The 72,089-nt window shown below is 40.2% G+C and overlaps 3 protein-coding genes across 4 annotated transcripts in view; all 3 read right to left on the bottom strand.

The window, feature by feature from the left end:
- Positions 1-3,642, bottom strand: part of LOC124172696 — a 17,694-nt gene extending 14,052 nt beyond the window's left edge. The window contains exons 1-2 of the mRNA XM_046552156.1: positions 3,574-3,642; positions 3,402-3,488 (exon numbers count right to left, since the gene is read on the bottom strand). The gene's annotated coding sequence lies outside the window, so the exon portion shown is untranslated. The remainder of the gene's footprint in view (positions 1-3,401; positions 3,489-3,573) is intronic.
- An 8,005-nt stretch (positions 3,643-11,647) lies between these two features.
- LOC124172710 lies at positions 11,648-24,376 on the bottom strand. Of its 2 annotated transcripts, none has more exons than XM_046552179.1 (3): positions 24,294-24,376; positions 24,104-24,201; positions 11,648-15,739 (listed from the first exon to the last, which is right to left on the bottom strand). In XM_046552179.1, exon 3 carries the CDS (start codon positions 15,520-15,522, stop codon positions 11,677-11,679), a length of 3,846 nt encoding a protein of 1,281 aa, XP_046408135.1. In that variant the 5' UTR covers positions 15,523-15,739; positions 24,104-24,201; positions 24,294-24,376; the 3' UTR covers positions 11,648-11,676. The 2 variants fall into 2 exon arrangements, with proteins under 2 accessions (XP_046408135.1, XP_046408136.1); XM_046552180.1 differs by having other exon boundaries at positions 24,104-24,206; positions 24,294-24,368.
- A 10,729-nt stretch (positions 24,377-35,105) lies between these two features.
- Positions 35,106-71,239, bottom strand: LOC124172632. The gene is made up of 3 exons (XM_046552081.1): positions 71,128-71,239; positions 70,947-71,044; positions 35,106-40,501 (listed from the first exon to the last, which is right to left on the bottom strand). Exon 3 carries the CDS (start codon positions 40,348-40,350, stop codon positions 35,317-35,319), a length of 5,034 nt encoding a protein of 1,677 aa, XP_046408037.1. The 5' UTR covers positions 40,351-40,501; positions 70,947-71,044; positions 71,128-71,239; the 3' UTR covers positions 35,106-35,316.
- Between the last annotated feature and the right edge of the window lie 850 nt (positions 71,240-72,089).

Raw genomic sequence — 72,089 nt, 5'->3', positions numbered from 1 at the left:
CGCTTACTTCGTCCCACCAGAGCACCATCAAGCGATCGCATAGACCGAAAATGCGCCCGGCGCGATGCCACGGGATCGCACACTTGTAGAGCGGTGAATTTGAAAAGGTTATAGCTGTAGCGTTCGGGGCTTCATGTTTCTTGCATATGTAGACAGGATTTTTATCCTTCTCGTTGCAAAGGAATAGTTTTCTTTTATAATTCATTCATCTTTGGGTGTGCACTTGCTAACATGCGTATACGCACGCGCCGCCACTGATTAAGTATACACCCCGAGGCTTTGAGGATTTGGTATTGGATTCCTGATGCTCTTATGACGATGGGCGAGTTGCCCGTCGAAACGATGGAAGGAGAAATGGAGGAACTGCACCGGTGCGAAACTCGAGAAAACTTCACTGAGCTCCACAGTAGCGTCATAATCCATATCTGGGCGTGAAATTTCCTAAGAGGACCCCCGACTCACCTTTGTTGAGGAGGTCCCCAACATGAACCCCAGTCGAGGGCCCAAAATCACCCAAAACAGCTCCTGACTGAAACCAACATGTAAGAAACGAGTTATGCTACGCTATTTATGGAAACTACATTTATTTACGCGATGCTCAGCCATTGCTCGTAATCGGTGTATGGCTTTCAATTGCATTGCAGCGTTATTGTTCTACGTGGCTATTTTTAGCATTTTACTTCGTTGGACGTGTTATTGTATTTTTGGAACTGTTTGCTTGTACGACGTCTCATTGCATTTTTGGATCTGGTGTACTTAAAATGTGGGTTTTCGTTATTACTACAGAACGGTTGCAGTAGAGTGTTATGTGTATTGTTTACTGATTGGTGGATTGCTTTCGCAATGTCGTTTAGACGTGTCAGTGGGATACAGAAAAAACTCAAGGGGAAAGGGGGGGGGGGGCGCAAAAGATATCTCGTGCTACCTTTACTTCTGTCGTAATTACAAACAGTGGCGGCGCGTGCATATACGCATGTTATGGCCTGTTTGCACGATACATTAATATGCACAAGTTAATGTACGTTTGCGTGAATGATTTTTGTAGACCGGAACGGAACATGTACGAATGCATGAACCAAATTAGAACATGTTCTATTTTCTGTGCATGCATACGCACAAGTTGGGTGGTTACACGGTGCATTTTGGCGTTCATTCTCGCGTTCATACATTTAGACATAAGCCCGTACGTGTTAATGTACCGTGTAAACAGGCCTTCAGTAAGTGCAAACCCAAAGATGAATGAATTGTGAAAGAAAACTATTCCTTTACCACGAGATAGATAAAAATCCTGTTTACAAATGGATGAAATATGAAGTTCCAAATGCCATAGCTATCTCCGTGGCGAATTCACCGCTCTTATCGTATAAGTGTGGGTGATCCCGTGGCATCGCGCTGGGCGCATATTCGGTCTACGCGATCGCTATTAGTGGGTGCTCGGGCGGGACGAGGTAAGCGGGGGGGCACACCATGTTCAAATGGGTGATGGGAGCAGAGTCAACACGACGCGAGTGCGCACGCGCATGTTTGGTGAGTAGCTCGCAGGTAGTGAAGCGGTGTAGCTGCCACATACTCTACCTGCGCTCAGGATCCTAGTCCGTCAATGCATTCGGAGCCATTTAGCAACATTCATTTGAACTTCATGCCCTTTGTCATCATCGAATATCTTCTCTAATGCACACCCTGGGAATATAACCACCAGGCGCCACTGATTACAAATAATTAAGTCACATGCACAGTTTAACAAAGTTTTATTTGAACTGATAATACGCATATACAAGACAATGCCATCTTATTGTATAAAAAAGTTATTATTGTGGTTCTGCAATGTTAGGTAATGCGGGCGGCCCGGCAAGGGGGGGGGCGCCTCCTACGCCCCCCATATGTATCCGCCATTGGTCAGTGCTTTGATCTTTAGGTTTTCGTGTATGTACGTGTTGCGGACAAACTATGGGGAGCCCGTGATTGTCCTTAATGGTTTGTTCCCTATGACGATGAGTTTGTGTAAATGTGCGTTGGCTATGTAACCCCAGGCAAGATAAGCATACGTTAGGAGTGGCCGGATAATGGGCATTTACAGTATTTTCTTGGTCTGAATCCCAAAGTGAGGAATTTTTAGGAGGGGAAAAATGGCTGTGGACGCACTTTTTGGGTATATGTACAGCGTAAGGCTATTAAGTATTTTTATATTGCAAATAGAAGCACAGTGAGCGTTAGTAATTTGTCGACATAAACAGACGGAGCCAGTGACGGATGCAGATGGGGGACGCATGGGGCGCGCCCCCCTTGCGGCCGTATTGCAAAACATTGCAGAACCACAATTATAACTTTTTTTATATCATAAGATGGCATTGTCTTGTATACATTTGCAATAAATTTAACTAAAATTTTCTTAAATTCAGCACGTGACTTGATTATTTTTTATTAGGATAAAAGTAAAGGTAACTTAAGATATCTTTTGCCCCCATCCCCCCTCGAGTTTTTTCTGCATCCGCTACTGGACGGAGGACAAATGAATTAATTAATTCAACGGCGCGGATATCTGCGAAGGAATATGTAATCAGCTCGAGATAACAACCGGAAAATAAAATCTCCTTAGCAAGCATTACTCATCACTTTCAGGTTAAGTTGAATTTAATATAGAAGGTCTAAATCCTATTCAGTGATTCATGAAATACTGAATATTCATTGATATGGTCATGGAAGGAGTTCCATGATATGGTTATGGATGGGCGGTAGAAAGTACGAAGGATGAATACAGCTTCAAGGAATCCTAGTTAGTCACAGACATAAGAGATGACAACAGCCATATTGATGCATAAATAAACATAGATTTAATCGATTATTTTAATTAAACTATACTTACAATTCGTTAAATATTATAAAAATGCAACTCCCATACATGACCTAAAACTTCATATCCAATGTAACAAGTGTAAAAAAATATATGCATATTTCACAACAAGATACTTTCAATCCATCTCAAAAATGTTTTGTTACTTCAACACTATAGTAGGAAACTGAAATACCCAAAACATTACAAAGTATTCCGAGAGGTAATTGACTTTCAACGAAACGCCATCCACCAACGGTTATATCACATATCACTAAAACGAGAATTAAAATGCAACTCAATATTATATTCCTAATTAGAAGCAAAAAAAAAAAACATATGACATAGATCCCCAATTGGCAGCTGACCGATGTTGCTAACAAAATCGCCTACGATTCTACAGCATCTCAACGTAAACAAAGAATGAGATGGAAAAAAATGAAGGCGTGATTTCGACAATGGCAATGCTTTGTTATTCTCGACGTAAACATCGTTGGCATTTATGAAACAACACCAGAGTCCACTGCTTCAAATACGATTTATTAGCACAAAATATAATAATAATCCTTACCCTCGTTTTTTTTACCGGATATGAAAGTTGAAAAGGATCGCTGTCGCCTCGAAATCAGCACAATGAAACTGGTACTACTAAATAGCCCTGATTTTAACGGAAAAAAGATTTAATGTCAACATAATTCCTTAAGGTATTCACAATAATGTGACATAACATTTGTTTCACTTACTTTAATGACAAGATGGTAGTTATCAGCCAATACAAACTGTGAGCAGCATTTTAAGGCAACTGAGTGTAGCACAAAATTCGGTCTACAGCAAATTCGCGCCACTAGCGCCAAATCGTAGAATTGGGCAACAATTTTGCATACGTTACAGGGGTAAAAAGTTTCGATATACGAATAGGTCGGGAAAGTTGACAATATGATATTACAAAATGATGTATCGGTTGACTTCCTTCATTATGAGGTTTTATTTATATTTATTGATACGTTTACTAAGAAGATGATGGATTAAAGGATATTTTTGGATATTGGCACACTATATATGGTTTTAAACTCGAAAAAGAGGGAGTTTTTACATGAACGTGATTTTCATTAGATTTCAAAATGTATAATTTTAAAATCGCTCTTCATATACTGAGGGCAAAATAAAATAGCACCTGTAGGATGTAATGTTAGGAAATTGCATTACAAAATCTGATTTTTAATAGGCTGTCAATACGTTACTTAAGTTTGAGCGTCGGCAATAACGTTTACAAATGCAAAAATTTGCATCTCATATTGAAAAATCCTTCTTGATATTCGTTATACACAAGGCTGGGCAATATTTAATATACACTTATTTAAAAATACGTATTTAAAATATATTTATAATTTACAATTGGCATATCAAACGCTCGAACTGAATGTATCTTGTATTTAAAATGTAGATTTTTAGAATTTTCCCATCCTAAAATAAGAAAGATTTGTGAAATACTTTTGAAGTAGCTCTCCCTACATTTCCGTAACATTATGATTCTGAGATTACTTCGTTTTCGTTAGAATTGTTTATTTTGCATTTTAAAAGGTATTTAAAATACTACTCTATCCTTTGTTTTTCAAATACCCAAGTCAAAGGTATTGTGTATTTCAAATATATTTGGAGCGGTATTGTATGTCTTTCTAATACGCAGTATCGGCATATATTTTACCCAGCCCTCGTACTATAATTACTCACTCACATATTAATGAAAGCTTTAATATTCCTGCAACAGAGTATTTGCACTCCCGAGTTATTTAATCCAAATGGATGAATTCGGAAGATAACATCATCGGAAATATAAAATTCGGTAAACAGCTGCAATTATAACTTGTGTAACGTACGTATCGCGTATTCTGAATTATTTCCGCGTCTATACCCTGAACAGCCATTAAAGGCACTTTGCCACAGAATGTCTTACCACGACCATCTGCGCAGCGAGGGGGGGGGGGAGTGGTTTGGGGGATATACCCCCCTCAGAGATCAGAGAAATTTAATCCATTTTACTTAATTAGATTGACATTACTAACAGAATAGTGTATGGATGAATAAAATATCCCTCATAAAGCCGTAAAATTCACCGTTATGAACCATTTATCTTTAAAATTCCGCAATTTATTAATCTCGCACCTACCGCTTATCCTGGTGGGTATATCATACCCCCACTAACCCCGGTGTTAGTTGCACCTAAACCCACCCACCAGCCGTAATTCCTAGCTGTACCCCTGAGCACCACAATATGGATATACCTAGGACCATTATTCATTTCGATGGGTAGTAATTATTTAAAAAATATCTTCGTTTATGTTAAAATTAATTTATAGCCACATTAAATATAACATATTTTTCTTAATTTACTAATACAACCGAGTAAATTTTTTACGAATAATTTTAAAATAAGAATTTTTAAAAAACTAGAAGTCACGTCACTCCTGTTTCCTTTGCCCTGCCCACTGGCTTAGCCAGGGGGGGGGGGGGGAGAGGTCCGGGCCCCCCCGAAATAGAAAAACAGAATTACTCCATAATTAAAAGGAAATATTTGAAAATCATGATGTTAGAATAGACTTCTATGATAAATGATGTTGTTTAGATATGGAAAGTGTTAAAATTAGTTTTAAAACCTCTACTTAGTAACCTGTTTTTCGAAAAATCCCCCAATGGTTTTGGACCACCCCCGAACGAAATTCCTTGCTACCCCAAGCATAGTGGCGAAGCGTGGTGGGGGGTTTTGGTGTATAACCCCCTCACCCCCAGAGCTCAGAGAAATTTCTAAGTTTAATCCATTTTACTGAATTTTGGATTGATATTTATTTATTTTTATTTTATTTTCAAACCACCGGATACAGCTCTTATTCGCCAATTTACACCGGGGTGTTCAACAAATGTAACAAGTAAACGTACACAAACCACCATGCCCTGGACCGGGGAAACCTACCCAGGCGGGACTCGAACCCGTGAACTCTTGTTTGGCAGGCGAGAACGATACCCCGCCGCCACCGAAATAGTGTAAGGATTAATAAAATGTCCCACAGAGAGCCGTAAAACTCACCATTTTGAACCGTAAATCTTCGAAATTCCGCAATTTATTAATCTCGCACCTACTGCTTACCCTAGTGGGTATTCCATACCCCCACACACCCCGTATTATAGTTGTACCTAAACCCCCCCAGCCTTAATTCCCAGCTGCGCCCCTGACCCCACGAGAAATCACTAAGAGGGACGGTACGGACGGTATCCGACATTAGGGTGGTTTCCTATTATTTTTTATTGCCTAAATCGAATGATTATTACTCCTGGAGTACGTATTTCACGCTTTTAGATTTTTAAATCGCGATACTCTTGATTATTAAATTTTTTATACAGCTTATTGGGATAAAACGATAATATTGGCTTTATTCATATACACACTGGGTGTGTTTAGAATAGGGTGGTTTCCTATTATTTTTTGTTACGCTTGTAGATTTTTTTAAAAGACGATATCTATTTTTCGAGATTAAATGAAAAAAGAAAATTTTCAAGGGCGCGAAAACGCGACGGCTAAGTATGAATGATGGGAAAAACCAGTGCGACGTCATTCTGGTTCCCGCGGTGAGGAAGTGAGGTAACCTTGGGGCGAGGATGTGTGCGCCGCTGCGATGCAGGTTGCTAGCTGGTAGCGCTTGGCCTACCGCTTGGCTTGGCGGTGAGATTACCAATGCATGCATGAGGCACAGAGCTCAGGGAAACATGTCTTAATAATCACCTATTAAAACTGCCTATGGCCGGAAAGTTTCCTTCGTTTGATAAGGTATTAATATTAATAATCCTCATTTAAGCCAAGCGCCACCTGCTACCAGGGTACTCTAGGCTACCACCATCCTCGGCAGCAAGCAGCCTCCATCGTAGCGGCGTTAATCCTTAATTAAGCCAAGCGCTACTTGCTAGCATGGTACTCTGCTACCTGGTAGCAGCCTGCGTCGTATCAACGCTCAAAGCCTCGCCCCAAGGTCACCTCACTTGCGGCAGCGGGAACCAGAATTACGTCACACGGGGTTTTCCCAGCATTCATACTTAGCCGTCACATTTTCGCGCGCTTGAAAATTTTCACTTTTGATTTAATCGTTTAAATTAGATATCGTCATTTAAAAACCTAAAGGCTTGAAATGCGCACTCCAGGAGTAATAATCTTTCGATTTAGGCAATCAAAAAAGCTAGAAAACCACCCACCCAACTTATTGATCACTGTCACTGGCCTTACAATACCATGGGTACACATGTTTACTGAAGAGGGCGCTAGTTACTCACCCTCCACCAATCCTTACTGTATAGGTGGGATGTCTATCACACCCTGTGCAAGTAACGCTGGGATAAATGAATTCAACCCTTCCGTGACTGTGGGGTTTAACTCAGTTACCCCAAATTATGTTAATGTTATAATTATTGTCCCTTAGAATTTATTGTATGTGGGCTCAACCACTTTGTCGTTATTTAGGATACGAATGTTTTTTTTGTACATTTCAAATTTTTTTTGTATACTTCTATTTTTATTGGTGAGGTAACCGAGTTACACAAAATCAATGTAAAAACCTAAATGTAGCCTACAATGTATTTAAAAATTATACAAAACAAGATATTACAGCATAATCCCGATTATACGGGCTAATTATGGGGGTAGACGGCACGAATAATCGAAAAACATACATAACCCAAATGTTGATTTTTAATGTCTTGTAATGTTCATAATTTACGTAAGACAAACAGTATATTATTATTTATGCAGTGATTCTTTTACTTTAGAATGCTTCACGGCTTCATTTAGAGCTTTCTTCGCCAGTTCCCGATCTTTTAGCGGTGATAACGTGGTTGTACTTGTATTAGGAATGCTCCATTTAAGGCCTATCGAAAACGACACATCCGTGGCTTTTTCATCACGGATACAGAAAAGTGGAGTACACGAATGCTTCAAAACCACTTCTCGACGTCTGAAACTACACTCTCGGTCACCACGCCACGTAGTCTCCCGTCGCACAAGAGACCGGGGTTGCAACTGCTGCGGGACGTGTATCTTAATTTAAGTTTGATTATCCGTTTTTTAATTATTCGTGCCGTCTCTCCCCATCATTAGACCGGATAATCGGGAGTGTGCTGTAGTTAGCAGACATGTTAGACAACTGAAATGCGATTCCACATCATTGCAGTTGCTATCTAAAGGTATTAATCAAATCTGCAGTTAATTCGCGCGCCACCGCGCTGCGAGGCTTGGAAAACAGGAACACGGTGCTACCGTGAATGCAGCTAGCGCGCGATCGCTTGCGTTTTACGAAGGGAATTCTAACGGAAATAATTAAGCCCGGCGTATCCCAGCATTAATGCAGTAATTCCGGCGGTTTGCGTCCATTATATTTTTTTATAGATATCGCTGAAAATATTGAGCGAGATTCAAATTCATGCACGGATAATCCTCAACCCTGATAAAACGTAGCCGGATAAACGGGAGTCTACTGTATATCGTTAAAAAAGAGCTATTGTACTGAATTTAAGGAAAGACTATAATACAACACATTATTTATGAATTATAAATGGGCTACCACACAAAGTCGTTTGTTTAAATTTCTAGGCAGTTTCACGGAAGGGTTAAAATGACAGATAATGAAACACCAAGTGTAGATTTGATTAAAACCTTTAGATAGCAACTGCAATGATGTGGAATCGCATTTCAGTTGCCTAACATGTCTGCAAACTTCAGCACACTCCCGATTATCCGGTCTAATGATGGGGGGAGACGGCACGAATAATTAAAAAACGGATAATCCAAACTTTAAATTTATTTTTTTAATGCTCATAATTAAGGTAAATCGTCATTTTATGATTATTTACGCGCATTCCATGTTATTTAAGATTGCTTTCCGGGTTCGCTAAGAGCTTTCTTCCCGAGACCGCGATTTATTTGCGATGATAACATGAATGTACTCGTATTTCCACTGCTCCATATGAAAGACCAGGAAATTCGAGGCTTAGAAAAAGGAACACGGAGCTTCCGTGAATTCAGCTAGCAAACGATCGCACCGTTTTACGAAGGGGATTCTAATAGAAATAATAAGCCCGGTGTATCCTAACATTAAAATGCAGTCATTATGGTGATTTTGCATCCAATTTTATTTTTTACGAAGGTCTCGTAAAACATTGACCGAGAGTAAAAAATCATGCACAGATAATCCGCTCACGGATATGCCGCAGCCGGATAATCGGGAGTCTGCTGTAGTTTCCTAATATGAGCCGTTGGTATGTGAATAGGTGCAGAAGAATGTCAAGAAAGCAAACGTACAAAGCAATATTCCACTGTAGGAATTTAAATATCTGGGGAAGTTAAGGTGTCAACATCCAAAGAGAAAAAGTTGCTCCGCTAGGATTTCCTTTCTTTGTGTGCCTTCCATTTTCTTACATAGTTTATTCCCAATTTTTACCGGCAACCGGGAGATTTGGGTTCAAATCCTGGCTATGTCAAATATTTTTTTAAGGCGAACTTCATCCGTTGGTGTATATAATATAAAAGTACCTAATATATTGATTAAGTTATTGCATTGTGAACCTGAAGACTTAATTAAAAAAACAAGTATAGCATAAATGACAACAGGGGTGGTGCCAAGAGAGAAAGGAGGAGTGAACTTAACGTTGCCAAATGTACATAGCCGCCTTACTTTGTCACTGAAAACTTGTGAGTCATAGATGGAAATACGTATTTTGGTCCCGGCGCCGAGACAATATATCTACTCATTTGGAAGGCATTGGGGATAATCCTTTCACAGAAGCCCATTACATTGTCAGCTACTGAGCTGAATGAGGCACCGTTGGTGGAAGGCATTAAGAATACACTACTGGTGGGTAACGAATCACAATGAATGCCTTCCGTTTTCTTTGATGAAGGAAACTACCCTATTAAGTCCCTGTGACGTCACGTGGAGTGGTATCGCATGGGTACCAATCTGGCCTTATTCTAATGAGGTTAAAATTGACCATTGAGCATTCGCCTAAACTGGGATTTCTAAAACCAAATAATTTGTATATTATATGAATACACTAATGGTGGGTAACGAATCGCAATCAATGCCTTTCGTTTTCTTTGATGAAGGAAACTACCCTATTAAGTTCCTGTGACGTCACGTGGAGTGGTATCGAATGGGCGCCAATCTGGCCTTTTTCAAAAGAGGTTAAAATTGACCATTGCCATTCGTCTAAACTGGGATTTCTAATACCAAATAATTTGTATATTATGAATACACTAATGGTGGGTAACGAATCGCGACCAATGCCTTTCGTTTTATTCGATGAAGGAAACTATACCCTGTTCAGGATGGGATGGGGAGTAGAAGCGGAAATGTATTATTGCTAATTTCCATGCCATTACTTAAGAGTAACTACTCTAAGTAATTAAAGGAATAAAGTGCTCATATAAATATAGTGTTCATATTTTTATTACAAAAAATCGACGCTGGTGAAATACAAAACATTTTCTTGAAAAATAAATGAGGTAGATATTGTAATGAAACAAAAAAATTATTGCATTATTATCACAGCCAAGGAACAAATAAAAAGAAATATAAACTCCATTTAATTGCTTCAACTCTCGACAATACAATTTTTTACTAATCACATTAATACTTGGCTCTGAGCAGTTGCATCAACTACAGCAGGTAATAAATGATACTTTAAACATAGACTAGTCACGCAAAAGACTCACCGATAATTTTCCTAAGTATGTCGAGGTGAGTACAGCCGATTACGAGTGAAAAGAACCGATTACACATTCAGAGGGGATAAAGTTTAACAAAGTATTAAGGCTTGCAGCTTATACAGCATTTTACGGCAAAAAAAATATGATGGGATACAACTTAAGAGTGGTATTTATAGGTGGCTGAATTATTTAGAGGTGTCACTAGTAAACAAATGAAAGATTGACTTCCGTTAAACACTTTATCACAAGTGAGGACCAAATCAAAGCAAATTATATCCCCACTAACATATACATCAACACTCGTCAACAGAACAGTTTCCAATGTCAACATTTCTTCGTTGAATTGCACTGCATAGAGATTGTAAATGATCATAGCCTTGAAGGCATACATTCCAATCGGCATGGATGCAATGCTCGACAGCAATTACAAATAACACTTACATCTGTCTCCAAGTAGTAGCATCAACAACAGCTTGTTAATAATACTTAAAACCATTAATTGGTGACACAAAAAACAAATATATGTACACTTTGTGTGGTGTCACAGATAAACAGATGAAAGAATGGCACGTAACATTCCCACACCAGAATTCCACCAGTCGTTGAAGAGCTAAATGATAAATTAATATTCGTACATGTCAATTCACGGGATTGGAATGAATTTTCATCTCCCTATCAGAGACTCACAATTGACATACCGACGGTTTTAAAAATATTTGCGTAATACACGAAACAAAATAAACAGATTTGGGGTTTAAAACTTTTCCCAATTAATAAAAACCGTCAACTACGTACAGTTTGTTTAGCTTAAAAACTTACTTAGCTTTAAAACAGTCTTCTTCGTCTATTAATCATGAAAAAGTCACAATATTCAACAACTAGGCTTGTAGCGTAATATATGCAAAATTGCCTCCCAACAAAAAAAACACTTCCAACAAAATAAACTGTCTTTGTAAACTGTGTTATTGCTTGAAGGAACCTGTCTTCTTCAACTATTAATCATAAAAAAAGTCTTAGTCTTCAACTCTTAGGACTGTAGGTAGCGTAACCAAGATGGCGTCCAATTTGTTTCAAAGATGGCAGAAATAACACGACGACTCCTTTATTCTTTCAATTCTGATGTTTCTGTTTCTAATCTTGGTAACAACACGAACCTGTAATATTTGAGTATCAAAGGGACTTGCTTCTTCAATTTCTCGAAACCTTTTTTTGGACCGCAACTAGCAATCACCCCAGGAACAGCAGAAATCAGAGCAATTTCCTTCGCGTCTTCCATTTTCCACTCCAGGGCGTCCCTTACGAAAGAATTACCGAAACCATTACCTTTCGCTCTGAAAGTATCCTCAGTTTTCTTCACGATTTTCGCATAGTTCTCTTTGCCCTTGCTGTTTTTCTTGCTATAAGGTTTTCCTTTGTTCTTGAACAAGCGTATGAGACATATCCTAGCCAGAGCTACAGCCATCCATCCGAGAAGTTGACTTTCACCGCCGGAACCTTCTAGTCGGGCGGCAATGTACACCTTCTTTCGAGAACAGTGGATTGGAAGTTTTGGTCCGGAGGCTCTATTTTCTCCATCTAGGTCCCTGAGAGTGGGCCATCTCACTCTAACGTCATCGTTCTCGAAGTCGACCTCGATCCTCACCTTCATTTCGACTTGCAACAAATCAAGTAAGAGAGATACCATAGGTCCCATGCCTGACAATAATTCGTAGTAGACAGAGAGCATATGAAAATCAGCAGACGAACCAAAGACCTTGCTCAGAGATGACAAAGGGTGGGAAGAAGGATCGTGTTCCTCAAGGCTTGATCCTGGAACCGGTTCACTTTCAACCTCGGCATCTTCAGATCCTGAACTAGAGGCAACCCGCTCTTCCTGCGTAGAGATGTCTCTCGGCTCCTCCACCGCAAAAACAGAATCCTTCGGCGGCATTTCGTCAACTCCCTCCACCTCAGGTTGATGAGACAGTGATCCAGAAGATGACAAACGGGCATAATGCCTTTTAAGCCTCTCAGCAATTTCTGATGAACCAAAACACTCCGTCATCGCTTGCAACTGTCTGCTAAGGACCTCATCGCCGCCTAACGAACCCGTTTTTACCTCCTGCAGCTGAGATATAGATTTACAGCGTCTTGAATTGACTACAGGCTCATTAAATGCACGAGACTGACTTCTGATTGTCTCTTTATCAGACAGGGCCGAAGATTGCCTCGCTGCTGACTCAACAACGCCTTTATCCTTACGTAAATTCTTGGTCACCAAAGCGTAACTTAGAATTTCCTGTACCGCATTGTCTAACGTTGGGTTTAGCTCGCTTTCAGCCTCTTCAGCTGCCGTATCAGACTTCAACGTACTCAATTCTTCTCCCGAGTACGTTAGGTATGGCTGCTTGGTCCTCGAGGTGCTACCGCTACATACATCGTCATATTCGAGATCTGTAACTTCTTCCGTAAAGAATTTCTTGGTTTCTTCCACCGACTTGCATATCACAGATTGGAATAATTCTTCTTCCAAGAGCTTCTCAGCAACTGATCTTTTCGCAGGCTTCACTGAAGTCGATCTTTGTGCAGAATTCCAATGTTCGTGATTAATTTCAATTTCTTGAAGTGGATTGTGCGTACTATGCCCTTTCTCCATGGGTTTCTGAATAGGAAGACCCTTCATTGACGAGACATCTATGATGTTGGCTGCACCCTCTTCGTCCACTTTATTTTCTCGCTTAGCCTCGGAAACTTGGTCCAGCTTCCCCAAAGCTGTTCCAGGTATCGAGGCAGAATCAGCCGAAGCGGAGTCATTGACGGGACGACCCTCATTGTCTTCCTGTCTGCGACAAAGTCCAATTTCACGAATTAGGTCATTGATATCATGCGCCAAAGCGTAAGTAGAAGTTTTCTGTACCACACTGTCTGATGGTGGGTTTAGCTCGCATCCAACATTTTCAGCTTCCGTGCCAGACTTTAGGGCTTTCAATTCTTCTCGTAAGTACGTTAGGTGCGACTGTTTCGTCATTCTGGTGCTATCCCTAGATGCATCTTCGTCTTCGTGCTCTGTGACTAATGTCGAACTATAGAAATCCTCCCCCCTTCGAATCAAACATGAGTCAGCAGTCCTAGACGGAGCATCCGCATGAACAATTAAGCCCGCATCTTGACCCATTGACCCCGTAATAGCTCCTTCCCTTATATTGACGACCGTATTTGTTCCCAACTTTCTCTCCTCGAACCCTTCCAAAGTAGACATAAACTCTCTCCTCATTGCGGCTACTTCCGTCCGAAGTTCGCTCAAAGCAGTTCCTCGGATAGAAGCGTTGTCTATCAACGTCTCCGTGTCCTCCTTCAACAATGCCGTCTCCATCGATAGGACGTCGATCTTTTGGCTCAGTTCGACCAGCATCGACGAGATGATATCAAATTTCTCGTCGGAGCACGACCGGAAACGCGTCATCTCCCGAAACAACGGAGACTCCGTCACCGCGTGGACAGATGGAGAATAATCTTTGCGAGATATCGAAGGGATACCAGTTACCTTTGAACCGGAAGTGCGCCTATTTCCGTTCGCGGCCTCGTGGCAGGATGGAGAGTAATCACTGCGAGAAATCGCAGGGATATCAGTCATCTTTGAACCGGAAGTGTGCCCATTTCCGTTCGCCACCTCGTGGCACCATGGAGAATTATCATTGTGCGACATTGCAGGGATATCAGTTATCTTTGAAGCGGAAGTGCGACCATTTCCACTTGCGTTACCACGCCTCAGAGCTCCTAAACTTTCACCTTGGCCACCAGCTACAAAGACGTCCTCAGAGCTACAAGTGACTCCCATATGTCGACCGAGTTTACCTCGATTATTATGGTTTTGAGAATCCTTCGAAGCAATCTCTGGTATATCGGCAATCAATGCACCGGAAGTGTTCCTAATCCCGCTCTTGCAGCCTGCTTTAAGAGCTTCTTCGGCATCGTCCCGGCCACAGGCGCGATAGCTTTCTTTTAAGGGAGGAGTGTCTCCAATCTCCAAACAACGCGCAACTGGACGCATTTCATTTGTTTCCGATTCAACGACGACTTCCGCTCTGTGATGTGTTTCGTGACCAAGTCGGGAGGCGATTTTGACCAATCTGAAGATCACACCGCGATCTACGTCCTGAGGAAATGCCCTGAAACATTCCTCAGCAAGCTTCAAGGCTGAATGCCCCGAGTCACTCGAAACGTGCGGGTCTGCTCGCATTAACAGAAGTCTCTCCACCCATTCCAGCTTACCCAGTTCAACTGCCAAGTTCAAGAGTGTCTTCCCACATCGCCATCTCTTGTTTATGTCCGTGATTTCCTTGATAAGATCTCCGCAGTCCTCCACCGACTTGCATCTCACAGAATGGAACAATTCTTCTTCCAAGCGCTTTTCAGCAACTGACCTCTGCGTCACTGAAGTCGATCTTTGTGCAGCATTCCAAAGTTCGTGATCAATTACTATTTCTTGAAGTGGATCACACGCATTTTGCGCTTTTTCTGTGGGTCTCTGGATAGAAAGCCCCGTAGTTGAAGAAGCATCTAAGCTGGTGGCTGCAACCTCTTCGCCCACTTTATTTTCATGCTTGGGTTCGGAAACTTGGTTCAGCTTCCCCAATGCTGTACCAGGTATCGAGGCAGAATCAGCCGAAGTGGCGTTATTGACAGGACGACCCTCATTGTCTTCCTGTCTGCGACAAAGTCCAATTTCATGAAATAGGTCGTTAATATCATACGCATTCACGAAACGCAAACGTTGCATAGTGGGCTTCTGGATAAAAAGCCCATTGGATGACATGACATCTGCGCTTTTGGTAACGCCTTCTTTACAAATCTCATTCTCAAGTTTCGAGTCGGAAACGTGGTCCAGATTTTCCGATGATGTACCAGGTATCAAGGCAGGAGAAGCATCTGAAACTTCCCCATTATTTGCTGGTTGTTTTGTCTCCATACCAACTTAAGCTACAACAACGGATTACACACAATCCTCTAAATGGTGGTGTATAGAATAAATTGCTATCAAAAGGGAGTGACTTTGCGTTTAGGGTGAAGTTTTGATGTCCTTTCTCTCATAAGGTTCCGTGGAAGACCATAAGGTGTTTTGCAAGCTCTCTGGATCATTTGGCAGGCTCTTCCTGCGCTGCCCATTCATGCAACGGCAGGCGAATCTGAAATACAACATGTAATGTATACCTTTATTTCATCCATTTAGATAATTCATAGCAAACAATTCGACACTTAAGCCCTTACTCTTAGTCAACCCTGTAGGGCCACCTAGGTGGCTTTGGTAGGGCCCACCGACCCTAGTCGAATATAATTTTGATACATAGGCATGTTATAGGGTTACATCAATGTTTCTTATTAAAGTTATATAATAAAAAAGAAACATTCACTTGTCAATTAACAAAAAAGAAGAGATCATTGTCTAATTTCATAGAATTTTATACATCTTTTTCGCAATGTTTATTTATGGTAACTAAGGTTCATGGTTACCTGCCAATTTTGGTTAATTAAATAATAAAATGTGCTTAAGTTGTCAATGTCGATCTTATATTACAAATATTTTGGGTTTTGGAAATATATAACATGTCTTAAAATAATTTTTTGTTGAATTAATTTCAATGTCTAAAATAGAAATAGTGTTATTTTTTTCGGGGAGCCGGGAGTCTCGACGGGTTTCGAGAAATCTCGAAGGGGCGAGACTTCTCGACTCTCGTCAAGACTCTGGCGAGACTCTCGCCGCGCCGAGAGTCTCGTCCCGACAATTTCGAGAAATGAAATTCTCGTCTCGAAAATAGGGTACTAAGTAATGGGTTTTAAACTAATTTAAACACTTTTCACAATCGAAAAAACTTCATTCTTTAAAAAAAAATGCTTTGTAAATCCATGAGTTTTCAATATTTTGTTTTCTTTTACTAAGGAAAATAATTGTGCTTTTATATTTCGGAGGGTGGGGGGTGTCCGGACCCCCCGGACCCCGTCCTGGCTACGCCACTGATAGGGTCGAGTCCCGATTTTGGTCGCGGAGGACCGTGGACCAGCGTAGACCAGGGGTCTCCAATTTACTAGGCCACGAGGTCCACATTCCAAGTTCCGAATCGCCCCGCGGGCCGGAAAGGAAATTTGCCGATGACTAAAGTATTCGATACCAACGTCCACTGAAGAATCCGGTGGCGTATTTCTTATTTACGAACAGTTGAAGGCGTCTTTGATGTGCAATTCAGCGCTGCAAAGCTCCTAGCGGCATCTCACAGAGTTTAAAGGCCGTTTTACAAGGGGCACGGAATTGCGCAGGTTAGAGCCGCATTAATTTCTAAAATGGCGCGGAATTGCGCGAATGCATGAACGAAATTAGAACAGGGGCTATTTTACCGTCTCGCATCCACGCATTCTCGCTTGTGTTCTAGCAATTCACCGCTTTAAAACGAATAAATTATGACTGCGCCTTCGCGCGTACGTCAGATTGCGCAATTCCGTGTACCGTGTAAAACGGCCTCAAGAGTTCTATTCCAAGAGCTGGTGATCGAATATCCGGTGTCTCTGTTGACATTTTTATTCTCCAGTCTTATTTCAATAGCCTCTTCAGTTGAACGATCCCAGAATTGATTTGAACGCCATAAACCTCTAGTGTCATCCCTCCTTATTTTATGGTCCTCGTACAGGCTATAGTATCGTTACGTAAGAGTTTAAAGAAAAGGTTAGTGAAGAGTTTGATTTGGAGTGTAGCTCTCTACGGTGCGGAAACGTGGACACTGAGGAAAGAAGTCGAGAAAATATTGGAGGCATTCGAGATGTGGGTATGGAGAAGAATGGAGAGGGTGAAATGGACGAAGAGGAAAAGGAACGACGAAGTGTTGGACATGGTGGGTGAGGAGAGGCAGCTTCTAGATGAGATACGGAGGAGACAGAATGTATGGATGGAGGTAGTATTTAGAGGGAAGGGGATGTTGAAAACAGTGTTATAGAAGGTAGAATGTTAGGAGGAACGACGAAGTGCTGGATGTGATTGGCGAGGAGAGACAGCTTTTAGATGAGATACGGAGGAGACAGAGGGTATGGATGGAGCGAGTACTTAGCGGGGAAGGGATGTTGAAAATAGTGTTATAAAGGGAAGAATGTTAGGAAGAACGACGAAGTGCTGGATATGGTGGGCGAGGAGAGGAAGCTTTCAGATGAGATACGGAGGAGACAGAAGGTATGGATGGAGCGAGTACTTAGCAGAGAGGGGATGTTGAAAATTGTGTTGGAGGGTAGAATGTTGGGGAAACGAGGGAGGGGAAGGAAAAGAATAGGATTTTTAGATAGATTGAAAGAGAGTAGGCCTTACAGTGAATTAAAGAAGGCAGTGCTGGAAGGAAAAGGAGGCTCCCATATCACCTTTTTAGTACTCCCTACCTAGGAAACCTACCTTAATCGGTAGAACGCTATAATAAAATGCGTATAGTCACTTTCAAAAGTCGCTCTAAATTCCTCGCCAAACAGCGTTTGCTCAGGGACTGTAATCGGTCTTTCCTTTTAACCTTCTAAATCCAAAATGGTTAATTCACGGAGTTTGGAAGTTTATTTCAAATATCCGTGGATTTGGATGACATACCCCTATGAAAAAATTGTATGAACCTGTTTCAAAATTTTAAACATTCTTATACATTGCCATGGCAAAAATTTGAAACAGGTTTATACAATTTTTTCATATGGGTAATCGCCAATTGCTCTCCTAGATCTTCATCTGTCAACATAACTGTTTCCCGATATAGACAATCACGGCGCTGAAGTCCACAAGTTCAAGCGTAGCTACCGCACCACACTTAAGATTAGACGAAAGTGAAGTCACTTAAGCTAAGTCTGTAGTGCAGGCAAGGCAATAGTACATTCACTTTCAAAACTCGGTCCACAAACGCGGAGCAACCGTCTACTTTATTCTCCGATGTCGACCTTCGTGTATTGCTCACGCGTTCCTTGACCACTGGGGATCAATTTCACATCTACATCTACATAATACAGCACAAGCCGCCCAAAAGGCGTGTGGCAGTGGGTGTTAGGACATCAGCCACGCAAAAAATTAAGTGCTCTAACGGAGTTGGGAATAACGTTCATTAAAGTCCTTTATTGTTCGAGGAAAAAACGAATTCCCATATCTATCCGTTCGGCAAAACATTTAATTTACCGCTTCTATCCGACCTGGAAATATAGTGTGGCTCTAATATTATGTTCACTGTGTCGCACTTAAATATATCCATTCTCAATAGCGTAGTTTCCTTCATCAAAGAAAACGAAAGACATTTATTGCGATTCGTTACCCACCATTAGTGTATTCATAATACACAAATTATTTGGTTTTATAAATCCCTGTTTAGACGAATGGCAATGGTCAATTTTAACTGCATTTGAAAAAAGGCCAGATTGGCGCCCATGCGATGCCACTCCACGTGACGTCACAGGGACCTAGTTTCTACACGAGTAGATGGGAGCTTCACATCGTCTTAGATTAGCAGCCTGCATCGCAGCGGCGCACATATTCTCGCCCCAAGGTCACCGCACACGGCGGCAGCGGAAACCAAAATGACGTCACACGGGCTTTTCCCAGAATTCATACGATAGCCGTCGCGTTTTCACGCGCTTGAAAATTTTCACTTTTCGTTTCATCGCGAAAAATAGATATCGTCATTTTAAAATCTAAAAGCGTGAAATGCGTACCTACTTCAGAAGTAATGATCTTTCGATTTAGTCAATAAAAATGATAGGACACCACGCTATTGTTCAAGCAATCTAAGCGTAGCGCTCAGCCTGCGATTCTCCAGCGGCTCCCAGCTTAATTCGCTTCACATCTGGGTAACACTGTCTGTACGTCCGTAGCAGTTCTTGACGTACCGCGCAGCCTTCCTTTGTATTTTATTCAGTTCGCGGATTAAGTCTTTATGCACCGGATCCAATACGCTCACTACATATTCAAGTTGCGGTCGGACTAGTGCGAAATAGCACCTTTCTTTTACTTTCTCATCCGAAATTTTTCCCACAATACCCTTGACGGATCCTAATTTCTACAGGGCTATTCCGAAAATATTCCTTATACGTGTTCCCCACGAGAGATTCGAGGTTATATCGTAACTCCCAGGTACTTCACTTCGTCTGTTGCCTTTATGTTAATACCATCCACTGCATAAATAAATGGTTATAGGTGGACTAATTCCGCAAGAAATGTACCGCCATGCATTTGCTCAGATTAAGTTCGAGTCCCCACTCTTGGCTCCACAAATGAACGTTGTTTAAGTCCGATGATAGAATTTCATAGTCAGAGTGATCACTAATTTCGCGATAGATGACAGCGTCGTCAGTAAATAAACGTATTTTACTGCTAATGCAGGAGCAGAGATCATTAATGTATATAAATGACAATAGGGGGCTGATTACGCTTCCTTGTGGAACACCTGATGTAACTTTTGCAACATCAGAGCTAATTGCGTCAATAACTCCTTTTTTACGATCTCTGAGAAAGTCGCGTATCCAGTTAACAACTGTCTCGTTTAATCCGCATGACTGTAATTTGTATAAAAGTTTGTCGTGAGGCACAGTGTCGAAAGCTATCTTAAAATCTAGTAATAGTGCGTCAACTTGTCTTTTCGATTCACCAGATTTTATAATGTCGTGAAGAAAGAGCATGAGCTGTGTTTCGCATGATCTACCTTTTCATAATCCGTGCTGACAGCCATGGAGGAAGTTACGTCTGTCCAAGAAAGTCATGATATTGCTAACGATGATATGCTCAAGTATCTTGCCTATAATCGATGTTAGTGAAATCAGACGGCACACACGTTATACAGTTGATGACATATTAATTATAAGTGAATTAATGAAATGTACCGTCATGCATTTCCTCGACCTCAGATTATTTAGTGAGGAGATCATCAATTAGGGGCTCTGTTTTTAGTTATTAATGTTAACATCAATAACTAAGAACATATAGGCTTCCAGACAACCGTTTACCCACATAGCACAAAATATCTTCTAGATATAAAATTCGAAGAATCAAGCGAGATGGAGTGGAATTGATTCATAATGAAACACTGACTTGCAATTTTCCACAAAAATATTTTTGCGGAAAATTGCAAGTCAGTGTTTCATTATATCTTCTAGATATCTAGAAAATATCTTCAATGTCTTGGATATCTTAAATATCTTCTAGATGTCTAGACGTTTCCCTTGGGCTACAACCTTGTCGCGGTGGAAAGGCTTGCGCGTTCCTATGACCCCTAGAGCTGCACTGGCGGGATTAATTCTAAATTATTCCCGGTAGGGCCACCCATGCCAGATAGGTCGAAGGGTAGGAGCCAGACGAAAGGTAGTCCACGTGATGGTGTCACGTGAAAAACACTGTTGGAATAGAAGTGAGAAACCCTACCAACTATCTCTTCCCTGAAAACATGGAGTACAACCAAATGAGCCTCGGAATCACATCGGCCGGGACCCGTCCGCAAAGGGCGGATGTCGGGCACGGCAGCGAGGTCGGCAAGGTCCTCGGGGTCGTCAACATGCGAAATCCTTGCAGAGACTTATCATCATCATCAGCAGCAGCAGCAATGAAGAAGGAAGAAAAGAAGACCAAGAAGATGGAGAAGAAGAAGTCGGCTATAAATGTAGGGACGTGGAATGTGAGGACTATGATGAGGGCGGGGAAATTAGAAAATATCAAAAGGGAAATGGATAAAGGGAGGATAGATATCTTAGGATTATGCGAGGTGAGGTGGAGGGATGGGGGGACTATTGGAGTGATGGCTATAGGGTTATATATAGTGGAGGGGAGGAAAGCCAGCGAGGGGTAGCTTTAGTATTAAACGGGAAGATGGGTAAGCGTGTGGTAGGCATAGACCAGGTAAGCGATAGGATTCTGGTGGTAGAAATTGAGGCACGGCCCACAAACCTTGTGGCGATCCAAGTTTACATGCCCACTAGCAATCATAGGGAGGAAGAAGTAGATGAGGTGTATGAACAGCTCAAGGAAATAATTAGAGACACACCGGGTAAGAAAAATCTGGTAGTGATGGGGGACTGGAAGGCTTCATCGGGGAAGGGAGGGATGGAAACGAAATAGGATAATTTGGATTAGAAATTCGGAATGACAGGGGTGAGAAAGCAGCAGAATTTTGCAAGAGAAACAAGTTATTCATCACAAACACGTGGTTCAATCATCATAAAGGGCGAAGGTACACATGGAAAAGTCCAGGGGATGTAGGGAGATATCAAATAGACTTTATTATGGTAAGACAGAGGTTTAGGAATAGTGTGAAAAACTCGCGAAGCTTCCCAGCAGCAGATGCGGATTAATACCACAACCTAGTAATTATGAAATGCAACGTACGATTCAAAATACTTATGAAAGTTAGGAAGGCGAAGAAATGGAACGTAGAAGCCCTGAAGGGGAGTATGAGGAGAGAATATCAGGAACTAGTGGACATTAGTATATGGGAGATTGAAAGTACGAAGACTGTTGAGGAAAGATGGGATAATATTAAAACGGGAATAGTCAAAGCGGCGGAGAAGTCAATTGGTTACGTTGACAGTAGAAGGATAAAGAAGCCATGGATAACGGAGAACATGATAAGGGAAATGGAGGAGAGGAGGAAGTGGAAGAATGTGGACACAGAACAGGGAAAAAGAATGTATAGGGAACTAAATAATCGATTACGACGTGAAACTAAGAGGGCAAGGGAGGCTTGGTGGAAAAGACAGTGTGTAGAAATGTGAAAGATTTAGAAGGATGGAGAAGTAGGTGCGTTGTACGCCAAAGTTAAGTCGCTATCGGGCGGCAAAAGAGGACAAGCCATGTCTAAAATCAAGGCTAAAGATGGGAGGATGCTAACCGAACGGGAAGAGGTACAGAGTAGATGGAAGGAATACGTGGAGGATCACTATGAAGGAGGGAACAGACTGGAAAGATTGACTTCAGAGGATGATAGTGAAGTGGAGGAAGATAATCTTGGGCCGGAGATATTAAATTCGGAAATAGAGAAAGCACTTCGTGATATGAAGGCCAGGAAGGCAGTAGGCGTGGACAGTATCCTATGCTTTCCTTTGACTAAGGAGCTTAAGTATAAATGCACAATAATAGGGTGGTTTACTATTATATTTTTATTGCCTAAATCGAAAGATTATTACTCCTGTAGTACGTATTCCACACTCTTAGATTTTTAAATGACGATATCTATTTTTCGCGATTAAATGAAAAGTGAAAATTTTCAAGCGCGCGAAAACGCGACGTGTAAGTAGGAATGATGGGAAAAAGTCCGTGCGACGCATTTCTGGTTCCCCCTCCCGCCTTGTGAGGTGACCTTGATCGAGGCTCTGAGCGCTGATAGGACGCAGGATGCTAGCGGGTAGCTGAGTACCTTGCTGACTGGTAGCGCTTGGCTTAAAAAAGGTTTATTAATACCTTATCAAACGAAGAAAACTTTCCGACCTTAGCCAGTTTTAATAGGTGATTATTAAGAGATGTTTCCCTGAGCTATGTGCCTCATGCATGCAATGGTAACCTCAGACGATATATAACTCCTATCCTCTCGTGTAGAAACTGTGACGTCACGTGGAGTGGCATCGCATGGGCGCCAATCTGGCCTTTTTCAAATGAGGATAAAATTTGACCCTTGCCATTCGTCTAAACCGGTATTTCAAAAACCAAATAATTTGTGCATTATGAATACACTAATGGTGGGTAACGAATCGCAATCAATGCCTTTCGTTTTCTTTGATGAAGGAAACTACCCTCTTGTTGAAACGGATGAATGAATGGCCTTTTCTCAGAAACGGTAAATCTCAGAGAAAAAAGGACGGTGACAACTTTGTAGATAATTTTCTGATCTACAATTTTGGTCTGAGCAATTTTTATCGTACAACTAACCATTCGGCCAAAAAATTGCAAAATACCCATTTTTGTGACCATTGACCTTGATTAAAAACTTTTTGCACACACGGGATCGATGGGGACTTTTCAGGATTTCATTAGAATGGTATCCTTGAAGTTCATGCTAATTTTCAATTGATGAGAATTTATGCAAAGGCTTCCTATCCTATTTTTTGGGCAAATTTGACCGGACTACAGCCATGGAAGAAGAGTCAACGATCCGCATATGTAATAAGGTAAACAATAACAGAAACCCAGAAATATATCACCGTCCTATCGCAAAAGTTTAGTCCCAGCAACGGTTGGGAAAAGGTAGCCCAATATATTGACTGAAATCATCCAAATACCGCCACACAATATTGTTGTTCACCTAATAAAGTAGTTCCATGCCATGACCTTACAAGTAAAGACAAGCAAACGCTATCAATGAAACGCCAAACGTAACTGGGTGTTTTCGAAATTGCCTTGATGTTAACAAAAAGACGTCAACAAACAGCATGATGTACTTTAGCAATTGCTGACTTAATGATTTTGGCATGATGTTCTTATAATGATCTTAACATCATTGGCATTTCCGTAGGTTGTCTCAATGCGCTATCATTACAAAGATAAATAGTTACTTGCCAAATGCATAACTTACCCGAAGTTCTCCTCCAGATTACAATGCAGAAAAGAAACGCTATCACCTCGAAGACATCACGCGATGATAATCTTGTATCCTCAACAACAGTGAGTGATCTATTCTTGAGAAGAGATTGAAGTGTCATTATCATTCATTGTGATACTTTAGAAGAATGACTCGTAATTTTAATTAAATACATGTCACTTACCACTACGAGAAGACTGCAGTAAACGCCACACAGTAACCGGTCTGACAATGTTTACAAAACTGGCAGATTCACATTTCAACTGCGACGTGTAGGGTGCGGTCCAATGAATGCTACTTTCGCTACCAGACGCTACAGACAGAAGTGCTCCGGAGCTCCGGTCCATAGGCGCTACGTTCGCTACGAGAATTTCTTTTCGGACCGGTCAGGAGCGAAGTCAAGATGGCGGAAATGAGCGAGGGTGGGCAAACTGGGATTATGAAATCGAAGATGCAGTTTTAATTGCGAATTGAGGTGACTATGATCATTGAATATTAATAAATATGTTTGAATATCATTAAAATGAATTTTATTTTTCAATATCGAGGCTCCACAAAGTAAAGGAAGAAACTTTGGACCGTATTTCTCTCACCAACCCTCGCCTACCCTTCTCAATGAAACTCATTACCCTAGTAAAGGAAAAAGTAGGTACTCTACCGTTTTCCCAGTTGAAACATATTGACTTATAATGGTTAACGACCATTAAAAACATTAATCTATTTCATGTATATTCTTTTTTTCTTCAGATTTTAATTTATGGCATGAGTAAATTTGTCGATATATGTTCTTACAATCCTTTCTTTATATTACATGCCCCTTTTAATAATTTTTGTTGCCTTTTGTATGTAAAGGCTGCTTCCAAAGACATTTGAGTTCATTTTGGGGGACATACGAGAATGTTTGCGGATATTTAGTTCTTGCTATATATTTATTTAAATCACAATTAAATTTACATCTATTTACTAAGTGCGTCTACTCCGTTACTTCGTAGTCACTTATATAGGAGAAAGGCGTCCACATTCAGCGTCCATCATCTGCAACGTGAGTAAACTCTCCATTGCCTCAGTGCATTCCCTTCGAATTTCCGCCAAAAATTGACTCGCTCCTCCGCTGACCCAAGTTTTCAGGGGAGCGTCTGGAGCTGGTCCGGAGCGAGGCGGGAAACGGGTGTATGACGTTTGCCGTGACGTCACAGCCTAACCTGTAGCGCTCCGTAGCGAATAACGGACCGCTTGGTGGCGCTCCGAAGCATTGGTAGCGTTCAACGGACCGCACCCGTAAGCGCCACCAGCGCCACGGCGTAGACATAGAAGTAATATTGCATACCCTACAGGAGTAAAACTACTCTCTGTGTCAAAATGATGTTCCGCTGTACTTTGCAAATTTATATCTGGGCTTCAGTGCATGCCATAATAATGAATAATACTTCATTTTAAAGAAATTTTATTCTCAATTCTGATTTATTTTTTGTTTATGAAAATTTTTTAAAAAATGTAGACACGAGATCGTGCAATAAATGACTCCGCGCTCCGTAAAATTATCCGTTTTGTCAACTTCATGAACTTTGTTATTCAACCTCTTTAAAAATACTACGCATATCAAAAACCTCTTCCACAACAATTTGCAAACATTAATTTCATTAGTTTCACACCGTAGTTGATTATTTATTTCCCTGACCTAAAATTTTTAATGTTCCCAATTTTCAGAAGGAAGGGGGAGGTAGGCGCAGGGCATGCGTCATTCAGAGGTCAAAAAGTCAACAATACGGATTCATGAACTGCAGAAACTGATTCATGAACGTTGGCACCGTTTTAAACCTACCTGCTTCCACGCGTTGGTTGTCATGATGGCCGGACGTTTACCTCTATGACCTTTGACCTCCTTAATAGCCTTGGAGGTCTTCTTGTGAATAAGACGGGTTTTTGGACGATACCAATGACTTGGAAAACGTTTAAAACTGTTATTGAAGAGGTACAAAGGTTCAGAGAAATAAGAAAGCCGTGCATTCCAGTCAGACAACAATACCCAGACTGCCCGATACACACGTATCGAACCTTTTTATTTATATTGGAAACGTCCAAACAAACAGATAGAATTGCATACATTCCAACAAAAACCTATGATTCCATGGACGTACCCAGCGAGGGGCAGGGGGTCTACAGCCCCCCCGTAGAAGCAAAAATCACAAAAGTCTTTAAGCAGAATCAGTACTGAATTGAAAGGATAGTATTCAACAAAGTTTCTTTAACACTAGTATGCCCGACCAGTCCTTGCACCCTATCATGCCCGAGTGGATACATTTGAGCCAATGTGACCATGTTTGCATATTTTACTGAAAATATTGAATTCCTTACCAGTTTATTTATTAATATTTTTATAAAGCATTTGGGAGTGTATTAGAAAATTAAATTAGACGAAAAATATGAAAATAGCAGTTGTTCAACAATTTATATGGCGTTACGGGAAACTAGCTTCCACAAATTTGTGAATACCTATCATTTTTCCTATGATGAGTTTGGGAGGTACAATAAATTACAATGGTATCAGGGTTGAAAAAACTGACGGTGTAAGACCCCCGATGCTCTAAGGGGTGTCGCCGATCAATTGGCAGGGATTTTTGAAGGGAAACTCATAGACTACGGAGAGATGATTTTATTATTGTCCTCGGTTACATGCTCCGCCGCCACGCGTCCGACTACCGACGAACGCCTCTCAACAGCCCGCCTTCGCTGACCTCCCCTCCTCCTCCTTCTCCCTCCTCAGCCATCGTGTTTCTTCCACCAAGCTCTGCAGTTTCCCACGGGAGGATGGAGCAGCCACTGGATACGCGGAGGTAAAGCGATCCGACCCTTCGCAAAGACAGAAACTTGGGAAGGAATATGAAAGAGAGTGTAGGTGATGGGTTGGGGCGTGAAAAGGGTGGGAACGGAAGTGACTCTGCTGTTTCTGTCTCTTACAACGGTAACATTTTGACAAAAAAATCAGTATAAAACACACCATTACATTGAATATAATGGAAAAGTGAAAAAACTTCAAATGCATTTGATAGTCTGGTTCAAAATGAGCCATCATGACATGGCAGGTGTGAGTGATGAGAAAAAATAATAATAATTTTGTATGACGACTATGTATGAACGCTGGGAAAACCCCGTGTGACGTCATTCTGGTTCCCGTTGCCGCCGAGTGAGGTGACCTTGGGGCGAGGATATGAGCGCCGCTGCGATGCAGGCTGCTAGCAGGTAGCAGAGTACCCTGCTAGCTGGTAGCACTTGGCTTAAATAAGGATTATTAATACCCTATCAAACAAAGGAAACTTTCCGACCATAGGCAGTTTTAATAGGTGATTATTAAGACATGTTTCCCTGAGCTCTGTGCCTCATGCATGCATTGGTAATCTCAGACGATGTATAACTCCTATCTACTCGTGTAGAAACTAGGTCCCTGTGACGTCACGTGGAGTGGAATCGTATGGGCGCCAATCTGGCCCTTTTCAAATGAGGATAAAAATGGACCATTGCCATTCGTCTAAACCGCTATTTCTAGAACGAAATAATTTGTACATTATTAATACACTAATGGTAGGTAACGAATCGCAATCAATGCCTTTCGTTTTCTTTGGTGAAGGAAACTACCCTATACTAACGGTCGTCAAGGGCTAGCGTAATCCAAAAAAGCTAAAATTTCAGCATTTTTATGAATTTTTTTTCTAAATTCACCGTAAACCGCGGGTGAAACGAAATTCGAATGAAAGAATACGAATTTTTATTTATTTTTCTTTTTAATGGTATATGTTTCAACTAAGTATGACTAATATAACTAATTTAAATAAAGGTCTGCTGGCAGTAGTAACGAACTTTTCATGTGTTTCCTATCGAAACTTCTAAGTCAAATTTATTGGTAAATGGTTGAATATTAGGTCAATATCATATTTTTCTTCAGAAGCCGGTTTGTCAAAGTTTAAAATGACACCACATTTATTGCCGTAGATGCAGTATCAACGGAGCATATACGGAATAGGGAAGTTTCCTTCATCAAAGAAAACGAAAGGCATTGATTGCGATTCGTTACCCACCATTAGTGTATTCATAATGCACAAATTATTTGGTTTTTGAAATACCGGTTTAGACGAATGGCAAGGGTCAAATTTTATCCTCATTTGAAAAAGGCCAGATTGGCGCCCATGCGATGCCACTCCACATGACGTCACAGGGACCTAGTTTCTACACGAGAGGATAGGAGTTATACATCGTCTGAGGTTACCATTGCATGCATGAGGCACAGAGCTCAGGGAAACATGTCTTAATAATCACCTATTAAAACTGGCTAAATTCGGAAAGTTTTCTTCGTTTGATAAGGTATTAATAAACCTTTTTTAAGCCAAGCGCTACCATTCAGCAAGGTACTCAGCTATCCGCTAGCATCCTGCGACGTATCAGCGCTAAGCCTCGCCTCAAGGTCACCTCACCGGGCGGGAGGGGGAACCAGAAATACGACGTACGGAGATATTTCCCGGCATTCATACTTAAGCGTCGCGTTTTCGCGCGCTTGAAAATTTTCACTTTTCGTTTAATCGCGAAAAATAGATGTTGTCATTTAAAAATCTAAAAGCGTGAAATACGTACTCCAGGAGTAATAATCTTTCGATTAAAGCAATAAAAAAATAATAGGAAACCACCCTATTACAGAGAAGACCTTTCTGTAATAATAACGATTTAACACTGGCATGCGACACCAATCCGTACACCCTTTTATGCCCGAGTGGGTCAATATGAACCTAAATGACAATTTTTTCATATTTTACTCAAAATATTTCACTCCTTCCCAGTTTATTGATTAATATTGTTTATAAAGTATTTGGGTGGGCAGTAAAAAATTTAATTAGACGAAAAATATGAAAATTGCAGTTGTTCAACAATTTTCTATGGCGTTATGGGAAACTAGCTTCCACAAATTTGCGAATACCCATCACTTTTCCTCTGATGGGTTTTGGGCGGTACAATGAATTACAATGGTATCAGGGTTGAAAAAAAGGACAGTAACATTTTGACAAAAAATCAGTAAAAAACACACCGTCACATTGAATACAAAGGAACTGTAGAAAGTCTTGAAATGGGTTTGATAGTCTGGGTCAAAATTAGCCTTCCGGGAATGGCAGATATAAGTGATGAGAAAAAAATAGAAGAAATAATAATATCAGGCATAACTTTTGCACACTGATAAACCAAACTAAATAGTTAAAAGTCACGAAGGATAGTCAAAAATGTTTCTTCCTCTCAAAATAATCAACATAAACATATTCTCTTTTGGGTTAAAATTGACCCAGCCGGGCATTCTAGTGTTAAGCAAAAACACTAATGTTTCATCTTTTTAATCATTGATATCCTCGGAAATATTGCAATCTTATTGTAAGTTAAAATCACGAAAAATGATATGGATTAGTATAAGATTCTAGGGAGCGTACTCGGAGGGGTTTGAGGGGAAGTTTTGAGATACAAGATGGCGCTGGGCGCAATAACAAATGACAACACTCTATGCGTATGATATAATAAACTATTTATTAACCTTTAACATACAATTGTGCATCACCAAAAACACCAATGGAGGCAGAATCTGGAGTCAAATTACTTTTACAAAATACAATTAAACGATCTTCAGGTTTAAACTTCATACATCTCTTAGATGTTAATACATTAGAAGACACAGTAGTACAATGCTCCTTCTGATAAGATTGGAAATTATTCATTTGAATAGTTTGATAACAAAAACATCAGATGAAGGAAAACTCTCCAAGCCACCAATGTATATGTAACTAAAGTGAAACTATTTTTATTAAGGAAATAATCTGATAAACTCGTAAAGCGCTGTTATAATTTTCTATAGGCACGTCTCCATTGAGCGCCCCTCCTCACTTGAGCCCCCCTTCCCCCCCGATTTTTATGATAAGGCATAGCCACTCGCATAATGTAATGTTTGGAAAAAAGGAATAAACAGATGTATGGCTGACAGCATAAGTTTAGCTTGAATTTTTACGCAGGAAGAACATAGACAAGTCAATTTTTTTAAAAACAGCTTGTAGTAAAACTGTACGAAACAGTTTCACTTTTATGCAACTAAAGGACTTTGTGAAAACCCTTTCCAAAAATAATGTCCAGCCGTAATTCATGCAACAAAAAAAGAAGAGTAACTTGAAAAACAAATACGTTACGTACCGGTAAAACGGGGTGAATAGAAACAATTTTCAACTTTGGTTTGAAATTTTTCATATTAGTAGTTGTTCCATATAAACAATTTTTTGCACAAACACAGGTCTCTGTTAGACCTATTTGTTTACAGTATTTAATTTTTAAAATTTTATTTGATTTTCAAGAAAAAAAAATTAAAACATGGTGTTTCTATTCACCCCGCAAATGGGGGTGAATAGAAACAGTACTTCAATTTCATGTTTTTTTCTATTGAAACGAATCGGGGGTGAATGGAAACGGTTATATATGGTATTTTTAATTTGTAATAGATAAATAAAAATTTATTACTCAACGTGATGATTTAATTCAGTACATAAACAAAAGAAGTTACATAACTGTAAGTAAAAAAATAGAATAGGTAGATAATTACCGTATTTAACTACATTAAATTATGATAAATAAATTGTGAGGTCAGACCGGTCATCTTTGAAAAATTTTTCTTGCGGGGTGAATAAAACACTAAAAATGGTTTGTTTCTATTCACCCCATAAATTCTGAAAACCTTGCATAAAAAATATGAATAATTTTTGAAAAAATATTGTTAAAGTTAAAGCTTAAAATAAGCCTGAATCTTTTATATGAATAATTAAACTATGTTTTTTACGGCTATTTACTTTTAAGAACACTACCTATTCTGACTTACATGGAAAGTTCAAAGAGGATAAAAAAAAACAAGAATCAAGTGGTAAAATTCAACATGACAAACAAACAGGAACCAGTGCTGCCAGCCAAACAAACCATTATTTCACTTTCAGACAAAAGTGTAACAACCTAAAAAAAATAATAGTTGCCGCTATTTACCCATAGTTATGTAGGAAATAGATTATGCATAAAAAAAGAAGTTTCGTTTCTATTCACCCCAATGTTTCTTTTCACCCCGTTCTACGGTACTGCTGTAACTGAATGAGCTGCGGTAGAACGAAATACAGTATAAATTAACTAAATTTAAAACGCATGAAGAGCAGTGGTACGAACTACATTTTCGATTGAACAAAGCCTCTAAAATACAAATACAGCCAACTGCACATCTTCCAGAGAAATTGAAGTGCAGATTAAAAACATGAATGAAGACATAACTGGGCCTGCTTCAAGCACAACGAGAAATACTTCAAAAGTTTCCTTCTTGTCTTCTTTTCGGCAAATTCATTAATAGGGTGGTTTCCTATTATTTTTTTATTGCCTAAATCGAAAGATTATTACTCCTGGAGTACGTATTTCACGCTTTTAGAATTTTAAATGACGATACCTATTTTTCGCGATTAAATGAAAAGTGAAAATTTTCAAGCGCGCGAAAACGCGACGCGTAAGTAGGAATGATGGGACAAAGTCCGTGCGACGCATTTCTGGTTCCCCCTCCCGCCTTGTGAGGTGACCTTGATCGAGGCTCTGAGCGCTGATAGGACGCAGGATGCTAGCGGGTAGCTGAGTACCTTGCTGGCTGGTAGCGCTTGGCTTAAAAAAGGTTTATTAATACCTTATCAAACGAAGAAAACTTTCCGACCTTAGCCAGTTTTTATAGGTGATTATTAAGACATGTTTCCCTGAGCTCTGTGCCTCATGCATGCATTGGTAACCTCATACGATGTGTAACTCCTATCCTCTCGTATAGAAACTAGGTCCCTGTGACGTCACGTGGAGTGGAATCGCATGGGCGCCAATCTGGCCTTTTTCAAATGAGGATAAAATTTGACCATTGCCATTCGTCTAAACCGGTATTTCAAAAACCAAATAATTTGTGCATTATGAATACACTAATGGTGAGTAACGAATCGCAATCAATGCCTTTCGTTTTCTTTGATGAAGGAAACTACCCTATTATGGCATCGCAGTTCCAGTTCTGCTATAATCCTAACTTAGCACATTTAAATCCCTAGCAAAGAGGGTACCTGCAGGATCCAGGAACCCACATAATAAGCCTCCTGTTGGCGGTGCCTTTCTGAGTGCCTACAGTACGGATCACTGCCGAAATACACAGAAAAATAGCAAAATGGCTTTGGCGTATTTTTAGAACGCATATTTTGACGTAAAATAACGAAAACGGTTAACCATTACCTCGTCCCACAGTTTACCCCGAGAGAAAAAATGAAATTGATATTTAAAACTATTCCTAATTTATTTTCCATAACTTATGAACCGTAAATTTTTATAAAACAAAAAATTAATCAGAATTGAGAAAAAAGTTCCAAATGAGTAAACAGATAAAGAAGAAAAAAAAGCAGCTTAAACTGCTCTTCATGCGTTTTAAATTTAGTTAATTTACACTATATTACGTTCTACCGCAGTTCATTCAGTCACAGAAGTGTAAGGACGCGTCGGACAAACCCAAAAGTAAAGTGCTCCCCGTGGTGAGGGTGCCCAGTCCTCGAAAGACGCCTTTATTGCTCTCTGCCCTTTAGGTTTGGCCCAGTTTAAGCAACTGTGGAAAGGATGGCAATAAAATCTTAAGGCTTCCAGTGGTAAGAAAATCTGGTCAAACGTTGGAAAACATTTTCCCTGCACTCACCATGCTGACCCTTTATAAACGTTCCCGCAGCCTAAGGGTTAAAAAGGGTAGGTGAAAGGATAGCTCCTTGAGGAACGCCGGATGATACACAGAGGAACTGAGTTATAACGACATCGGCTGTAACGTCAACTCGGGTTTAACGTCACAGACAAGCCCAAATTGAACATTTTATGTAGAACTAAAACCCGTTTATATCGTCAACAAATATTGCGATGCTCGGGTGTAGCGTCAAAAATTTTGCTATTCTTAGGTTGCAAAAGGGGTAGTGTGATTGTATTATGTCCCAAAGTTCATAGAAACCAAGTGTAGAAACATCAAAAGCAAAAACAGGTCACAAGCTGGACGTTGAGCAGGTGACGGGATGCAACTCTTTTCTTTAATTGGTGTCTGGAGGGAGCGGGGGCTGTCCCGCATACCTGGGTCTTATCTCTTCCCACCCCTACATTCTACAAGGTCACTGACACAGGCACACTGTATTGCATTGTTTGTTTCGTTAGTTACGGTAGATCATCAGTCACATCACAGTAAACAGTGTTGTATATAGCAGAGCATTTGCGTTTTTACTTTGTCCTTTCAGTCAGATTTAAGGCTGCTTTTTTATAACGTCACTCGGATATAACGTTAAAAATCTTCTGGTCCCTTTGATGACGTTATAACAAAGCTCTACTGTATATGGGTCGGAGAAGGTGTGGCGTTACGTCGTTAATCTTGGAGATTGCTCACGTAAGCCCAGACATAGGGAAACTCCAACCGTCTATCACAAGCTGGTTCAGGGAAAGACTCCACAAACAAGAAATCAGCACACAAGAAAAAAATTGCCAAAAATATTTACGAGTTATTTTCGTTCAATATCTATTTGAAGTAGAGTATTCAAAATCAGAATTATTACAGAAAACAACGATCATAACTAATGATCCCATAGGAAACATTACCAAACTAAATACCAGCAGTATAATTTTTCTAAAATCGGCCATGTCAGTCACGCCATCCATCCACCACGAGAGCCCGAGCAGAAGAGACCTGGGTATTCCACGACGAGGAAGTGTGGAGGGGAGGGATTATTTCAAGGAGAGGAGGGGTAGAAATGACGATGTGAAATCAGCTGCGCAACTGCCCCTGTTGACATGCTGCTCCGCATGTGAACAGCATGCGGGGCTGGAGTTTTCCCCTCAAACTTCTGGGTTGGAGACATCAGTCGAATCAGAGGGATATTCGTAGGAACACATGGAGGGGAGAGACATAGTGGGGTGAGGTGTTGGAGGGAGAGAGATGTGATAGGACTATGGTAATACTTCTCACTCCAAACTGCATACTAGGGACTCAGCACCCATTTCCCCTTGATGGAGTAAGTATTCCTCCGTAGTAGTCATATATACGTCTTGCACTGCAGGTAGGCTGGGTTCGGGGCTGGTTTCGGGTGCTTGTTTCGGATGCTGGTTTCTGGATGCAGGGTTTTCCGGAGACAGGAGTCTCCGAACGTTTTGTTGAAGGGCCTTTGCGCGAAAAGTCCTTAGCGGGAGAAGTTCTGCGGATAAGTTCGGAGGAATTCCTGGGGGGGGGGGGTACCAGAAATTTTGGGGGGGAACACTAAAAAATACCACAAAGGATTGCGTGGAATTGATTTGGACAAAGACGGTACGGTCGGTAACGAAAGATTAGTTTATTTTTGGGAGATATGAAGGGGTTTCTACAGCAGATAGATTTGCCGGATAACCTGAACAACTCTTTACAATTAATGCTTTGCCTGGCGGAGATAGCGATGCATTCATCTCTCACGTAGTCCTTAACTTTAAGCCCAGACCAAAGGGCACTATTAACACTTTACTTACAGGCCTCTGGAATTACCATCAAAGTATTACGACGACACGTACACTGTCTCACCATGTCTTTTCTATGAATTAACCTCCTTCTAATAATAGGTTTCTTCGTTTACTTTTGATTCAAATAATTTAAATAAAAATGTACACTTGTAATATAAATTTAAAATATTGAAACAAAAAGAAAATCTACTGCTGATTCTTGTATATTTGTATAAAAAAGAAAAAATTCAAAGAAAAATATAAACAAATGACGTAAGAAAAGTTATCCCAACTTCTGGAAAAACGTGTAAATATCATGCCATTAAGAAATCAATCTTTGTTCTTGCATTGTTAAATTTCCGATATAAGTTTCTGTTACATGTATATAAGACGTTATAAACCGATCAATGAGAAAAAACTTGTTTACACCGTAAATAACTTATACTCCAGCTTATTGCAAATGCTTTTATTCAGCAAAAAATATAATGGATGAGCTTGAAAATGTATTTATTATAAACATTTGGTATCACTTTGGTCAAAATTAATTATAAACAGCACAAAATGGTATGCCCAAAGTGAGCATACAATAAACTTCTTGTTATGTATCAAAAACTTAAATACACCTGGAATCACTACATAGAAAACAAATAAAAAACGAGAGCCTAAGCCTCGACTTCCAACAAAAACTTGCTCATAACTTCCTCTTGATAAAATTTGAGCAGAGAAGGCACTTGCTCGTTCAATATCCGGATTCCTTCCGCGTGACCGTGGTGGGCTATTATCCCAGGCACGGCAGATATCATGGCTATGTCCTTCCCAGCCTGCTGCTTCCATTCCAGGGCGTTCCTGATGTAGTAATTGCAGTAGTCGGGCCCCAAACGGTGCAACATCTCTTCGGCTTCGCGGACTATCTCGCCGAATTCGGCTTCCTTCTCCTTGTCTCTCTTGTCGTACGGTTTTGCCTTGTTCCTGAAAGCTGCGTACATACTCATCCTAGCTATACCGATGGTCAACCACGCCATGACCCCTTCTGTCTTGGTAAAGTGGTCCATCTTCGCAGCGACATAGACGGTGCGTCTGGAACAGTGGGAATGTACCCTGTGATGCACCCCTTCGCTCTGCCCCCCGTCTATGTCCCTGACGGTGGGTTTCATGTGTCCGATGTGAACATTCTGGAAGTCCACGATGATTTTCGTGTGTTCCAGGGAGCATAGGTAATCCAGCATGGTCGAAGTTATAGGACCGCTGGAGTAGATTTCCTGGTAGTAGCTCGTGATCAACTTGCGACACTTGGCAGTTCCCGTGTAATTTGTGATGGTCAACAAGCCGTTCACGCATGCGTCGCGAAGCTTCAGGTCACGTGACGGTTCCCCTTTCTTCTCGGCCTTACCAATGCGCGTGGAAGGCGTCGAACAACGCTGGACATTCACCTCAGATTTCGAACTCGAGGCTTCTGCGTTGATTTTTGCCAATGTGGACGCTTTCAGGTCATGTGACGGTTCCCCTTTCTTCTTAGCCTTAGCTATGCCCGTGGAAGGCGTCGAACATCCCTGAAAATCTACCTCAGATTTCGACCTCGAGGCTTCTGCGTTGATTTTTGCCAATATGGACGCTCTATCATACACCACCATGGCACCGTTATTTAGGAATGCCACGATTCCAGAGAGTGGATCCGGTGTCCTTTCAAACTGGTCTACAAACGTCTTTGACCTTGATTCGGGCATTTCATTAACCAAAGATGATTCTAACGAATCATATGTCCTGGGTAAAGTTTCATGGAGCTCACATCCGCTTAATTCCACCCGGGTCCTATCGTCAAAGGCATTGAACCCACGTCCTCCTTCTGTTTCTGATCCAGAGAGAGGGTGTTGCACCATTACATCTTCCTGATAGATAACCGTCGGCTGCGAACTTCGTCCATCTTCCGCACCCGATGCGGATATCGAGTTTTGGGCCCTTAATAGGGCTTCTTTATAATTGCGCTTTGATATGAAATATCTATCGGTAGAGAACCCCTTCTTCCCTCTCCTTTTTCCCTCCGACGGCTCATCCAAAGTTTCATTTTCCAGTCCTCCGGAAGCCCCACTATACTTAATGAGGTCATCGAAGCTTTTGAGTACCACGGTGCCAGATGATGGGCGCGGTTTCCTTTCAACTTCATCAAACTCTGCGTTTGAACTTGGAACGTTCATTTCATTCGCCAAAGATGACGCTAACGAATCAAATGTCCTGGGTAAAGTTTCATGGAGATCGTATCCGTCATATTCCACGTGGATCCTATCGTCAAAGCCATTCGACTTAGGTTCACCTTCTGTTTCTGATCTAGGGAGAGACTGTTGTACCATAACATCTCCCTGATAGATTACCCCAGGCTGCGAACCAAATCCACCTTCCACATTCGATGGGGATATCGAGTTTTGGGCCCTTAACAGTGCTTCTTTATAATTGCGCTTTGATATCAAATATCTATCGGTAGAAAATCTCCTCTTTTCTCTCTTCTTTCCTTCCGACATCTTATCTGAATTTTCATTTTCCAGTCCTCCGGAAGCACCACTATCCTTAATCAGGTCATCGAAACTTTTGAGTTCCACAGTGCCAGATAATGGGCGCGGTTTGGTTTCAGCTTCATCATACTCTGTTTTTGAACTTGGATCGTTCATTTCATTCGCCAAGTATGTGTAAAACGACATTTCTGTCCCGGCTGCTGAGTCCTTGCGGACTTTTTCGTGGTCTCTTACCCTCTCGGACCTTGAAATGTTGGAGTCTGCCGGTCTTGGGGTCAAACTGCAACCTTGTGGATGATAAAGAGAATTCTTCTGCGCAATTGCTTCCGTAACACTGTTCCCAGACTCTTCCACAGCCCGCAACTGCACCCTGCTATCATTGTTCCTAGCCAAAGGTTCTGCGTTGAACACCAGTTGCAACCTTGATAACAGTTCCGTTTTCATTTCATCTACCTCTGTCCTCAGTTCGCTGACGGCAGAGCCGCGTATCGACGCGTTGTCTATCAGCGTCTCCGTGTCCTCCTTCAACAAAGCCGTCTCCGTCGAAAGGAAGTCGACCTTCTGGCACAACTCAATCAGCATCGAGGTGAGGCCTTCCAGTCTTTCGTCGACGCTCGACCGAAAACTATTCACCTCTCGAGTTAAAGATTCGGACACCTCGTGACACGAGGAAGAATGCCCACCACGTGGAAACACGGATGAGCGGCTTTCCTCGCAACAGGAAGCGGAGACGCCTCCGGAATCGCCACGTGCTGCGGTGACAGCGTCATTTCCGCCCGGAGAACGTGCTGTAGAATCCTCTCCCGAACCGTCAAAGTCTTGTCCACGATCCGGGCGATCTTTGTCCCGACTATCATTCACTTCAACGTGATCATTGCTCACTTTAAGATTCTCATCAAGAAACGTAATTAAACTATTCAAATCACGTCCTCCAGGACTTCTCTTCACTCGTGAAGTGTCTTCATTATCCCCAACTCGTCGTTTGGGATACCCACTTAATGTAGTAGGCAAAAGAATATTGTCACTAGCAATTGATTCGGGAGTATTGCCCTCAACCGGAATGTCGTCAGAGTCAACACCTCTACAGCAAACATCTGCATTTCCTTCAAGTCTATTAATCACGCCACCACTACTGGAGAAAGACGTTGGGTCAATTTTGCCTTCAATATTAACTACGGAAAAGGACGGCAACACAGTTTTCCCACTCCCACCCACGATGCCACCATCATCACCACTACCAGAAGTTCGGCCATTACTTCCAGCAGAGGTCGATTCGTGCCCAACACAGAAAGCGCATCCCCTTGGCTCATTCCGGCGACTGACTGGCACGCGATTGGCTTCTGCCCCAGGTCTGACAACCGAATCGTCACTCCCACCAAATTTGGATGCGAGCCTGACCAATCGAAGGATAGTCTCACGCTCTGGTTCCAAGGGAAACTTCTTGCACATGTCTTCACCAAGAGCCAAGACTTTTCGTCCCGCATCATTAGGATTTGATGCCATCAGCAACAATCTCTCCGACCAATCCAATTTTCCCTGTTCAACAGCCAAGTGTAAGAGCGTCCTCCCACTTTTTTCAATCAAGTTAGACCCCTCGAGTCTGCCCAAAAGATCCTCGCATTCTTCTAAATGTTTGGACTTGATAGCAGCGACTACTTCTTCTTCCAAGCTGCCAAACGAAAGTGAGTATTCCTCAAGGACAGACTCGGCTAGGCCGCCGCCAGGAAGGAACTTTCCATCTCCAATTCGGTCCCAATCGTTTGATTCTGTACCTTGCTTGACTGTTCCAGAACGTGTGCTGGAATTTTGTTGACAAATTTCTGTCGCGACGGCAGATCTGTCACCTGGCGACCTGGGACACGGAGCCTGATCCGATTCTGACACGAGCAACTGTGGTACAAAAGAAGGCGCTCCTGCACCACTTCCGGATGTACCACGTGGTTCAACGGACCCGTTCTTTTCCCCTCCTTCTTGTAACATGACACTTTCGTCAGATCCAGAAGTTTCCTCGCTGACTAGAACACGTTCCTCAGGGCACTTGTATTGGTCCAATTTCCTTTCCTTGTCCTCGGTATCTCCATTACAGTCGACGTCTGCCTGAAATTCACTTCCGTCCGGAGCGCATGGTCCGGAACTTTCTCTCGGAGCGCCAGTGCTATCCGCGCAAGGTGTGTCGGAAACTTCCCTCAAGTTAGAAGTCCTGTCAGAGTCGCATGTGCCTCTTTCTATCCTTCCTTCCTTTTCGACATTAACATAAGTCCCATCCTCGTAGGATTTTCTGTCACTAGAAGTCACGATGGGGACTACTGTGGACGGTACTAAGGCACTGTTTCTTCCCGCTACGGCCCTGAAAGATCTTTCGCCAATCATTGTCCTCGTATGGGTTTCGACTGTCGTGTTAGAGGTTTGCGACTCACGGTCTGCAATCATCTTGTCCCTTTGCTTTATCAGGGATACCATGTCGTCGTCATACACTAACGACAAGACCCTGTACTTCATGTCTTCATCCTCAGACGCAACCCTCGTTGAGTTGTCCATCTTGAATGGCGTGTTAGAGTTTTGCGACTCACTGTCTGCAATCATCTTGTCCCTTTGCTTTATCAGGGATACCATGTCGTCGTCATACACCAGCGACAAGGCCCTGTACTTCATTTCTTCATCCTCAGACGCACCCCTCGTTGAGTTGTCCATCCTGAATGGCGTGCTGGAGGTTTGCGAGTCCCTTTTTGCAATCATAGTGTCCCTTTGCTTTATCAGGGATACCATGTCGTCGTCATACACCAGCGACAAGGCCCTGTACTTCATTTCTTCATCCTCAGACGCAACCCTCGTTGAGTTGTCCATCCTGAATGGCGTGCTGGAGGTTTGCGAGTCACTTTTTGCAATCATAGTGTCCCTTTGCTTTATCAGGGATACCATATCGTCGTCATACACTTCCGACAAGAGCCTATACTTTATATTTTCATCCATAGACGCAAAACCCCTTGCTCTATCCATCGTAGCCATCTCACATTGTGCCTGCTCAGAATTCGGCTCGCGAGAGCATTCTCCGCTGTCTTCCTCACCCAGAGTTTTACCCGGCTCAGGAACGTGAGCGGACGTTCTCGGGTCTCTTCCTTCAACCGCATCCGAGGTTGGAGGCAAAGGTTGCTCACTACGGCTGAACCCGAAAAACGATCCCAGATTAAACATGTCTCTTAAGTTTTGCTATGCTTTCATCAAGGCCATGGCGACCTACTTTGCCCTTAGGTTTCGATTGTTGGCTCCGATTGGCCTAAAGGCGTCTCCAAGGAGACCACTCCGTAATCTTGCTCGCAGAAAGAAAAGACGAGACCCGTGGAACCTGTAATGAAAAACGTTTTAGCTTAGAAAAAGGGCAGAACGAATTCAATGTACGAGGGAGGTTTTTTTTAAACCTCCGACAGCTCAGTGCGAAGACACCATACAAGCGACAGGCGAGTACTGCACAGGTAGTGCAATTGCACGTTCCCCACACCACACGCTCAAGTCATTTCTGACCATAAGTTGTTATTGATAAAATATGCATTCTTACAGTCCTTTAGTCCAGATTGTGAAATGTTTTAAGTAGGAGAGAAAAACAGCACACCATACACTTTTGATATCAACCACATTCCAACTTTCATCCAACAACAATCAGCTAAACAATCAGTTAAAAAAAACCTAAATAAAAATATCATGGCAACCCATAACAGCATATTGCAAATTGCTATATTAACAGTAAGTTTAAGGTCAGTAGCAATCTCATTAACTACACTACCTCAATTGATTCTCCTGCCAAGTCTGCACTGAGGCGAGACAGCCATAAAACTCGCCGAACGACTTCAGCATTGATATGTCTTGACTTTTATGCCGATAAAAGAGAATTCTACTTTAATGCAAAGTGGCTAAAGTGTGAAACAGTGTAAAACCTTACGTCCATGCCTTTTCTAAACAAAAGAAGAGACATGCTGACTTCTGGAAGTGTTCTGATCCATGACAACGACCGTCATCTCAGCGATGATGCAGCCCAACTGCTCCTTGAGCAATTTCAACGGGACATTTTCGATCACCCGCCGTGCAATGCCGACATAATACCTGAGGACTCCCATCTTTAAGCAATGTTCAATGTTTTTTACCGGAGTCACGCATTTATGGTATTTGGGAACACTTTCAGTAATCGCCGTGAGATATAGGAGGATATTAAGGCCAAAAGTTTTAGGGATGTGCGAGTAATGCTATTCGATTTCGAGTCGAGTATCGGAGTATCGAGTCGAGTATCTGAGTACCGGGCCGAGTATCGAGTAGAGTATCTAGTCGAGTTGAAAAGTACTCGCAAGTATCGAGTCGAGTCAAGCTTGGTCATTTCTGGATCTGGCAATATAACAATGTACGCACCAACTTATACCCATTTTTCCAATCCCCTTGCAAGTTATCTATTCTGAATGCTTAGCCTGATGTAAAAAGGAAGAGATAATGGGAATTTTGATGGTAATTGTGTGAGAATTAGGAGATGAATGAAAATTAATGTAGCTTGAACAGTTCCATATATAAGTACAATTGAAATGAACTAACCTCTGGTAATATGTTGTCAATTTAATTTATAAAGGTATCCAAACTTCTAGAAAGAGTCCTGAATAAAATAATTTGCACCATTGTAATAAAGATTACATACGTAAATGAATCACGTAATATTTGATCCTTTCAAAAATATCATGCAGAAAATTCAATTTTTCTACATGATTAGGTAGCAGGTTTTGACGTCTCAATGTTACAGTATTACTGTTTACAGAAAAAATAGTCTTTCGCCAGTCGTGTGGCGGTACAAGTAGGTTTTCAAATGAGGTAAAAATTGACCATTGCCATTCGTCTAAACTGGGATTTCTAAAACCGAATAATTTGTATATTTTGAATACACTAATGGTGGGTAAGGAATCGTATTCATTGCATTTCGCTTTCTTTGATGTAGGAAACTACCCTATTGTGTGATATCCAGAAAAACTTACAAGTTAATGGTTATGGTCTTAGGTTATTCCTGTGATTATACGCGAGAATTTCCCTTGAAGATACTTGAAATGATAGCGGAATTCTGTTTATTTCGGCGGAAATGGTCCGCAGAGCAAAGACTTGATTGTCTTGTCGTTGGGCCAGCCTTCTGCTACTGTCGGCGTCAAAATGATGTTCCACCGTACTTTGCAAATTTATTTCCTGACTTCAGTTCATGCCATTATCATGGGTAATACGTCATTTTATAGTACATTTTATTTTCAATTCGTATTTATTTTTTGTTTTATGAAAAATTAAAAAATGTAGACACGCGAGTGCACTAAATGACTCCGCGCTCCGTGAAATTAGCAAATTGTTGTCAACTTCATGAACTTAGTAAGTCAACCCAGGTATAACTACCACGTCTACAACATTAATCACCCACAATAAGTTGAAAACATTAATGTAGATTAATAAAATGGCTTTTTCTTATTTTTAGAACGCATATTTTGTTGTAAAACAACGAAAGTGTATAAACACTATATAGTGCTACAGGTTACCTCGAAATAAAAATAAAAATTGATAGAAACACTTCTTAATTTATTTGCAATTTTGCTATGATCCATAATCTGTAAGAATGTTTATATTTGTGGATTTTAATAAACTCTATTAATGCCATGTTGCCAAACGGGTCTGCGCGGGGCTAGTGTCGGTCAGTGTCGGTTACCAGGTAGCGAAGTTTCGGGCGCAAGACGTGGCAACGCAGCATTCGTTCGCTACGGCGTATTTTTTTAATGCCCAGATATAATCTACACTACATAAAAATCATGTATTTTCGGTTACTTAAAAATAACGGGAATCCGTGCCACAAGTACCCTCAATTGAGATTAAGAGAGACTAATAATTAAAAGCATTATATATACCACAAATATAATAACTAATAAAATAAAACGTACAATAAAAACATCCCAGTCTATAGAGTCTATAAAAAAATGACTATGGAAGAAATGAATACTATAAGATGAATAGAATGATTGTGACGGGAAAGACGTGAGACTAATTCAAGATTTTAAGTCAGTTACGAGGAAAGAAGACAGTTTTCAAAGTTTCTTACTAACATAAGTGTAAATTTTCATCGTTGAACAGCCTCTAAATCAGTGGTTCGCAAAGTGGGCGCTATCTCCTCCTGGGGGCGTTGCTGTCGTTTAGGGGGGCGAAAAGTGCCAAGGGGGCGGCAGGGGGGCGCCGGAGGGTGCTGACAATGTGACAAATGCGAAGGTTCCGTAACCTTCCTTTTGTCTTGGTTTTCAGTCCTCGTTTCTAAAGTTTACTTTGTTTCTGTGGAAGTAATTTAAACCATGTGTTTTCTTACGTTTCAAAGTAAGAGCGGTTGAAAAATATTTCCAAGCCTTTCTTGCACAAGGGAAACGTTTGAATGGGTTTAGTCTCATTTGGTATATCGTTGGTTCGACTTCACGACACAGAGAACTTCGGCAGTAAATTTCAGTGTGAATAAAACGGTTGTGAATGCGGAGAGGAATCCGGTCAACTAGATTCGGTGTAATCAGTCATGATTATAATCATCACCAAATGACATTTAAAATTCTAAAAAGGCTTTCTTAAAATTATTTATTTTTATGAAAAAGTATATTCTTAATTAAGTTCCTTTTATTGTGTATTAAATCTTTTGCATAAATTACTTTTTAAAAACTCTACATCCATTGGATTCTAAATAAACATTTAATTATTAATATTTTTAATTTAATTATTACGATGTTCCTCATTTGGTGAGTTAGCATATGATTCTGATTATAATTTGAAATATACCGATTAAGGGGGCGTTGAGTATAGGTTTGTGGATCCAAGGCGGTGGCTCGAAAAAGTTTGGGAAACACTGATCTAACGAATGCAAAGACAATTTAATTGCCAAATAGGGCGTGTCAGTGGAATATTATAAACACACTGAAACTTTTTTTTTGCATTAATATGTAGGTACTTGAATTCATGGACGGAGTAAAATTAAATTGATCAATTTTGATTGGAAATATTGTCATGCCAATTAAATGTATTATAATCTAAGCAAATTTCTTCAGAGGCTGGATATAACCAGCAGGAGCAAAGACTTTGCCTAGTGCGGGGAGGGGATGGAGGGGAAGTCTCTAGTAAGTGGTGCGGGCCGTACCTCAGCGGCGCCGCGGTGCGGGGTAGCGCCCTGGGGGTGGATCAGATTACGACGGACGATATCTCGTAAATGCTTAGAGATAGGTCAAAACAAAGAGAAATTCGGTCCTTACTAGCTTTACTTTCACGTTTCACATAAAGATAGGGCTTTTTCAGCCCCGAAATACTCAATTGAGAGTCCTCAGCACTTCGGGCCTTTTGGAGGAACTTGTTGTCGTTATTTCAAAGTAACCAAATTTCAACCTGTGAATATAAACCTCATTTGGATAATATTGAGACAAGGAAAACATAGCTTTTATCAAATCTGAAAAATAATGGCCGACCTACTGTCCATTCCTCCAGCATATAGACCCGTTCGTAAACATTGCAAGAATTAAAATATTGCTAAACATTAAAGAATTCAAAACACACTCATACCTCCTTCAAAATATGCATCCACCTAACCATAGATTGGTAAATCTTCAAGACAATTGGTAGTTTCAAGCGTGATTAATACATTATAATGCATTCTCCACGGTTTCAAGTCACCGCGAGAAAAGTGAACTATTTCACTCACTTTCAATGAACGTAAACTATCAAATTTTCGTAAATGAAGATTTTCACGGCTTCTTTTATCAATTTTGGTGGTTGTTTTCGGGAACTGCTGCGTAGGTAATATTTTATTACTCGACGTTTCACTCCTGCTACTGGGAGCGTTTTCAAGAGAATGGAAGGAATTTATTCTCGTCCCGAGCTTATATAGGTTTTGTTAACCCATTGTTGGCCCGATTTTGAATTTTTACGGAAGGCGATAGCCGTTGGTCATTAGATTGGGCCAGGAACCCTCTCCATATGCGGCTGATGTTATATAAGAACAACTAGGTTAACAACTTCAATGGGGAGGATGGATATAACCTGAGCCGCATATGGAGAGGGTTCCTGGCCCAATATAATGACCAACGGCTATCGCCTTCCGTGTAAATTCAAAATCGGGTCAACAATGGGTTAACGAAACATATACAAGCTCGGGACGAGAACAGTTTTCCTCCCATTCTCTTGATAACGCTCCCAGTACGAGGAGTGAAACGTCGAGTGAGAAAATTTTACCTACGCAGCAATTCACGAAAACAACCACCAACATTGATATACTATCAAACTTCGACTAAAATGCAGTGTAAACAACCGCGTACAGGTAAGCATAAAAGATGGTCATAATATGACGTGGAAATATAAGCATTTGAAATTTTATTTCGCTGGAAACATGTAAGAGCATTTCAAATACCCGTAGCTGATTAAAAGTGAACTTCTTTTCAGCCAACTCAGTCATTAACGTACGAAAAGGTTAGTGGGGAAAAGCTTTAAACGATGCTGTGATCATTTAAACTTGCGCACAATATGAGAGGAGGAAAATGCAGCTTAATAAAACCTTAGTAAAACACAACACGGAAACCTAGTCGCCAGAAACCAGTAAGCAGGTACGCAATTAATATATTTTGTTCACTTTTACGCAGCGTTCATTGCCAACACACAAAATTTCAATGCATGATCGAGACTTGAGCAGCTAAATTTCCACTTTATAATGTGAGATTCTTGATGCGACTGAGCAACATACTTTAGCTAAAGGCTCACTTAACCTTAAAGATCGACTTTGTAAAGTGAGCTATTTCAGTATTGTCTATGAATCTCACCCTTCCTCCACCATCTTAGTTTGACTATTTTTGGACAGTCACCGACTAATATTTTGAAGTGGCTAAGTTGTGTTCTGAAAATGAACTAAATAAAGAGAAAATTTTTACGTCACTGGTATTTCGCCGATGATTGACATAGGATTTTTCAAATCACATGCGATACTTCTATTAATGTATTAACTCTGTTGTGTCTGTTAGCACTTGGCTACTGATGGTAATATCCTTGAAAATATACTTTATTACTGCAACTGATAAATTTTTCGTTGGCTGTAATAAAATTAAATACCAGTATAAGTGCAGGTAAATGACTATTTTACACTCGTAAAATTTTATTTACAGCTGAGCGGGTTGTAGAATGTAACCATGGTGATTGATAATAGTATTTATTTCCGTGGAAAAAGATATTTAAGATATTCGCCAAGCTTACCAATTTTTTAAAATATAGTATTCTACCGATTAAGGTAGGTTTTCATGGAGTATCTCCCTTTCCTTCCAGCACTGCCTTCTTTAATTCACTGTAAGGCCTACTCTCCTTCAATCTATCTAAAAATCCTATTCTTTTCCTCCCCCTCCCTCGTTTACCTAACATTCTCCCCTCTAACACCATTTTCAACATCCCCTCCCCGCTAAGCACTAACTCCATCCATACCTTCTGTCTCCTGCGTATCTCATCTAAAAGCTGCCTCTCCTCGCCAACCATATCTAGCACTTCGTCGTTCCTTTTCCCCTCCGTCCATTTCACCCTCTCCATTCTTCTCCATACCCACATCTCGAATGCCTCCAATCTTCTCTCGTCTTCTTTCCTCAGTGTCCACGTTTCCGCACCGTAGAGAGCTACGCTCCAAATCAAACTCTTCACTAACCTTTTCTTTAAACTCTTACACAACGATCCTCTCAGAAGCTCCTTCCTGTTCATGAACGCCTCCTTCGCTAATGCTATTCTCTTCCTGATGTCCTTACTACTGATGGAGAAAAGTGCCCCCCTATATTTTGAAAAATATACACTTGAAGTGCATCCAAAGCAGTTATTCGTGTTTTTGACCCTGTTCCACCAATTTTATAAATCTGAAAAAATTAGGATTATACTTAAAGATATGGGTAACAACATATATTTTTTTCGGCGTGTCTATTGTTTCCTAAAAATTTTTTATTAAATTTTGAAAGTTTCAAACTTATGTAAAAGTTTAGTTTTCGGTTCAAAAATTTTGAAAAAATTCAGGATGGTAAACCATAACAGTATACACAATTTAAAATCGAAAAAACGAATTTACAAAAGAATATAAACTGGAGATATGGTCAAAAAACTAAAAATCGTGTTTCAATTTTTTCTGGGGTTGTTTTCCATTGTTGAGACCTGAAACTTTGCGTAAACACATAATTTTGGATGCACTTCAAGTGTACATTTTTTACTTCTCAAAATATCGGGGGGCACTTTTCACCATCTTAACCTTCTAGACCCTTTGCCCAGACCCAATCGCTAACGATTTGGGACACGGTTTAAATATATTTCTTTTGCTCTTTGTTAAAGGTTAGGCTAAATAAAGCACCAAAAAGAGACTCGCTACTGAACACGAGTGCATCGCTTCACAACACAAAAAGGATTGCCTCTGCCTTGCATAGTACATGCGGTACCAAAAAGAAAACAAAAGAGTATAAAAAAAAGCTACTCTCATTAGATCACTACCACTCCGTGGTGTCGGCAGTGTGCAGTGCACTTAAACTTCAACACTCTTAACCTCTCGTTAGTGATTAAATATGAACGCTTGAGTTTTGCTGATGCATAAAAAACATTTTCCTCCGCTTTGGAATTTATTTTCTTTATTCAAGACTTATTAATTGAAAATGGGTGAGGTACAATAAATCCCAATGAGGTCAAGTGTTAGAAAATAATTTAACCGTGCAATAAATATCCTGTAAAACATTTTTAAAGATAAATTTAAATTTTAAGTAACAAATGTAGAAAATTAATATGAACTACCTTTTATGAAGTAGATTAGTTTGTTTGCAGGTTGAAGAGAAAAAAAATCCCATTTTATATTTTTTAGAGTACTTTTATTTGTAAACAATTTCGATTGATGGCAATACAATACATATCCCTCAAACCATTTATATCAATTCATTCAACACTGTTAATTGAGTGTTTGTATGCAAAAACCATTTCCTTAAATGATATTTTTCATAGATTACATCATGAATCTAAAATATCTTTTTCATAAAAATCGAAAGTATGGTTTTTATAAATTGCATGGTTAACAAATGTTTTCTTGATTGATGATCTAAGCCTAGACAGTTCGTATTTAAGTAGTTCTTTAACTGTCGCTTAGGTACGTTGTCTTTCGTCGTCCGGTGAACTTCAAATATAATTATTGACGACGATATATTGTTAACCCTTATGAATATGCCCTTCAATATCAATTTTCGGATACGGAAAGTAATACATCGAAATGGTCTCCATTCAAATCGCTTACATCACAGCAACATAAAACCAAAAAGAGGTATTTAATATTTAAGTATACAAATACCATTTTTATTTTAAAAAACAAGTTTTACTAAAAAGAAGTAAATAACAGCCCACGACATCTTAAATTATTTAAAATTTCAAATGAGTGGGTTGGTAGCCAAGGGGTACAAGTGATTTCTCTTTTCTATACAGAGTTAGGTACAGATTTAAGCTATAGAAAACAAACGAGATCAATTGGATACTTAGTACTGCATTTGATTTTCCATTCGATGTCAGCACCGAACAGAGACGAACACGTTTCCCTTGGTAACCAGGTTTTTGTTTATTTACTCTAACAATTAATATTACCAAATTATTATTATTTCTTCTTATCTTGACCTCGTTTAAATCATGTTAAAATAGTTCTTGGAGTGCAGGTCAGAGTATGTTATGCACTAAAAGTTTTAGCCAAAGTTTATGTTTATTTTAAGCTATCATCAGGGCTATGAAAGAAAATATAATAAAAATATAAAGTACAAAGATGTACAATGTTTTTACATAAATAAATGTTACGATAGCGTTTTTTACATTAATATAATTTAAAAAAATTATATTATTGTAAAAAACGCTTTCGTAACATTTATTTATCTAAAAAATATTGTATACCTTTGTATTTTATATTGTTCTTATATTTTCTTTCATAGCCCTGATGATAGTTTAAAATAAACATAAACTTTGGCTAAAACATTTTTGCATAACATACATTGACGTACACCCCAGAAACTACATCACCAAATTCTGTTGAGAAAAAAATCACTTGTACTCCTTGGCTTCCAACGCACTCAAATGTCATTGATGAGAAAGTTAAAAGAAAGGTTTTATTTCAGGGTATAAAGGTTAAGGCATTTCAGGTATCAAAAACAAAAACGTGATGCGCACGTAAGGTTATATCCGCTTTCTCTACCTCTCAAAAGGATTGCATCAGATAAAACAGATATTCCAAAGTGTTGGACATATTTCGACGAAGGTCAGAGTATTCAAAGATCACGTTGTAACTGAGTATGAGCAAATTCCGTATTTTTTCATATCTGAGCGAATTCTGTGAGCCTTACGATTTTTCCTTCATTAGGTATCTAACGTGGGATAAACTAAAATAAATATATAAATAGCTGCCTCCGAAAGTCAGTCTTATGAGAGCTTAGGATTATCTACACATTTCGTAAAATAAAAGTAAGTTAATATTGGTTCCTGCTGGCATCCAGGGGGTAAATTTCGTGACATATTACGGTGGCTTCCTAACTTATTAACTGCCTAAATCGAAAGATTATTACTCCTGGAGTACGTATTTCTGGCTTTCAGATTTTTAAATGATCTATATTTTTCGCGATTGAATGAAAACTGAAAATTTTCAAGCACGCGAAAACGCGAGGGCCATGTATGAATGCTGGGAAAAGCCCGTATGATTTCAATTTGGTTCCCGCTGCCGCCGCGTGAGGCCACCTTGGTGGGTTACCACCAAATGAGGTTAAAATTGACCATTAACATTCGTCAAAAACTGGTATCACTAAAATCAAATAATTTTTATATTATTAATACACTAATGGTGGGTAACGAGTCGCAATCGAAGCCTTTAGTTTTCGTTGATGTAGGAAACTACCCTATTGATCCGTCATTGTTTCTGCCCATTATCGCCGGCTTCAGTGTCAGCCAGCCATCAATTATCACACCAACATTGTACTCAAAATAACTTAAAATATATTGTTATAGCGAGCAACACGTTTAAAAACGTTCCCGCTGTCTAAGGGAAAAACATTTTTTTATTTTCCGGGGGGGATTTTCATGACCCCCTGCGACCCCCCTCCCAAAATCCACCAATGCCCTTCGTTCTCTTCCCTTCTACCTGCAAGTTTCAAATTCTGTTCCACACATACTTTTCATCCCATCCCAAAATATGTCTGAAATATTGTTACCTTCCCTATTGAACAATGACTCAAGCTGTGGTCAAACGTTTAAAAATGTTTTTTCCCGGAGTCAAAATACCAAATAAATACCAAAATTCCACTTACAATAAGTACTTGATAACAAATTAGTGATGTTGCTACTTTCGCTCCTGAGATTACACCGCAAACCTGCGATACGTGTCCCACAAGGTACTATCCTGGGTCCAGTTTACTGTTAACCCCACCAAATTTCAGTCCTGACGCTGGGGTTACATCATTTTCTGCAATGCATATCCTGCTTTGTTCATTTTTATAAGGGTTAAGACTGCCCTTTACTCTTGAACTTAGGCAACACATTCTCTCGGTAGAACTGCAATAAAGAAGGGACTTGTTTTTGTAATATATTCACGCCCGCCCATTGTCCGTGGTGAGCTATAATGCCCGGAACAGCGGATATCAACGCCACGTGCCTTCCGTCCGCCGTTTTCCATTTCATAGCATTCGTGATGTAAAAATTGCACACCGGACTCCGTAGAGCTTTCTCAGCCTCCGTTACGATCACCCCAAACTTCCTTCTCATCTCCTCGTTGTTGTTTTCGTATGGCCTGCAGTTGTTTTTGAACGCGAGGGAAATGCATAGCCTGGTTAAAGCAATGGCCAACCAGCCGACCACGTGGTCCACCGAGTGAGCCTCCCCGTCGGGTTTTGCTCCAACATAAACCCTACGTTTGTTAGTGTTGACGTAAACCTTTTGCTTTCCGCCCTTGGTTGCACTCCCGTCTAAATCCTTAAGATTTGGCACCATTTTTGAAAGATTGCTTTGGCTAAAATCCACGTGTATCGTCACGTTCCCTTGGGATCGCAAGTATTTCAACATTCCGGAGGTGAGGGGCCCTTGACAGAAAATTCGTTTGTAGTAAGAGGGAAGCGAATGGTGTACATTAGTCGGACCGAAAATAGTTGACCTGGCGGAAAAGGCACCAACACATGCCGCTAAATCTTTAGGGTCGATCGCAGGATTAGATTCGTTGTCGACGACTCTAACTGTCGTTACCGACTTCGAACCACGGTTATCCTCCTCCTGTTGGTTTAACTTCCGCACCACTGTCATAGTCTGAGCAGTCTTTGGCACTGTACTGCACTGTTTACTGTTCGCAGAGACCCCAACTGCCACTCCAGCCACTTCCGCCCCTGAGACTACACCGCAAGCCTGTGATCCGTGTCCCACAAGGTACGACCCAGGGTCCAGTGTACTGTTAACCGCACCATTTTTCAGTCCTGACGTCGGGATTGGATTGTTTTCGTTCGGTGAGGTCACACTAACTACAGAACTCCTAAGAACATCGTTTCCGTGTTGCGTTTGGTCCACCACCCCTTCCTCTAGTGAGGCACTATCTTCACTCGACGACGTCACATCCTCCTCCTCCTCATTGGACTCGAGTAGACTCTTTATGTAGGCCACCTCAGTCCTTAGATCGGTTATGGCCGTACCTCTGATGGACGCGTTGTCAATCAACGTCTCCGTATCTCCCTTCAAAGATGCCGTATCCGTGGAGAGGACGTCGACCTTTTGGCTTAACTGGTTCAACTTGGTAGTTATGCTTCCTAACTGCTTGTCCACGTGCGAACGGAAACGTCTCAGCTCTCCAGCCAAAGCAGCCAGCAGCGGGGAACATTCATCCTTAATGGGAACGGAAGAGGCAAGATCAGTGTCGCAAACAGAGCCTGCGGTCCCGTCATATTCACTTCCTTCTTCACTTTCGTCTTCCTCGTCTCCTCCGATGGATTTTTCGTCCGCACCGGAAACCACTCCGCCGTCTTGACCGCGTTCTTCGACTCTTCCGGTCTGGCCGGAGGTCTTTCGGTAAACTACAGGGAATGCGTAAGGAGACCCCACGCGCGCAGTGTAAGCGAGGTTCATCAACTTCACGATCATCTTGCGGTCCGAATCGAATGGATACATTTTACTATTTCTCTCCGCGATATCAAGGTACGTGGTTCTGCTCCGTGGCATCCACATACTCGGGTTCGCCCCCATAAGAAGCAGTCTTTCTGTCCACTCCAAACTCCCAGCTTCCACCGCCGCGAGCAAAAGACCCTTTCCATATCGATCTCTTATGTTGGGATCTATGAGTTTACGCAAGAGGTGCTCGCATTCTTCCACGCGCTTGTGCTGGATAGAATCGTAGAGTTCTTCTTCCCAGGGTTCCAAACGGTCGTGAATAAAAAGGCCATCCCCTTCGTCTTCGACCTTTGTACCGAAACCTAAAGATGACCACAGACTGGACATGGTCACGTGATAGAAATGCGACGATCGGGATCGAGAGGAGTCGACGTTAAAATGGAGTTCGTATCAGGGATTGGATTTCCTAACTTTCGGATCGTCGAGACGGCACTCCTGCCGATATGACGCCTCGTCTAACAGCCGGGGTAGAATCTGAAATGGAAAACGATCTTGCATGAAATATGCATAAATGTAAGCTCCTGGTGGGAACAGCTGGTTTCGCGTCCATTGCAGGTCGCATCATCGGGCTATAATGCGACATGCAATGGACGAGAAAGCTCGTATGAGAAAGCACAACACGCAGCCGCTCCCGAAAATTAGGGATGGAAGGATCCAGGATTTTTTTCGGATCCGGATACGGATCGGTTCCTTGATTTTCGGAGCGGGATCTTTCGGATCGGAAATTTACGGATCCAAATAGATTTTCAAATTCCTGCTATTAAACGAAGTAATTATTCAAGTTTATTCCGGGTACATATAATCGAAGGAATGCTTTTCAGATTTTCACACACATTTTATTATTTTTATAAATTAAAATCATTTTCATAAGCTTTCAAGTTGTTTTTTTAAACATCTTTACATGCTCAGTACCTAAACTGTTACGCTTGGGTTTGGAAATGAAAATAGAAAAAATCTTCGGATAAACCACTGACCAGTGGGGTAGGACAAGAATCGCATGCAACGGCACTTTCGAAGAGAGAATCGGAACTATTTAGTTGCATTCACTGAAGCTATTATTTAAAATTTCGGATCCAGATCCGATGTTTTCCGCGACTTTGGATCCGATGCATCCAATGAAGGGCAATATCCGCGGACATTTGGATCCGGGACATTTGGGTTGTGGAGCTAAGGGAGGCTTCGGCTCGAAATACACAATCTGTTGAACTTAATCGGAATGCTAGCATAGCATATCAGGCAAAACTCTACCTGGATTTGTCAGTGAAATTCCGTAAAGCGGAATTAAACATCGTCTCCATTCAGGAGCGTCTCAAGTTGAACCTCCCTAAGGAGATTTTCAAATGTCTTGCAGTGTCTTGTGCCAGATGATGGCTCAGTGAGCCGAAACGCGTTGTACGCATAAAAAATCTTGTGGAAAAGCGATACGATATTTTATTTGTTTAAATACATATAAATACATAGATAAAATGGAAATTTATGGAAGTTAATACTTTGTAAAAAAGTATTTAGTTATATTTTCCGATTATTTGCCAACTCTAACAAATTTAAACGCAAATTAGCTCTAAACTTGCGGCTTAGACACTTTTTGTGAAAGGCTGCTCTTCCACATGTTTCCACTATCTCGGGGAAATTAGTTAGTTTACTTCATCAAAGAAAACGAAAGTCATTGATTACGATTCCTTACCCACCATTAGTGTAATCATATCATACAAAATATTTGGTTTTAGAAATCCCAGTTTAGACAAATGTTAACGGTCAATTTTAACCTCACTCGAAAAAGGCCAGATTGGCGCCCATGCGATGCCACTCCACGTGACGTCACAGGGACCTAGTTTCTATACGAGTAGATAGGAGTTTTACATCGTCTGAGAACACCAATGCACGCATGAGGCACAGAGCTCAGGGGAACATCCCTTAATAATCACCTATTAAAATTGCCCAAGGCCGGAAAGTTTCCTTCGATTGATAAGGTATTTATAATCCTTATTTAAGCCAAGCGCTACCTGCTAGCAGGGTACTCTGCTACCTGCTAGCAGTCTATATTGTAGCGGCGCTCATAGCCTCGCACCCAAGTGGCCTCACACAGCAGCAGCCAGACGTCACATGGGATTTTCCCAGCATTCTTACTTAGCCGTCGCGTTCTCGCGCGCTTGAAATTTTTCACTTTTCATTTAATCGCGAAAAATAGATATTTTCCTTCTCACTTACCTGGCAGCTCTTCTTTATACGCGTTCTAACTATGTGATTAAGCCTTTTTCTTGAGGGTGTCAAACGCTGGCAGCGTATTTTAAATGGGGTCTGACGAGACAGAGGTATTTAACAAGAAACATGTTGACTCAACTTAAAGAGGATGGTGGGCTAACTGGTAGCACACATGACGAGCTTCAGAATCCGGTACCCAGGGCGGGCCCGCAAAGATTTCACTCCCGAGGACCGGGAACCGTGGTGAATTTCTCTTCTTAAGTTCGTGAAACAATTAACTTCATAAATGTCCACTGAAGTTCATGTGCAATTAACTATGAGTTTGTCTTCTGAAGTTCATGAATCAATAACTTAGTAATTGTCTACTGCAGTTCATGAGGCAATTAACTTTGTATGCAATCACGCACACTGATGGAAACTTATATACACCACGGATGAAATTCACCGTCAAAAAATAACCTTGTTAGGTATAACTCAGCCTGATATTCGCCTAAAAGAAGATGGTGGGCTAACTGGTAGCATACATGACGAGCTTCAGAATCCGGTACCCAGGGCGGGCCCGCAAAGATTTCACTCCCGAGGACCGGGAACCAGGAAACAAAATTCACTAACTCTAGATTAACTTCGTGGCATTCCATCATAAGTTTTCCTATTATCACACAATTACAATTATTTTTTGAGGACGAGGATAAAAGGAAGCAGTGGTGGTGTACCCCAATGCACTTTCTCTGAAAATGGCTCATCATTTACCCAAGGACAGATTCCGCATTAGGTGGCCGAAAAAAGGTTTTTTTTCCTGATAAAATTTGCCCTATGCGGGAAAGTTGCGAAATGATATAAGGTCTCGCACACAAATTTTTTTTCAAATCGGATAATATTAACCACTGCCGCCCGAGCTCTAAAGTTTAGAATTTTTGCGAAAAATCAGGCTGATTTCAGAATCGAACGGCTATGAAGACGAACTTTATGAAAATATGGGATAATGGATAATATCATAGAGTGGATACATGTTTATAGTTTATGAAAATGAAATTTTAAGTTTATTTGACAAAATCTATGGTTCAAACAATGCCTACGAATTAACAACAAAATTAGAGTATAGACCACCCGCACCACACAACTCATTTTTGCCTACGTTTATTAAATTCCATTTTGGGGGCTAAATCGCAGGTAAAATAATATTTATTTCGATTGAATTTAATTTTTTATCAAATAAGTCATCATATGGTAGTAAATAATCCCACATAAAGTATTAATAAGGTAAATTACTTGAAATTAACATCAATCGTAATGACGATAACGTACCTGTGGAGCTATTTTCAACAAGAAATTCAGCCAAGGCTGAGAAAGAACAGAACCTGAACACCAAGCATTTCACTAAGTAGCTCTCTGCTAGTTTCGTGAAGAAACTACCCAGAACTCACCACGAGGAAGAGGCTACCATCGAGTTCCATCCATGTCCCCCCAACCAACCTTCCAAAGGATTACGGGAGGATTGACGCAATAGTTAGAATAGATGGAAAGCGTACTAGGGGTGGAGTGAAGTGCGTGATATTTGTTGTACCCGAAAAGTTCAGGGGTAATGATTTGCCCACTTATGAAGAGATGATGAAAATGTTTTTGTACTCTCGGTACATTGAAGAAGAAAGTTAAAATACCATTATTTCTGTGCCGGGAATCGCGGAGACGGTGGCTTATGCCATTGAAGGCATTTGGCATAGATCCTCTATCCAAGTTGTTGGATATAGGCAAATTTTTTGACGAATTATTAAATGTCATGAAAATAATCGCAATATTCTTCTATCTGTCAACAAGAATGCTTTCATTGATCTGAAGCAAGACTTTCTTCGTCACGCACGTCGGCTTTTTGATGTTGCGGCATGTAAATTGCTTTAGTGAGACGGATTTTGTTAGTGATATTCTTTCGAAAATGCCTAGTTTAGAATGGAAATTCCCTAAGGACAGAGAAGTGGCAGGAAAATGAAGATAGGCGCCATCGATGTGCAGGAGACCAAACATAGGAAGAAGAGGCTTTGCAGGTTGGAAGGAAAAAAGGAACACCCGAATGCTCCACCCTATTTTGTCATAACACTTCTGTTTGGAAGACTCAGGTGATGAAATGACATTGAACGATGAGTTATGTGATGCAAGTGAAGGAGAGGATTTCATGGAAAAAATTTTAGTGTAAATAATTTGAAATTGGCAAGATTTGCCACAGTCTGTGAATAATTCTACATATCAAACCGTGGCTCTGCAGCACTTGCATCTGCGCACCTAATAGATATCGGGTTGGTTACTCAAGGAGTCGATGTACTTGTTGTTGACAAGAACAAAGTTAGAAGGGAAAGGGAGAGATTGCGCACGTCTCTTCGGAGGAATGTTGGAACTGTTAAACTGCAAGCGCTTTACTTCGACGAGAGGAAAGACTCTAAATCGTTTATAGTCAATCAAAGCGAAAAACAATCGGTGAGGAGCATGTAACTCTCGTTCAAGAGCCCGGTTCACGCTACTTATGGCATGTCACCCCATGTGTCAGCAAAGCTATTGGCCTCTAAGATTCCATCATGAATTTTCTAGCGGAGGAAATGATCATTATCGATGGACTGCAAGCAATTGTGTGCGATGGAACTGAGGTTAACACCGGAACCCATGCCGGAGTAATCAGGAGAATGGAAATGGCCCTAAAAAGACCTTTGCACTGGTTTGTTTGCCTGCTTCATTGCAATGAACTATCGTTCAGCACCGTCAAAAGAACTGATGACCCTGGCAAAATTTGTTATCGAAGTTTACGCTCCAATGCGGTTTTCAATAAAATTGAGACAATATTGAACAGAAGGCCCGAAGCATATTATGAACATGATTCTTCTTATGAAATATATAGTTAGAGGCATCAAATTACGTCGCTACTCTATAATTCAGGAAAATGTAATTTTGCTCACCCAGAGAAAATTCTGCTTGCAATGTTAGCCGATGAACGCAGACAAATTCGTGCAATGGCCATCACAAATACATTGAAATCGAGAGAAACTCAGCAGGAGGAATTGAGGAAATTCGAATTTTCCAAAGATAAACTTCGATGCTCAAAATTATATCGAATTGGTTGACTGGGAAGCAAATGAGGTAAATCAACCACCAATAGTAGCTGGGATGACAAACAAAAACTTGGAAGACTTTGTTACGGAAAGATCTGTATTAGAAGTACATTTTCCCTGCCATACACAAGCAGTTGAAAGGATGGCACAAATGATAATGTTAGCATCAAAATCCGTGTGCAGTATAGAACGCAGGCATGGATGAGCATTATGGTGCATAAGAGACAGAGAAATTCAGACGAGATTCGAAAAAAATCACAAAATAATTTTGTCAGAGTAATTGATGTGCTTTCACAATCGTGTCCTTTGGAAGGTTGGCTGGGGGGGGGGGGGGGGGGGGACAGGGGTGGAACTCGATGGTAGCCTCTTCCTCGTGGTGAGTTCTGGGTAGTTTCTTCACGAAACTAGCAGAGAGCTACTTAGTGAAATGCTTGGTGTTCAGGTTCTGTTCTTTCTCAGCCTTGGCTGAATTTCTTGTTGAAAATAGCTCCACAGGTACGTTATCGTCATTACGATTGATGTTAATTTCAAGTAATTTACCTTATTAATACTTTATGTGGGATTATTTACTACCATATGATGACTTATTTGATAAAAAATTAAATTCAATCGAAATAAATATTATTTTACCTGCGATTTAGCCCCCAAAATGGAATTTAATAAACGTAGGCAAAAATGAGTTGTGTGGTGCGGGTGGTCGGCGGCGGGTGTAATTCGTAGGCATTGTTTGAACCATAGATTTTGTCAAATAAACTTAAAATTTCATTTTCATAAACTATAAACATGTATCCACTCTATGATATTATCCATTATCCCATATTTTCATAAAGTTCGTCTTCATAGCCGTTCGATTCTGAAATCAGCCTGATTTTTCGCAAAATTTTAAACTTTAGAACTCGGGCGGCAGTGGTTAATATTATCCGATTTGAAAAAAAATTTGTGTGCGAGACCTTATATCATTTTGCAACTTTCCCGCATAGGGCAAATTTTATCAGGGAAAAAAAACCTTTTTTCGGCCCACCCTATTCCGCATGGCTTTTAAACCTTATGCCACTCTAAGGAGACTGATCGTTAAATGTAAGGATCCGATAGACCAATTGGATAGAAGTGGAGTGTATACATTGAAATGCAAATATTGCAATGGTGTACACGCTGGGCAGACAGGAAGAAGTTTTGAAATCAGGGAAAAAGAACATTTGAGTGCTTACAAAAATAACAAAGAAGAAAAAAGTAATTTTGCTAAACACTTGATATGCAACTGCCATAGCAGCAATTTTAAAATGGATATTTTAAAATGTTGCTACGACTGCCATGAACTGGACTCTAGAGATAAGTTAGAAATTTTAAAAATTATTGAAAGTCAGGAGAGCACTCTTACAAATGAATATCTCTACCCATCCTTTACCCCTATTCTATTTTCTATTTTAATATTCGTCAAGTAACTAGGTAACAATAATAAGATAAACAAATCATAATTTGCGCATGAAGGTGATGATAATTCATTGAAACCCGGGTTGCACTCTGTAAAATGTCTGTGTGTCATAATGTAACCAACAGAAATAAAATTATATTATTATTATTATTAAAAAAAGAATCAGTTGGAATTGTGTGTTATCCAGGTAAACCAAGCAACCAGGGGCTAGGAAATAAGGCTGGGGGGGTTTAGGTGCAAATAATACCGGTGTATGTGGGGGTATGGAATACCCACCAGGATACGCGGTAGGTGCGAGATTACTAAATTGCGGAATTTCAAGATAAATGGTTCAAAATGGTGAGTTTTACGGCTTTCAAAGGGATATTTTATTAATCTTTACCCTATTCTATTAGTATTATCAATCCAATTAAGTGAAATGGATTAAACTTAAAAATTTCTCTGAGCTCTGGTGGGGGTTTAACCCCCAAAACCCCCCTCGCTGCACCACAGCAAGTAACAACCAGTAACCACATTTTTGCCCGCACGATCAGAACTCGCACGAGTTTGAAATGTACTTTTCATTCTCTACAACTTTTACCATACAATACAATACAATTTTATCAGTTCCGTTGAAAGTGAAACTGGGTAAAGTTGTTACTATGAATCATGAGCACATAATTGCACTATGGATGATTTAGCGTAGGGAAAGACAAAGGCCTTACTGGGTTCATCACATAAATCAGAGATGCTAGTAAGTTGGCACATCCCATTTCACAGTCTTTGCTTCAACGAACGAAATCAAAACTTCAGCATTTATTCCTTCCATTATTGATAGAAGTCCAACAAAACATTCAAACTGTAACTAAACAAAGAACCAAGCCAAGAGAACTGGAGACAGCTCATGCATGACTAAATGCTATCAAGCTCGTCCAAACTACATGATTTGTTTAGTTTTAACCAATTGAATGACTGAACTTTTTAACAATATTTTAAATATTTCAATAGTTAAAACATATTTAAATCATTCAAGATATTGTAATGCTTAATTTAGAAGGTCTCATTGAATTTTTAAATTAATTTATTATAAAAGTCAAAAATTATAAAAATCAGTACAGCCTCAAATGTCCAACGAAACACACAAACTGAAACTAAACAAAGAACCAAGCCAAGAGAACTGGAGACAGCTCACGCATGACTGAAAGCTATCAAGCTGGTCCAAACAGGATGATTATTTAGTTTTAACAAATTGAATAACTGAACTTTTTAACAATCTTTAAAACATTTCCAATAGTTAAAACATATTTAAAATATTTGAATCATTCAAGATATTGCAATGCTTAATTGTGAAGGTCTCATTGAATTTTTTTCCTAATTTATTAAAAAAGTCAAAAATTATAAAAATCAGTACAGCCTCTCTCTCGATTTAAAAATAGTGTAACTAAACTGTTCATTGATAATTACGCGGTACGAAGTTTGCCAGGTCAGCTACTAATATTTTAAGCTGTGAAATTTTCTTTTTTCACAGTATTTTTTAATTAACTTTTGTCTGGTTTTTAAGATCCAGAATAGCATGAAAAATTCGTTTCAGGGCAAGCAATTTCCTAAAATTTTCTGGTGGAGGACCCCTGAATTCCCCCCCAGGTAAGGAGGGCCCCACCGTGAGCTCCAACCAAGGGCCTCCAATAACACCAGACCACACCTGAATTCCACCCAAAATTTACTTAAGTCCTATACTGATACTGGAAAAAATAATTCCAATATCTATCTGTTCAGCAAAATTTCTCTCTCAATTTATCATTTTTGTCAGACCTAAATTTATAGTGAGAAATTTAAATCATGTTCTATTTATCACTCCAAAAGATATCTACTGTTACATTCCGGCCACCACGAGTTGTCTATTGACAGGCAGAAGGGTCTAGTTCCGGGTTGGGGGTAAGGTTGACAGGTAAGAGCAGTGCTGTAGTTGGGGAAAAAATATAGGTGGTACCTACCAACATTTGCCAACAGCTGAACATGTATTATACGTCTGGCCGTGACAGTGGCAGATACGTATGGGGGGAAGTTGACACGCCTCCCCCCCCTTTGGGAGCTGCTTGCATTGCCTAACATTGCAGAACCATAATAATTACTTTTTTTAATAAGATGGCATTGTCTTCCATATGCATATTATCAGTTTCAATAAAACTTTGTAAAACTTTGCATGTGACTTAATAATGTATTTGTAATTACGACAAAAGAAAAGGTAGCTCAAGATATCTTTTGGGCCCCCCATGAGTTTTTTTTGTATCCACCACTGGGCAGCGATTGAAATGTCTTATATTAGTTGCTATTATGCTCTCATATTAGTTCCAAGTTGTGCTAAGAGAAAACTCTGAACAAGTAAATGTGTAATCATTTCTGATTTTTCTTTCTGAAATCCATTGGACAATTTACAGTAGGGCTATAGTTTTATAGATATAAAAAGGTAGTTTAACCGACATCCTTCTAACGAGTTTGGATTTTACGGGGTACGCTGTACCGGCACAACTACAGCACTGAATGCTAGAAAGGGATACGGACACGTCACATGTAAACAAAAGGGTTCCGTGAAGGCAGGAACCGGAAGGGACGACGAGGGTGAGGAATCCTTTGTTTTGGTGATTCAAAGAAAGGTCTTGTTTTGGTGGTTCAGGCTTATTTCAGTACTTCATATGCATGTGACAACATTGTATGACTAGAGGAAGAGTTCTCGGGTTTCCAGCTGGGTCAAAGGGTTTTTCTGCACCAACGTTTTGAAGGCCTGGTCTGCCATCGTCTTCAGGGTGAATGGATTGGCCAAGATGTGCCCGTCTTATAAAAAACTCAAAGGAAAACCACCAAGAAAACTCAAGGCCCTTCTCGGAACCACCAAGGACAAATTGGGATTGAAGACATCGGGAGTCTATCGCATTCCGTGTGAATGCGGCCAAGTGTACATTGGGGAGACCGGACGCACCATTGAAAAATGGATGAAGGAACACGAGAGATGCATCAGACTGTACTACCCCAATAAGTCTGCGGTGGCCGAGCATAGTTTAGAAAATGGACACCGGATAAAATTTCAAGACACAGAAATAATATGCCATGCCAGCAATTACTGGGACCATGTCGTACAGGAAGCTGTGGAAATCAGACTTGAGAAGAGAAAAATGAACAGAGACGCCGGCTTCCAGCTGAGCAATGCGTGGAAACCAGCCCTGAAAAAACTGAAGGGGGAGAGGACACGCATTGGCCCGACCGTCGACCAATCAGAGCCCACCTGAACCCAATGCGAAGGTATATAAGAAGGACACATCTTGGCTAATCCATTCACCCTGAAGACGATGGCAGAGTTAGCCTTCGAAACGTCGTCGGTGCAGAAAAACCCTTGGACCCGGCTGGAAACCCAAGAACTCTTCCTCCAGTATATTCGCCGGGAAAACCTTAGATCCTTCATTGCATGACTAGGCCAGGGTTTCAGGTGCGTTTGGGGGACAGTAATTGGCTGGTAGAGGGTTCTCCGCCCCTCATTTTGCAGTGCCATTAGACAGGGTAGTTTCCTCCATCAAAGAAAACGAAAGGCATCGATTGCGATTCGTTACCAACCATTAGTGCATTCATAATATACAAATTATTTGGTTTTAGAAATCCCAGTTTAGACGAATGGCAATGGTCAATTTTATCCTCATTTGAAAAAGGCCAGATTGGTGCCCATGCGATGCCACTCCACGTGACGTCTCAGGGACCTAGTTTCTATACGAGTAGATAGGAGTTTCACATCGTCTGAGATTATCAATGCATGCATGAGGCACAGAGCTCAGGGAAACATGTCTTAATAATCACCTATTAAAACTGGCTAAGGTCGGAAAGTTTTCCTCCATTGATAATGTATTAATAATCCTTATTTAAGCCAAGCGCTACCAGCTAGCATGGTACTCTTCTACCTTCATCCTGACGGCACTCATAGCCTCACACCAAGGTGGCCTCATGTAGCGGAAGCCAGAACCAAAATGACGTCACACAGGCTTTTCCCAGCATTCACACTTAGCCGTCGCATTTTTGCGCGCTTGAAAATTTTCACTTTTCATTCAATCGCGAAAAATAGATATCGTCATTTAAAAATCTAAAAGCATGAAATACATACTCCAGGAGTAATAATCTTTCGATTTAGGCAATAAAAAAATACGAAACCACTCTATTAACTCTTACGTTCAATAATTCATGAGTAGCAATTAATATCGAGACTCAGATATGGACAGAGAAATTTATTTTCTTCTTATTAGTTTACGAGAAAAACGTTTTTAAATTTTTTAAATGAAAATATTGTTTTCTTAATTTTTCTTTTCTTCTTCCTCTTACCCTCTTCCCTTATGACACCACCACTCAACTAACTAATAATTTATAGTTTTGAGTTCACTTAAGCAAGTTATTTCACTTTATTGATTTTTTAATGAAGTTTTATAAAATTTTAATTTTTTAAATAAAATTTTTTTCTGAAAAAAGCTCTTCCATGTTGCACAACATTCAACATGTCACACAACAAATTCACTAAAATGTGATTGCATCACCACCAGTGGCAAAATGTGGAATTAATTTTCCATACAAAATTATCTTTGTAAATATACTTTTTTTGAAATCAGGCCATAATCATGACAGAAAGCGTATAAATATGCATTGTCACAAAGTTCTGAGCTAGATATAAAGTTTCAATGATCCAGCTAGTCGTTAAATGTGTTAACCCAATTACTGCCAGCCCATTTCATGTGGGATGTGCGAATACTGCCAAGGCTATTTTCTGGAATTTGCAACATTTCAGATATAAAGATTTTTCAGCTACAAAATTTCATTTAATAGGTCTAGATTTTTTCCCAATTCTTAAGATATAGTCATATCTTGTAACCATAGATAGATTATGGGGGTTCACATAAATTACAGCGTTGAAAAGGGCACAATCACGAAAAAAAAGTGAAATAATTCGAGCTAATAAATCAACCCTTGGCAGTTTTCGCTCAACCAGCGAGGGCCGATATATCGCCCGGAGGCAGTATAAGGGTTAAAATAGAGTTACAAAATGCCACCATGACAAACAGGCAGACACGAAAGTTAGTTAAGAAAAACGTCGTAATAGCTTGACACATCAAGTCAAAAAGCTCGAATTCAACTTTACATGTCGAGCCTATAAGCTTATAAGAAGGCTAATTCCAGCTAACTTGACTCCACGTGCAATACTTGATTAAGGATTAACTCAATGTTGACTCAAGCCTTAATCTCTCTGTCAAGAACGTGTGTACTGCAAGCTCCTCGGTGTCTCCATGATTCTACTCTGAGTCTTTGCTCTTAATTTTCTTCCTCGTTACTTAATTTATATTGCCTTTCTTCGTTCCAATAGGATGAATTTTTAATTTAAACCCAGTGGAGCCCATGTGCCCAACCGCATAACAAAATGTAACCCTTTCGCTGCTGTTCAATCTCTACGAAAACCTTCTCCTTACATGTGGCGAAAAGGTTAAAATTCGTTTCGAGGGCCCATTGAGCAGGTACTACAATAATGGACGTGGTACACCCTCCAAAGGGTCGCTAATAAAGAACCCTTTCATCGACGAGCTCACTGTCTCATCGACCTTACCAGCCTCCCTCCCGAAAAGTGACCGCTCTGACTGCAATTTAAAAATCATTCAATCAATCCAATAATCAAAAAATGATTGTTAGCATCGCACTCCTGCCAATCAAGCAGTCAAGTATGCCTTTGAACAGTGTTTCTACGATGAAAATTGACGATTTTATTAAATTTGCTAAAAAAACGTGGCTGCGGACCACCGGAAAATGGCCATTTTAGCAAAGTTAACAAAATCGTTTATTTTTCATCGCAGAAACACTGTTCAAAGACGTACTTGATTGCTTGATTGGCTGGAGTGCAATGAAAACAATCGTTTTTTGATTATCGGATTGATTGAATGATTTTCAAATTGCAGTCAGAGCGATCACTTTTCGGGAGGGAGGTCCCCTAGGCTATAGGGTCGATGAGATGGTCCTGTGAGGGTGAGCTCGTCGAGGATAGGGTCCTGGATTAGGGTCACTTCAAAGTGCTTCGGCGAAAGTGTTTAACAGGGAGGAAGAAAAAGTACGTTCACAGCAGTGAAAGGGTTAATGCTCCCACTGAAGGGTTAAAATTAAGTTTTTCCTCGTCTCCATATGATGAAATCAAAGACAAAAAAATATACTGTCACCCCTGAGCCACAAACCTTAGACCCTGCAGTGGTAGATAACAATGCTAACCACGACACCAATCTACCCACCTGATTAACAGGGAGGCATTATGGAATTACATAAGGCATGTGAAAAGTACCACGCGAAAATTAATAGGGTAGCCCCCCCCACTAGTTATGATCCTGGGTACGCTCTTGCCTAAAGAGGTCAACAATAGGTTAGTTTCCTTCAACAAGGAAAACGAAATGCATGGATTGCGATTCCTTACCCACCATTAGTGTGTTCATAATATACTAATTATTTGGTTTTACAAATCGCAGTTTAGACGAATGCCAATGGTCAATTTTAACCGCATTTGAAAAAGGCTAGATTGGCGCCATTGCGATTCCACTCCACATGACGTCACAGGGACCTAGTTTCTATACGAGTAGATAGGAGTTTTACATCGTCTGAGGTTACCAATGCATGCACGAGGCACAGAGCTCAGGGAAACATGTCTTAATAATCACCTATTAAAACTGCCTATGGTCGGAAAGTTTTCTTCGTTTCATTAGGTATTAATAATCCTTAATTAAGCCAATTGCTACTAGCCAGCATGGTACTCTGCTACCTGCTAGCATCCTGCGTCGTATCAGCGCTCAAAGCCTTGCCCCAAGGTCACCCCACTTGCGGCAGCGGGAACCAGAACGACGTCACGCGGAGTTTTCCCAGCATTCGTACTTAGTCGGCGCGTTTTCGCACTCTTGAAATTTTTAACTTTTCATTTAATCGCAAAAAATAGATATGGTCATTTAAAAGTCTACATGCGTGAAATGCGTACTCCAGGAGTAATAATCTTTCGATTTAGGCAATAAAAAAATAACGAGCATGCTGCACCCGATCCCAGCGGGCTTCCCCGCTCTTTTCAATGCTCCCGCTTTCCCCGCTCTTTCTTTCAGGGATAGGCGCGTTTCTAATTTTAAAATGTAGAAAAAAAGGCAGGGTCTTATGTACAAATTCAATTGGAATGTTCATGTACAAATTGAGGTCAGAGGACCTCTTTAAACACAACATTGGAAGTAATCACGCTATCCTCTGTTAAACGCACATGATGACTCATACTTACGTATCAACAAGAGACTTGAATGTGGAATCAGCCGCATTTTGATAAAAGTTATTTAATGAATGCGAGATATTGTTGCAAATGAACAAATGTATCAGTTTGTGCGCCGTTAACTTCAGGAATATTTACCGATTTTTGTTTCTTTTTGTTTTTTTTAAATTATTTAAAAACCAATTTTAGGAAACAATAGCAATTTTTAGGAAGTAAGATATGCCGTTGCATGTTCTCTGATAAATTCTGTGCATTTTGGTACCTCATTTGTAGAGTTTGGTTGCGTACAGGTTGAGAAAAAGGTATCTATGCAGTAGAAATAATATAGAGGATAGGAAACCACCCTATTACAGTCAAACTAAGGACCATTAAATGGAACCATTACCAGTTCCAAGATGAGTTCACCATTCCGAATGCCATAAAAAAATATGGCATTGATATAGGCGGAGCAAGGTACGTGGTATCCCCTTGCCAGTTGAGAAGTAAGTATCAATTAAGAAATGCAATATGTTAGCTTAATTTGCATTTGTCACTTAATTGCTGCCTAGATACATCAAAGTCTGTCACTGCCATAAACATAATTCACATTTAAACCATCTTAAGGCCTGGTTACATGGTACATTAACACGTACAAGTTAATGTGCGTTTGCGTGAATGATTTTTGTGGATCGGAACGGAACATGTACGAATGCATGATCCAAATTAGAACTGGTTCTATTTTCCGTTCATTCATTTGCACAAGTTGGGTGGTTACAAGGTACATTTTCGTGTTCATTATGCATTCATACATTTTGACATTAACCCATCGTGCTAATGTATCGTGTAACCAGGCCTTTACACTTCATAGTTTCTGTAGCTTGGTCTATACTTATCAGTTTGCTTTTTCTTGTGTTTTTCTTTGAAGGATAAAGACTTCACTCATCATATCACATATTATCCAACAATGATATGATATTTGTCTGCTTTGGTCATTACATTAATCTTTTCTCTATACTAGAGTGTTGTCATTGACGTAATAAATGTATAAAATAATTTATCAATCGGTCTCTTCCAGGGGAAATTTCACGAAACTTAGTCGCAACTTTTTAAGTCACCAAGTAACTAAGCAAATTTTTAGAATTCACCTTCTTTCCGGTTTAATAGTAGGAGGGTCTTTTCATGTCAATTCACCCAGAAAATTTCAAAATGACACCCACCGACTCAGATTTTTTAGAAAATTTTCATTAAATTCAGTTAGTATTTCCACCATTGTACATGTACTCAGAAGAGATTATTACTTGCTAACTTGAAGGAATTGTATTCAGCTCCTAAATTAGACTTCTAATGTTTTTGAGCTAAAAATCTGTTAATTAACAATTATTGTCATTATTTTGGCTAACGTAGCAATGTAGGGGGGATAAAAGACATTACTATGGAAGCTATGTACTTGGATAGACAAGGGGTCAAAATTTCATTCAAATATATTATTTATTTCTGAGCTATGAATGTCTAACTTAAGGCCTTTTTTACACAGTACACAGAATTGTGCAATCTGATGTACGTGCGAAGGCACAATCAAAATTGCATCTTGTAAAGCGGTGATTTGCTAGAGCACATGCGTGGATGCGAGACGGCAAAATAGCCCGTTCTAATTTCGTTCATGCATTCGCGCAATTCCACGCCATTTTAGAAAGTAATGCAGCTCTAACCTGTACAATTCCGTGCCCCGTGTAAAACGGCCTTTATACTCTGCACTCTGGAATTTGTATCCCACAAGCGCCACCTCTGAGCAAACACCTCAAACTCCAGCCCCTCATATCTTACAAACTATAATGAGAGTGAGAGAGGAAATGTTTAACATGGGTCATTAAATAGGTGGTACGTAGTAGCTATAGCTGTAGTACATACTATGACAAATTTAATATAAAAAATTCTCGTGTCACAGTTTTTTTTGTTCCCAAACTCCTCCGTAACGGCTTGATCGATTCCTATGAAATTTGGAGTGCATGTTCAGCAGGACTGAGAATATGTTGCAAACTATTTTTTATTTTTCTCCAGGGCCCATACGGCCCTGTAAAGGGTCCTGAGTCATTTCGAAAGAAAAACATGTAAAGTTCGTTTTTAATGCCTGCAGACCTTTTTTCTTTTGCATGTTTAAATTAGTGATAATGGTCACATTTAGTTGAGACATGTATCATTGGAAAGAAAAAGAAATGTACGTTTTTATTCCTGCAATCAATTTTTGTTTTCATACGATTTACAGTGAAATTTGAAAAACAATACATGAAAAAGGTAAAATTGTGGTATTCATGGTGAAACAAAAACACAGTACTATTCCACAAAATTTATTTAAGTTGTCTACTAGTTTCGACGTTTACACAGTCATTATCAAGACTAACTGAGCAATAGCATACAACATCCAGCCTTATTTATCCAACAATAGTGTGAGGGAAGGAGGAGGGGGGGGGGGGACTACATGAGGAGGAGCATTGAGCATTGTTGGTTGGAAATTTTTAATCATATGACTGTATTCAAATGTTCTAATTTTTTATCTACTGTTTTAAAATCTGACTTCTTCCTCGACAATCCTTCCTCCTCCCCTTCTCATAAACCTCGTTACCACCTGACTTTCTATCTGCCTCCCCCCCCCCCCCCCAAGCTTTTATACTTTGTGTTTTGACCCACCAATCCAACCAACAATGCCCAACCAACAATGCTCCTCCTCATTTAGTTCCCCCCCCCCTCCTCCTTCCCTCACACTATTGTTGGATAAATAAGGCTGGATGTTGTATGCTATTGCTCAGTTAGTGTTGATAATGACGGTGTAAACGTCGAAACTAGTAGACAACTTAAATAAATTTTGTGGAATAGTACTGTGTTTTTGTTTCACCATGAATATTTCATCGTTCCACCAAGTAACGCCCAAATCAGTTGATTTTAAAATTGTAGTGTTTATGGCTTACTGTCCCTTTGACGACCAACAGTATTGTTTTATGTAGTTTAGCATCTCTTCTATCGATACAGTTTTCGATACCTGTGAAGCTTGGAGTTTTTGAATTTATTGGAATAGCCAAGCATGCCATAGCACCATTTATAACAGGTTTGGATCTCCAGTAAAATATGCTTCATAATTTCAACCCACCTATTATTCCGACAGATGTGCCAATTGAATTCAAACGGATTCATTTTCTCATTACATTGGTATTGGCAATGAAAGTCGTTAAGTCTCAAGGCCAAACGATGTCTGTTTGCGGCTTAGATTTGGGTACACTGTGTTTTTCACACAGAAAATTAAACGTGGCATGCCTACTCTCGTGTGGGTAAACCAACCAGTTTGTTTGCATTGGCTAAAGATTAACTTACTAAAAATATCGTAAACTCCATTGCACTATGAAAATGATAAAGTTTATTTTTATAATTGTCATAATTTGTTAGAGAGACGTCATTTGAAATTTGTTGATTAAGATAATAAAAGAACAATGCATTCAAAAAATGAATGTTTGGTGTTTTGTTATATTCACAGGTTGTAAACGTTAACAGCTATTCAACTCTCTTCGAAGGCCTGTTTACAAGATACATTAACGCGTACGAGTTTATGTCTCTTTGCATGAATGATTTTTGTGGACCGGAACGGAACATGTACGAATGCATGAACCAAATTAGAACAGGTGCTATTTTCTGTGCATGCATATGCACAAGTTGGGTGGTTACACGGTGCATTTTGGCGTTCATTCTCGCATTCAAACATTTAGACATTAACCCGTATGTTTTAATGTACCGTGTAAACAGGCCTTGAGTCATATACTACATCCCCACACACTTGCAATACGTCAGTTATTTGTTATTTGACGACCAAAATATTCACTAGAAATAATTTATGCGGAAAAACAACATTTGCTGGGCCAGCCAGTATATCATAACAATCAGAGTCGGTAGGTGCCATGGCCTGGGCAAACTGACATAGAATGACCCAGGATGAATTATACAACATGAAGTTAAACGCCATTCCAAAAACCAATCTTTGACAAAATAACCTCGAAAGATACAATGTCTGAAACAACAAATTTCCTCGCTCATATCCGAGCTACTCAGGCTAATTTCAGTACTTAAAATACCTTTTAACACATATTCATGCCCTCTTCATCACAATATACGAATGTAGTCCATACATCACAGAATGAAGAGATAAAAAATTAACAGGAATACACTAAAAAAACAAATCCATCTGCTTATTCCAGCTGAATAATCAGATACGAAATCTGCAAAGTTGAACACAAATATATCCCTTGCTGACTTCTCACCATAGGAATGAGGTAAAGAGGCTAGAGAGATTGCTGCCCATTCGGATAATTTAACTAGATGAAAACAAAAACGTCTCTCCATATAACACGATCGTACGTCGTCCTCGACGTCGTCACAATACCTCTTTTACTGCAGTCACATACAATAACGCTATTTATCATACCTCAATTTCCTTCCAAATTTATGGTATTATGAATAATACACGGAAAACTTCTTTCATAACGGCGATTTTAAGGCAAAAGACCTTAACTGATGCCAGCCTCAGACGGTTCTGATACCATATAATTGAACTCATTGAAAACAACAACTATGGATAAAAATAACTTACCGACAACTTTCTTCCCGGATACGAGGACTAGAATCCATCCAGATTCATGATGACACGTAGAAATCAGCCCATTGCCGAAGGCATGTCATCAGTGGTAGCTATTTTGAAATGAATAAATCGATTACATTGCTGCGACCACAAAAATTTTAACTAAATATCAAAAGATATAAATTACACTTACATTCAAAGAACTGGACAGGATGAAACGAACACAAGACGCAGATGAAAACTTCCCAGAAACTTAGAAAAAAAGGAATGTTTACAAGTGCTTGCTTTATTGTGCTATAATGGGCTGTGAGCGTCAAGTTTGCCACTTTCGTTGCCTATTCACAGGGGTTAATATAGTAGCGGTAATTTTGAATAAGGTGTGAGGTGAATCAGGTGATGTAGTACATGGTCGGTTTTAACTGATCATATATAATTATTTGCTAGTTATATTTATTTTATGGCAATATACTATTTTACAGGATATACTAACATTTCTGGCAGAAACCAAAAATTACTCCATAGCTGAACTGAATCCATAGCGCGAGGTCACGACTAGAGTGCTTTAACCAGCATAAACCTTAAATAGTGAAACAAAAACAGTATAAATAAAATGTAATAGGATAAATACAGTCAATCATTATGCTTTCGTGACAAACTACAATGGATTAAGGCATGAATTTAGTCGCACATCATGCCGACATGCCCCCGAACTCACAGAAACCACGACGTACTAAAAATGAGAATGAAATTGTCGGAATAAATATTCTGAATAATTACGAGACGCAATGAAAAAGCACATGTCGGTGAAAGAAAGTTTTTTATCTTCATGATGTTTCTTTTTGACTTATCACAATAAATTTTTCATTCATGGTATAATAACTAAAACAAAATAACATAAGAAAAGCCTGATTGTATATGTTTACAATAACCTCAACTTCTTAACCGTAACTTCTTAACTATAGTTACCAAGAATAGGAGTTACCGTAAGTACCACTGGGACTGAATAGAGGAAGCCCAAATGCATCCCATATAAGGCTGATCCTTGTTGCCACTACGGTCGCATTTTAATCGGTTTTCAAAGATGTCCGCGGCGCGGTGATGAGTGCAATGCGATCCACTTTTTCAATATTTTGCAGTATAATGTTTGCAATTAAA

Source organism: Ischnura elegans, assembly GCF_921293095.1.
Source record: "Ischnura elegans chromosome 13 unlocalized genomic scaffold, ioIscEleg1.1 SUPER_13_unloc_2, whole genome shotgun sequence".
Classification (NCBI taxonomy): domain Eukaryota; kingdom Metazoa; phylum Arthropoda; class Insecta; order Odonata; family Coenagrionidae; genus Ischnura; species Ischnura elegans.
The sequence above is the reverse complement of the archived record's forward strand: the minus strand, read 5'-3'. Positions and strand labels throughout refer to the sequence as shown.

Coding starts and splice junctions, on each gene's coding strand:
- LOC124172710 (XM_046552179.1), bottom strand. CDS start 15,522: ATGGAGACAAAACAACCAGCAAATAATGGGGAAGTTTCAGATGCTTCT.
- LOC124172632 (XM_046552081.1), bottom strand. CDS start 40,350: ATGTTTAATCTGGGATCGTTTTTCGGGTTCAGCCGTAGTGAGCAACCT.